Here is a 72089-nt window from a genome sequence, read left to right as displayed (position 1 = left end):
AGGGACAGACATTTTGCCTTGCAACAGGCCACCTATGGACCCATCAAAGAGTTCATGCAAGGGTTCTTAACGTGCTAAGAGCGTGGCACTCTCTTTTCACGAGGCATCGGATTTAACGTCCCTCTTCTGACCGGACGTGACTGCGAACTACATACATCCCACACAGCCAAACAGACGCCTCAATAAACGATTTAAAATTTTACAGTGAAAGACAATAATGTTGGAGAATCGGTATAAATATGTATTCCATCTTTCAAAAGGTAACAGGATTTCAGAAACTCCAGCATACTGATCACTTGTTTCTCTGTGCAGTATGTTTTACCTTTTGTTCCTTATTAAAAAAAAAGCCTTATTCTATTCCAAAGCAATAAAGGAGTAAGTTCGGTAAGTGCCATATTTGGCCCCAATCATAAAGTTCATGGTTACTGTACAAGACAATAATTGTTTAAAGTTACATAAAAGACATGTGAGAAAGTTAAACAGAGCTGTTTTTGTCAAAGATTTTTTCTAACACATTGATTTTTACATCCCAAAAAGGTCCAAATAAGGGATTTTGGTGAAATTTGACAAAATCAGCTAGATTTCGACCAAATAGAGGATGAGGAAACATAGAGCGCAGGCGTCGACAACCTTAATATTGAAATAAGACATGTTAAATGTCTTCACAAACATTATTTTAAAAGATCTTGTTGTCGACGTATGCGCTCTATGTTTCCTGTCAAATAATCTTTGGTAATTTACCCATTTTCATTAATTTTTTTGCGAAAAATCAATATGAGTACAACTTGTGACGTCATTATGAAACGCAGACACGTAAAATTTTCATCAGAATGGTTCATGTCCTATCTAGTTAATGTATTAGCTTTAATTTATTGTGATATTGGTCAATAAATCCGCATTTGAAATTTACGCAAAAAAAGGGGCCATTTTAGAACCTTATCGAACATACTCCTTTATAGCGTATGCTACCATTTTTATGATGACATGCATTGTGGATTATTTCTTTAGACGGGTATTCAATTTCACATGGGAATGGTTGTATCCAAGGATGAAAAATCAAAAGTTTTATAAGAACGAATTTCAGAAAAAAACCGAGATTTAAAATCATCCAGAAGTTCTGAGTTTTTAAGAATCCACATATGGTTAATACCACTACGCGAGTAAACAGTTTCACAGAATAATCTAGAATAAATAGATTGTTAGTTATAGAAGTGTTGAGAGTAATATTGTGTGAATCAGTGGGAAAGCCAAGGATCGATTCTGCGCCTCCTTCCATATGACGTAAAGGCCAAATATCAAGGGCGACAATCGCGATTTTTACATAGACGGCGACAGTATCGCGCCATTTCGGTAATTTGTTTACATCGTGTATGTGTGATTTTTCAAGAAATTTATTATTAAAGACAATTAAACTTGTGTCATTTTATCATTAATTAGTTATATAGGTAAGTTTTTTCAGGTGACTATGCTATTTTTTCTTCTCAGGATATTTTATTTTACAAGAAACGAGCTTCTGAAAATGACAAGTGACTACGTTGTTTTGGAAGATAAAAATATGGCGGGTGTTTTCCCCTTCTGAAAATAACTGACACATTTGCATCCTAATCTATATTTAAATATAAAATGACCAAAAATAGCATCAATGATGATGGATGTCCCCAATTATTTTCATATTTACCCATCACTCCTTGTCGAACTGCAACTGAGGCTTTGAAAAGGAAGCGCATCATTCAGCGCCATTTTCAACAGGCATTCTTAAAAAGCAGGTTTCTAAGCTCACAAAATCCCATTATATTTTCATCATAATTATTGATTCAAATGTAGAAAGGTTTGAACAATAATCCTTACACCATTTCCATAGATCAGATCGGTATACAGTGAGATATTGACCCTTTTCGAAGTTAAAATCCAAGCATTTTATAGACCACATGGTAATTCACTGCATGGAATTTTAATTTTGTCAACACAAACATCTACATTCATTGAGGTCGTGTGATGATAGTGTTTAGTTGTCTTGCATAGAAAAAAAGTTCAACCTTTGCTAAAACAGGATTTTTTCTTTAAAAACTGAAATAGTTATGTGAAACCTAACTCAAACAACTGCCCATTGTTTGTCAACATCATTGCAATTTTGTTAAATATTAGTTCATTCTGGTAAAATGACATCCTAATTGTATTCTTTGTTTTGTTTTTTATTTGTGTTTTTTGTTAATATGTTTGCAATTTTTGCATTTTAGTAACCATACTTGAATATATACATGAATTTAGGGCTACATGAGAAAGTTCTTTAGGTTCATCATGTTCTAGCATTACATTTTAGAATTAAGTACCCTTTTCAGTATTTTAAAGACTTATTGCATCGTTTATATAAAATGTTGTGTATTCATTTTCAGCATATATGTCACATAGCTTATTTGTGGGTTTTATATGGCTTGGTATAATTTTAAAAATATCTAGTACCAATATAAAATAAAATGTGAATACACATGTAGCAAACACAACATTTTTGTGTTTATTTAGGTCCTTCATCAGGAAGGCTTACAACTGTAGGTCCTTCTTTAGATACGCTCAGGTCCTTTATCAGAAAAGCTAACAATTATGTAGGTCCTTCATTAGGTACGCTCAGGTCCTTCGTCAGAAAAGCTTACAATTATGTAGGTCCTTCATTAGGTACGTTCAGGTCCTTCGTCAGAAAAGCTTACAATTATGTAGGTCCTTGATCAGGAACGCTCAAACTTAAACCTTACTGAGATTATTTTGACAAATTAACAAATATGTCTAAAAAGACCAACTGTTATAAGGTACATCCTGAAAGAGAGCCTGGACCTTGCATTCACTGTGAACGTCACAATGATAGGTATATTCATCTTATCCAGAAAAAACCCCTGATAATTATGATTTTTTCAGTTTATTGTTCAAATGTATAATTATTCTGAAAGTGCTTGTATTTGCAGAACATGCGAAATGAAATTTAAACGTGCATTTGCCAAAGTTACTGAGGAAAATGAAATTGGAGTTTCATCATCAAAAAAACTTGTTCAAATATAGATGGAGCAAATGAAAGTAAAAGTACAGGTTTTCTCCATAATTTTAATTTATGCTCAGAAAAAGGTGATCACTTAACATCTATTGATCCAAATTTACTAGAAAGAAAATTTGATATACACTTTTTAGATAAATTTTCAGACAAATGTAATGTAAATGGTATTTTATGTCATATTCATTATAATGCTTTAAGTAATTTTAAAAGAGAAATATCTCAGCATGTTGAGTGTGTCATATGTGAAAAGTCCTCCAGTAAGAGGTTTATTTCTATAATTAAAGAGAATGTTGATATTTTCACAAAATATTTCACATTAGAATTACAACATGACACTGATGTAGATACAAAAGAAAAAATATTTTGCTGTTCATTATGTTACAAAAATTTCAATGCATTTTGTAGGTCTGATGCTTGGGAAGATTTGAAATATCAAACTTCCCAATATATGTGTGAACAAGTTCATAAATTTAAGTTTGACGAGTCTGTTAACCAAGAAAATATAGATCTTAATACTTTTGAGCAAATTAAAGATTTTGTTTTAGAATCCTTTTTGAAGGAAGAATCTTTGTTGCTTCCAAATATATATGAAAAGTTCAAACAGTATTTATATAATAATATAGCAAAATTTGAATATGTTATATTTGAAACTGATCTAAAAAAAATTACAGCACAGCAATAAATGGATTTTTAAAATGTGGAAAATTATATTCAGTAAGTGTTTGCAGGTTTTTGTGCCTAAAAGAAAACAGGATGGACGTTTACTATATAGAAACGGGATAAATTTTATAAACTGTTTACATAGTCTTACTGTTAAAAATAACCAGCTTACATCTGAGAAAAATGATATCAGTGAACAGTTGATAGAACAAAATTCTACCATTATAGCTATGAAAAATAAAATTACACCAAAACATAAAATTTTGAGTGGAGCACTACAAATATTGAGGTCTTTTGTTAAATCATATACCACAGGTAAGACCGCAAACTCATGTTTGCCTGATATACATGCTTTTGATGCTAAGCATGAAATAAATCAGATTCCCCCAGTTCTGTGGAACTTTTTATATAGGTTGAGTGCAACTGACAAAGAGGACAAAGAATTTGTAAAAACTGTTGCATCATGGGATCATCATTATATTGAGACCCCAATTAATGTAAACAGAGCATTTCCAAGATTTTATATGTGTAGCTGTATATTTAATTGTCAAAATGCTCAGTGTGTACAACCTTTACATCTTCTCGTGACTGATATTTGTGACAAGTTCTCTAATGCCTCGTCTACATTTCTATCAATAAATGCTAGACTAGGTCTTGGAGTGTCAAAAGATTCCTTAAGAAGGTACATTACCAAGAAATGTAGGCAGTTAGAACAGCAGCTAAGGTTTCTTACTTCAAACAGTTTTGTTGTAGCTAGTTTTGATAACTTAGTCTAGATAAAAATCAGTATTATTCTGTTGTTGTGTAGGTAAAGATAAGAGTGGTTTTCATGGAACAACCATACAGGCAGTAACTCCTTGTCCTTCTTTATTTACTAGTATCGGCAGTTCTGAGTCTTGTGGTACTGATTTAGATGATAGTGTTTTTCCTTTGCTTGTTAATGGTATTTCATCTGAAGCTAATATTATTACTTCAGACATTAAAAGCAGTTCATGTGAGGTAGACTTAATTTCAAGCGCTGTTGCTATTGTTGATAAAGTTTCAACTTGCACAGCGTTATCTAGAGATCGTTCCCTAACATGGGACTTTATTCAGTCTATTGTAAATCCAGATGATAAAATTGGACCTTCCTGATCGGGCCAGGGGAACCAATTTGAAAACTTGACTGCTTCATTTTTGGATGTTACCCCTAGAGAAGCTGCCTCTTTTACTGAATTCACTGACTTGGTACATAGGTATGGGTACATCTTACATCTGTTGCTGTTCTAGATGATACTAGAAATGAAATTGGTAAATCGTGCAAATACATTGTTGTAGTAGGGGATGGCAAAAGTTATGACCATTTGATTAAAGTAAAGAGTGAGTATGGTGCAAACTTGTCCTGGATTCTTCCATACTCAAAAATCTATTGCCAATATTTATGAAAGTGTATTTGGATGCTGGTCTGAAACAACTTGCATCCAAATTACATCATGGCTCTACATACAGAATTTTAACTGATTGTACTACATTTGCTGTAACCCATAGATTTTTATTACAAGTATGGGAAGCTATCTTGAGGTACCAGGTAAGTCTTTTCTTTCAGTTTCAGAGAAAATCATAGAATGTAAAAACCTCTTTTGAACACATAATAGAGGATATTTTTTCGTCTATGAATATAAATTCTCTTGACGAGACAAATAATTAGGTCTTTCCACCTTTCCGTGGAAAGACCTATTGAATTTGTTCTGATTATTATTATTATTATTATTTTTTTTCTTTTTTTTTCTTCCGCCTAATTTTTTTTCTTGCGTAGTATTAATGTTTCAAAAGATGTCGCTTAGATATTTGGAATAGGGTATCGTATAGTTTATACGCTTTAAAATTTACAACTGCGTAACAAAATACTTTACGTTGTAAGAGTTATCTCCCCAAACACTGTTTTTCTTGTGGCCACTACTCCTTCGCAACCTTTAAAGATAACGACAAATTTATTTTACCAAATTGCTCATTACATCTTCAGGATTAGGATATTTATTTGGACCGAAGCTTTACGGAGACTCCATATGAGAGTTATTCCCCCTTTTCCATTTAATTAAGTGATATGCATTTCTAAATGGTAAACCATAAGTGATAAAGACATAGGGTCTTTAGATTCGAGGTCCTTGGTCCAAAAAAATAAAAATGAGGTCAAGGTCAAAGGTCAAATTCTAAATTTAGATTTTGGCTTATTTTCATTTTCAAATACCTTATGACATATCGACAAATAATTTTTCATAAATTGTTAGTTGCGACATGTCCTTACTTGTATATTTTGGTTGAAAGGGTGCGCAGACAATAAAAGGGAGTTTTTGCCCATCTTACATTTAGAATAAAGCGTAAAGTGATATTACTCATTAACCAAACATTCAAAGTAAATAGTATAACTTATATATAGTTGATAGTAGCTTGAGTTAGATATGTGTATGCTAAGTGGGTAACCTTGAGCACATTTGTCTTGCTTCATGTCATTTTAATACACATAGTCTACTAGCGAATAGCGCTTACATCTTTAATTCCGGAATCAGAACCGACTTCGTATTGAATATTAGAAACCGTTGTCGATTTCCGATTTTCTTACATGCTTCCGCACGTACAGTTTATGATCGTTTATAGTTGTATCTTAGACTCTTAGTAATCGATTAGTATTCAATAGATATATATTTAAAGAAACTGAGATTTTCATCGTCCTGCAGATATACAGAGAGTAAGTTAAAATTTACACGAGACACCACAAAAGGCAAATGTCAAAACAAAATAAAGTTTATCGAGTCTGAGAATACTATAACGTTATAGTAGTCTCAGATCGAGTGTACAGAAAAAATAACAATAAAAAATGTCCATCACCATATAATAAACGACGGTATAGTCCAAATAATTATGACGTCTTGAAAGGCTATTATAATTTTCGTCAAAGTAAGGCGTTGAAGAAAAAAATTATAATAGCCTTTCAAGACCTCATAATTATTTGGACTAACGACGGTATAGCATTTAAAAAAATACAAATGAAACAGTAACTGAATGCACTTGATACTGGAAGAAGAACTTTTACCTGATGTTGAACCAGATATTTTATTTTAAGCGAAGGTAAATTATATTTATTGTCGTCTTTGTGAGTTTTTTTGCTCAAGTATCATGAGTATTATACCTTTATACATTTATCTTCGGGTCGTTACATAAGCCAAAGTCTTTCACTGACCCCTTATCTTGGATTATTGTATATGATTTCTCATCTTATAATGATATACAGTGAAACCTGGGTAAACAGAACACTGATAAAACCGAATTTCAGTTTAAACCAAACAATTTTCAAAGTCCCACAAGATTTCCCTATCAATTAACATTTATCTAACCTGAAAAACCCGAACTCTGTCAATAGCGAATTCCGGACACTTTTTGAAGGCTCGTTAGTAAGTATTTATCTAAAAATTACCTGTCAAAATCGATCGATAGCAATCAAACAAAAAAGTATTTTTAATTATTTGCATGATTTAATTAATCAAACACAGGATAACAGAGTATCCCCGAGGGTAATTGAGGTTTAATGAATGGTTGAGTTGCTAATTAGCTTGTTTGTGTCTTTGTATTCAGTGATTAAATTATTTGTTTGTAAAGAAACTTTAAACTGGTCAGCGACCCTATTGCCGAAAAGGTCAAGAATGGATCTTTTCTTTAGATCAATTAAATGCTTGTTACTCAAATATTTACGGTCATAAATTGGTAACTGTAATTAAGTAGCTAACCTGTTTAATTAAACAATAGTTTTAAACCGTTTTGCTGGATTAAGAAGTCGTGCAAGACTTTCAAATTATATTTACGGGATACCGAATTCCCTTTTGAAGCCCTATATATATAATTCATGCTCCTCCTCTGTTATCTATTTGTCAACGATATACAATGTAGTCTGAGAATAAACTGGACCCCTGCTGTTTTTTCGCTCTTATCTTGTGGCAAAGTATCGATCAGCGGGTGACCAGTTTACTCCAAGAACTTGTTCGTGTGTTCAGTTCATTGAAAATTACTATATCCATTCAACAACGGAATCGTCTTTTAACAGTGACTGAGAATCTGAATTGGTCACTGAATTAACGGATTAGAAAATAATTATAAAAAGCAAATTCTCTCCACATCGGACATTATTGAACGATTTATGCCTTTACACAAGTAGGATTATGATTGACGTAGCAGCGTTTGATTTATATCAAAATACGTCTATCTTCATCTATCTAGATTTTTACAAATTTACATTTAAATCATCATGAAAAAAAATGTCGTCTGTTGTGTCACCTTTCGTGCCTTGTCAGTCAGTGCCAAAATTATTTTGGTGTCAACTTTAGTTTACATCGTCTATCCGAATACCTGTGAAAACCAAACAAAACGCAAAGTCCTGTAGGTGTTCGGTTTGGACAGGTTTCACTGTATTATAATACTGTATATTAAACTTTAATTATTTAAGTGTGCACAGCTGAAACACTTAACACAATCATATGAATTTATATGGGTTCTAATTTTCGCTATTTAATGCAGACTAAAAAAGTAAATGTATTTAGTCTATGTGTAGTCTTACACTGTTTTTTAAAAAGTTGTAATGAGTGAACTCTAGTATTATATGATTATTAGATGGTGCTAAAGTAAATAGACTCATCCAGTCAATGTCTTCTATACCATGCAAAGCTTTGTAGACTTTGGAATTTTTATTTTACTCTGTTAAGTTGCTCTTACCTGACAGCATACCAGGATGTCCTACCACAGATAAGTTAATATTTCAACACACAATAAGACAATGTCAGAAGTCACTGTGTAAAAACAATACAGCATTGATAAAAAAAATCCAGCATGTCCAGCAGGTTTTCATACACCCGTCAAAATTTAATGGACGTGTTACATGTATATTATACAAATGTCCTGTGTCTGTCTGTCTTTCAAGCCTAAACATGTTGCACCGTAACTTGAGAACGACTTATCCAAATTTCATGAAACTTCTTATAGTTTTATTTTTATGATGGTCAAATGATCTGTATACTTTTTGGTAAAAAAAGATTAAAAGTTTTTGTGTTATGGCATTTTGTAACTAAACCAGGGGTGTGTTTTTTTCACATGTCGCACCGTATATCAAAAACTATTTTTGATTATTGCTTAAAACTTTACACACTTCTTAGTAATATTAATCTTAAGATCTGTATACTTTCTGGTGATGATTCAATCAAAATTTCATTTTTGAGTTATAGAGTATTTTGTAAAAAAAAGGGGAGTTTTTTTTTACATGGCCCGCCATATCTCAAAAACAATTTATGATTATTGCTTAAAACTTTACACACTTCTTTGTTATATAAATCTAAAGATCTGTATACTTTTTGGTGATGATTCAAAATTTTATTTTTCAGTTATTTAGTATTTTGTAAAAAAGGGGGAGTTTTTTATTACATGTAGCACCTTATCTCAAAAACAATTTATGATTATTGCTTAAGACTTTACAAACTTCTTTGTTATATAAATCTAAAGATCTGTATACTTTTTGGTTTTGATTCAAAATTTTATTTTAGTGATATTTAGGGTTTTTTTTTAAAAAGAGGGGGTGGTTCATATGTCCCTATGTATCTCAAAAACAATATATGGTTATTGCTTAAAGCTCTCTCAGAAACTATTTATGATTATCAGTCAAGGGTCTAACTTAAATAAGTTATTAGAGAAAAATAACATACATGTTGTTATTGTGAGCTGAAATATAAAAAAAACTGTAATAACATATGTCATGTATGTATGTCATCGTATGTTACATGTTTCAAAGGGAAAATATACAACCTTTATTTTGTTAAATTTTTCTCAAGTTCTATTGATATTATAATTTTCTTTATGTATACTAATCTTTGCAAATAAATAATAGCTCATAGCTTACCAATCATGCATAGTACACCTATGTTATTACAGAAAATACATTCCTGCAATAACCAATGGGTGTTATTGCAGTTTCTCTATATCTCTTTAAAGGCTTTGCTCTGACTTGCATAAGAATGTATTTCAATTCAATGTAAGAAATGATGATCAGAGCTTGTAATGAGGCACTGTGCAAGATTCCAAGTGTCTCATTTACTCTGATACAGTAAATTACATGCTTGTAATAACATAAATAAAGGAAGATGTGGTGTGAGTGCCAATGAGACAACTCTCCATCCAAATAACAATTTAAAAATTAAACCATAGGTTAAAGTACGGCCTTCAACACGGAGCCTTGGCTCACACCGAACAACAAGCTATAAAGGGCCCCAAAATTACTAGTGTAAAACCATTCAAACGGGAAAACCAACGGTCTAATCTATATAAACAAAACGAGAAATGAGAAACACGTATATATTACATAAACAAACGACAACTACTGTACATCAAATTCCTGACTTAGGACAGGTGCAAACATTTGCAGCGGGATTTAACGTTTTAATGGATCGAAACCTTCTCCCTTTTTCTGAAACAATAGCATAACATCACAACATAGAAAAACATACGATAAAATATCAATTGGCAGACTTAACTCAATCAAAAAACGTATGATTACACAATGAACATAACATAAGCCTTTTTATTACAGCTTAATTTCCCTTAAAAGCCTTGTCTCATTGATTTACCATGGTTAATCATAATTGTATTAATGGAATTAGAAAATTAGTTATCAAGGTAATTTATTAAGCTACTGCGCAAAAGTTTCTAAGAACTCCCAAGTGCCCATTAAAGATAAACATTTTTGGTATATTTCACTGATAACCAACATATATGTTATTACAGATTCAGGAAAAAAGAGAAGACAACTCATGAAAGTGTCTGTAATAACAACATGCATGTTATTTTTCCCTGATAACTTATTTAAGTTAGACCCTTGACTGATTATTGCATGAAACTTTTCACACAAGACGACAGGGATATCATGCGCTCATGGCGCAGCTGTTTATAATTTCTCTCGTGACAAGCAGTAAATATTTCATCAAAAAATGAATTATTGGGGTTCTCTGATATATGCCAAATCTAAAAGTGTATTTAGATTCTTAAATTTTGTTTTCAAATTGGTCTTCATTAAGGTCCAAAGGGTTCAAAATTAAACTCGGCTTGATTTTAACAAAAATTGAATTCTTGGGGTTCTGTGATATCCTGAATCTAAACATGTACTTAAATTTATGATTATGGGCCCAGTTTTCAAGTTGGTCCAAATCAGGGTCCAAAATTATTAGCTCACCTGGCCCGAAGGGCCAAGTGAGCTTTTCTCATCACTTGGCGTCCTGCGTCCGTCGTCGTTAACTTTTACAAAAATCTTCTCCTCTGAAACTGATGGGCCAAATTAATCCAAACTTGGCCATAATCATCATTGGGGTATCTAGTTTAAAAATTGTGTCCGGTGACCCCGCCAACCAACCAAGATGGCCGCCACGGCTAAATATAGAACATAGGGGTAAAATGCAGTTTTTGGCTTATAACTCAAAAACCAAAGCATTTAGAGCAAATCTGACGTGGGGTAAAAATGTTTTACAGGTCAAGATCTAACTGCCCTGAAATTTTCAGATGAATCGGACAACCTGTTGTTGGGTTGCTGCCCCTGAATTGGTAATTTTAGGGAAATTTTGCTGTTTTTTTGTTATTATGTTGAATATTATTATAGATAGAGATAAACTGTAAACAGCAATAATGTTCAGCAAAGTAAAATCTACAAATAAGTCAACGTAACCAAAATGGTCAGTTGACCACTTTAGGAGTTATTGTCCTTTATAGTCAATTTTTAACCATTTTTCGTAAATCTTGGTAATCTTTTACAAAAATCTTCTCCTCTGAAACTACCAGGCCAAATTTAAACAAACTTGGCCGCAATCATCATTGGGGTATCTAGTTTAAAAATTGTGTGGCGTGACCCGGCCAACCAACAAAGATGGCTGCCATGGCTAAAAATAGAACATAGGGGTAAAATGCAGTTTTTTGCTTATAACTCAAAAACCAAAGCATTTAGAGCAAATCTAACAGGGAGTAAAATTGTTAATCAGGTCAAGATCTATTTGTCATGAAATTTTCAGATGGATTGGACAAACTGCTGTTAGGTTGCTGCCCCTGAATTAGTCATTTTAAGGAAATTTTACCGTTTTTTGTTATTATCTTGAATATTATTATAGATAGAGATAAACTGTAAAGGGAAACAATGTACAGCAAAGTAACACCTAAAAATAAGTCAACATGACCTAAATGGTCAATTGACCCCATAAGGAGTTATTGCCCTTTATAGTCAATTTTTAACAATTTTCATAAAATTTGTAAATTTTAACTAACATTTTCCACTGAAGCTCTTAGGCCAAGTTCAATATAGATAGAATGATTGTAAGCAGCAATAATGTTCAGTAAAGTAAGATATACAAACACATCACCATCACCAAAACACAATTTTGTCATGAATTCAAATGCGTCCTTTGTTTAATATTCACATAGACCAAGGTGAGCGACACAGGCTCTTTGGAGCCTCTAGTTATATTAAGTATTGTGCAATAGCAAGAAATTTTCAATTGCACAGTATTCCGCAATACATGTAGCAAAACATCTTCAATTGTGCAGTATTGTGCATTATTGCATGTATTGTGCAATAGCAAGAAATTTTCAATTGCACAGTATTGCACAATAGCAAGAAATCTTCAATTGCACAGTATTGCTCATTAGCAAGTTCTGAAGATATATCTTATTGCACAATATTGCGAAATAGCAAGAAATTTTCAATTGCACAGTATTGTCCTGTTTTCAAATTGGTCTACATTAAGGTCCAAAGGGTCAAAAATTAAACTTTGTTTGATTTCAACAAAAATTGAATCAGTCAAATAAATTCAAAGCAAATCTGATGGGTGGCAAAATATTCATTAGATTAAGATTATCTGCCATGAAATTTTCAGAAGAATCGGACAACCTGTAGTTTGGTTGCTGCCCCTAAGTTAGTCATGTTAGAAGTTTTTACAGAAATTTTGCATTTTTTTGTTATTATCTTAGATATCAATATAGTATCTAATACTATCCAATATCTAATACTATTAATTATGTTTTAACCATATTTTACATGATTTCCAAATCATCAGTAAACACAGGTGAGCGACGCAGGCTCTTGTGAACCTCTACTTTTATATAAAATTCTGATATTGGTTTTGTGATACATTAACAGTTGATTTTCAAATTAGCAATTACATGAATTAGTATACCATTTTATTTATAAGATGATGAAAGACAAACTTAGATCTATCTCTGAAAGAAACATTCAAAATGTATGTAATTATACATTGCAATTTTTTTTACAGGCATTTTCTTATCTTCTGACTCGTTGAAGTGAAGTGACAGTTTTAGATGATCATCAGAGCTGTCCAAAATTTACTATTATTTGGAATTGATCTAGTTCACCTTGTGGTAAGTTAATATACTATATTCATATCAGCTATTCATGCATTTACATGTACATTGTACATGCAAGAGATGCGTAATAAAAGATTAAAGATTCTTTAAAAAAAAAGAAGTAAAATCACAAAAATACTGAACTCTGAGGAACATGAGGAAAATTAAAAACAGAAAGTCCCTAATCAAATGGCAAAATCATATAATAACACATATAAAAAAAAATGGACAACAACTGTCATATTCCTAACTTGGTACAAGCATTTTCAAATGTAGAAAATGATGTATTGAACCTTGAACCTGGTTTTTAAGAGCTAAATTAAACCTTTCACTTGTACGACAGTTGCATCAAATCTAATAATATTGATATAAATGATGCGTGAACAAAACAAACAGAAACAACAGGTAAAAATGACACAAATAAAGGTAAAAAGTCTAATTGGGTATGTCACAATCATGAAAAGGGAACGGGATTGTAGTTACGACTTAAAGAATATAACCGATATCATCTATATAGCAGATAATCCATAACAGTCAACCAACTCATGATAGCATAAAATTTACAACATGATTATCTCAGCCTCCCAATGCCTCACTATCATGACTATTGGCCCTATTGGGAAGCTGAAATCATATTCTTAATCGTAAGGTTTTGTTTTCAACCGACCCTCATAGTCAATTTTTAGTTATAAATCCTCATCAAGAGCTCTAGTTGACATAAAAGAGAAGTGCAAAAGCTGCAATTTAGCATGATCCACAATCAAACAGGGTTATTATCATAATACTATTTGTATGAATAAAATGAAATCAATGTCATTTTAAATACTATGTTTTTTGAATATGATAAGCTTTTAAGTTTTAGCTCACCTGGCCCAGATCAAGTTTGAATTTAGATGGCATCACTTTTATTGTTCCAGAATTATGCCCTTTTTTAAATGAAAAAATGCTTAATTTTTCATTTCTCTAACTTAAGTTTGTCTCAACCAAATGTAATGACACTGAATCAAAATGCTTATTACCACAAAATAGTAACCAGATCAAGTATGAATTTGGGTGACCCTTCTAGAGTTATGCCCTTAACAAATGGAAAAAAATATGTTTATTTCCTTTCAGTTCCCTTTTCTTAAGTTTACCTCAGTCAAAGTGTTTTGAAACTTTAACACAATGCTTATATATACACAAAAAGCAAGTTAAAATTTGTGAAGCATAAGTTTTACTGTTCTTGAGTTATGTCCTGTTCGAACATTATATGCAGAAGCATCATCTGTGTCCTATGGACACATTCCCCATTTATTTTAGTATGAAAAACAGGCAATCACCTAACTGGGCAAAACAATATAAATAAATGCTTACCTGAAACAATACGTTAAATGAATTATGACATACACATTGCAAACAAGGTGGATAGATTTGTTGAAATAAAAAAGTAAAAACTATTTACAAATGTTATAATGATTCTTCTTTTTACAGGATTTTTTAACTTCTAACTTGTTGTTGTAACCATGGTAACAGAGGTTCTTGATATAATTTAAAGCTGACCAAAGTAGCTGTTTTGAAATTCAGATTTATTTACAACTAATATAATTGACATTGTGGTGAGTTTATATATATTTATGTACTGAACTAAAAAGTGTTTCCCCAAGGCATGTTTATATAAAAAAGCAGATGTGGTATGATTACCAATGAGACAACCCTCCACAAGAGACTAAATGACACAGAAATTAACAACTATTGGTCACCGTATGGCCTTCCAACAATGTGCAAAGTCCATACCACAAAGTCAGCTATAAAAGGCCCCTAAATGACAATGTAAAACAATCAAACGAGAAAACTATCAGCCTAATCTATGTACAAAAAATGAATGAAAAACATATATGTAACACATAAACAAACGACAACCACTGTATTACAGGCTCATGACTTGGGACAGGCACAGATGCCATGCCCCTTTTCTATATTTTTTTATAATAATTTATAAATTTTATATTTTAAACATTGTTAAATATTGGAGTAAATAAATTCAATTCTTTTTTTTATAATCTATATGCTTTAGTGCAAAAAGTTCTCTTATTGTCACTATAACGTAATAAACATGTTTGACATTAATCGTATATGTTTCTTATTTTGTAGACAATGCCACGCAAAGGTAGAAAACATTATGATTCTAAAAGAAAAGAAAAAAGGGACAAACTGAGAGAAAAGAGATTGAAGCAGGCTGGTGAACTGAACCTCATTTGCAGAAATAATCAGAGCGTCACCTCTCTAAACTGTCCAAAACAAAATCAGAGCGTCAACTCTATAAACTGTCCTATACAATCAGATCAGAGCGTCAACTCTATAAACTGTCCTATTACACAAGATCAGAGCGTCAACTCTATAAACTGTCCTATACAATCAGATCAGAGCGTCAACTCTATAAACTGTCCTATTACACAAGATCAGAGCGTCAACTCTATAAACTGTCCTATACAATCAGATCAGAGCGTCAACTCTATAAACTGTCCTATACAATCAGATCAGAGCGTCAACTCTATAAACTGTCCTATACAATCAGATCAGAGCGTCAACTCTATAAACTGTCCTGTACAATCAGATCAGAGCGTCAACTCAATAAACTGTCCTATACAATCAGATCAGAGCGTCAACTCTATAAACTGTCCTATTAAATTAGATCAGAGCGTCAACTCTATAAACCATGTAAACTGTCCTATACAATCAGATCAGAGCCTCAACTCTATAAACTGTCCAAATGTTACTGAATTCTTTAAATATACTGGGTTAACAAAATCAAAAGAATCTATCAAATTGAAAGTCAATCAGATCGAAAAAATCAATCAATGAAATGAAATCTACTAAATCATTTATTTCAAACAAATCAATCAAATTAAGGCAATCATTGAAATCAACAATGAGATCAAATTTGTTTTTTGAATCTGTTAAAGTAAATCTTGATTCTGAAGCAATGGATTTAAACATGGATACTGAAGCAATGGATTTAAACATGGATTCTGAAGCAATGGATTTAAACATGGATTCTGAAGCAATGGATTTAAACATGGATTCTGAAGCAATGGATTTAAACATGGATTCTGAAGCAATGGATTTAAATATGGATTCTGAATCAGTTGAAATAAGTTTGCATTTTCAAGCAACTAAATCTAATACGGATTTTGAATTACTTAAATCAAATGTGAATTGTAATGGAACATGTGAACTGGAAAAATATAATTTACATGATTCAATCGAAGCTGATTCAAATTATAGAAATACTTTCAGCGACACTAAAATGAAACAAATACACATTAAAAAAAACAAAAGATTTAAAGAACTTGTAGATAAAAGCATGATTGTAGAAACTGACAGTACAAAACTTGATTGTAATGGTAATTCTATTATAGACATTGAACAAGAGAATAATGGTTTAAAGCTGTATAGTCACAAGAACAAAGATACAATAACTGAAAACAGTACAGAGGTTAGCCATGTTAGTAGATCAGTTGATAGAGATTTTGTAGTCCAAGGTAGTTTTCACCAAGGAGATATCCGATTTGGAATTAACAGTGGGAAACAATGTGTTGCAAACTGTTTATCAGCTCTTGCTCATAGTAAATTTAAAAGTTTAAAGAATTGGGATCAGATGTATATAGATAATGTTTTGATCAAGGGAAACCAAATATACAGCAATATTCATGGTGACAATGTTCATCTCCTTGTATCAGACCTACCTGGAATGATAGAAATGTCAGGAAAATTACTGAAAATATCAAGAAAAGAATCAATAACAGCTGTCATTGATAACTATGGAACTTTAGATTTTAGTGAATTTGGAAACTCTTTGCCTTTAGACCAAGCTTTACAAGAATCTCTAATTGACTATGATGCTTGCTTTATATGCGCATATGATACAACATTCTTAGCCTTGAAATATAATCAAGATTTAATTTTGTTTGATTCCCATGCACGAAACAAGTTTGGCTTACAGGACAGTGATGGTAAAAGTTTACTTTTACAATTAAACAATCTAGATCATCTTTATCAATATTGTTGCAACATGAAGGCTGGATCAAGCCAAAATCAATGGTTTGAGGTAACAGGAGTCAGTATTTGTATTGAAAACTGCACTGAAAGTAATGAACTTTTAGAAAGTTATAACCAAGCTAGCACCAGCAACACTCAAATTTCTGAAAATCCAAAAAAGGAAGGAAAACAAAAGCAACCATGAGATTATCAAAACTCCAGAAATGTTAACTATGGATGACCACTTTTCACCAACAGAATTCATAACTAACATTTGCAGTGAAGAAGGTATTGTCACTGAGAAAAAAAACGAAGTACATATTGATGAGGGTATTACAGATAATGAATCTGATGTTGAAATTTTGTCAACAATAAATAATTGTTATGATTTCAAACCTCTGAATGCAGATTCAAAGAGGAATCTCTGTATTATCGCCAAGATACCAACCAAGACAATATCCAAAAAGATTACACCAAACATACATAACATGGGACCACCATCTGCTACAAAGACTATCACAGGTGATGGTAATTGTCTTTTTCGAGCCATTTCATATGCAATATCTAATAGACAAGAATTCTTTGGAAATGTAAGAAAGGCAATAGTTGATCATTTGATGACAAATACTGAATTATTCAGGTCATTTTTACAGCCACGTTTTATAACTGTAGAACAGCATATACAAACACTGAAAATGAAAGAAAGAAATGTATGGGGTACTGAACTGGAAATATTAGCTTGTGCTGACCTTCTTAAAACAGACATTTATACTTTTTATAATGGTACATGGATTAAGTATTCTTCATCTCAAATATACAGCAATAATTGTGTTAATGATCAGGCAATTTATCTTCAACATAAAGGAGATATAAATCATTATGAAGTCGTCACAAATGTTACTAAAAAAACCCGCTCTCCAAATCCATTACAATATAGACAAAGTTATGCAGAAAAGTTTCAAGTTGATAGAAAATCTGAGGTCACTTCTAAGAAAATTAAAGTTGATAAAAACCAGACAACTGGTTCGACTTACAATTTGGGCGACTACAATACTGAATCAAAAGGTTTATCTAAAGCTGAAAAAGAAAAGATCAAGTACTGGACAGATGACAAATTCAGAGCTAAAAAGACTAATACATTAAAAAGAAAATACTGGGAGAATGAAGGAATACGTTCCAAAAAATTCTGTTTAGGCATTAAAAAATATAAAGAAAATGAGACATACAGAGAGAATTTAATACAAGCAGGTATTCAAAAATATCAAGACGATGAAGAATACAGAGATGCTTAAATAGAATCAGGAATTTATAAGTATCAAGAAGACAAGGGTTACAAAGATGCTTTAATACAATCAGGAATTCAAAAATATCATGAAGATCCCGAGTACAGAGAAAAGTTGAAACAAGCTAGTATAGAAAAGTATAAATCAGATGATAAGCACAAGGAACATGTAAAACAAACAAGTATACACAAGTATAAAATAGATGAAAATCACAAGGAATATGTAAAACAAGCAAGTAAACAAAAGTATAAAGAAGACGAAAGTCACAAGGAACATGTGAAACAAGCAAGTATACAAAAGTATAAAGAAGACGAAAATCACAAGGAATATGTAAAACAAGCAAGTAAACAAAAGTATAAAGAAGACGAAAATCACAAGGAACATGTAAAACAAGCAAGTATACAAAAGTATAAAGAAGACGAAAATCACAAGGAACATGTAAAACAAGCCAGTATACAAAAGTATGCTGATGATGATGCACACAAAATTAAGATTAAACAACAAACATCAGTACGTCGTGAAAATCTTCAGTTAGAAAACAAGCAAATAACTGAGGTAATAAGAAAATTTAAAGATGAAGTAAACAAAGGTCCAGAATGTGTTTGTGCTTGTTGTTTGAGGCTTTTTTTTGAAAAACAAGTACAGATCTGCAAAAAAGATTATTACGATAATTCTATATTTGATTTAGTTACAACAGATAAATACCAACACAAATGTACAGATGATTGCAAGACAAATTGTGCTTTTGAAGGAACATGTAGAACAAGTCTGTGGATCTGTTTTACTTGTCATCGTAAAATGTTGAAAGGTAAAATACCTGCTGATTCCTTTTCTAATAGTCTATTACTAGAAAATGTTCCAGTAGAGTTAAAACAGCTTAATTCAATTGAGCAACAACTTATTGCCCAGAACATTCCTTTTATGAAAATAATGGCTTTACCAAAAGGAGGACAAAAAGGTGTTCATGGACCTGTAGTGTGTGTGCCATCTGATTTGAAAAAAGTTACTTCTACATTACCCCGATCTGAAAATGAAAGTCTATTACTGAAAGTTAAGTTAAAGAGAAAGCTTAGCTACAAAGGATATGACAAATATCAGTTTGTAAGACCAAATCATTTAGAGCAAGCTCTTATGTATTTAAAAGATCAAAACATATGGTATAAAGATGTGGCTATCAACAATGAATGGATTAATTCAATTCCTGAATTAAATGATGATCAAGTAGAAAATGATGAATCTGAATCTGATCATACTGAGCTAGTGAGGGAAAACAAAAAAGAAGAAAAAATTATATCAAATTCCTCTACAACAGTCAATGAAAGAGAAATTGAAAGCGAACCTGTTAGCTACATTGATGATAGATTACGTGGTGTTCAGTTAGACACTTGTTTACAACCTGCTGATATTGGACAAGAGGCTTTAGATTTATGCTTTGACCAAGTTTTTAACATTGCTCCAGCAGAAAATAACAGTCCTCTTAGTGTTCTCCAAGAATCAGGAATTGAAGCTAAAACTTTTCCTGTACATTTTCCAACAGGTAAAAATACATTTGATGAAATCCGTGATGAAAAACTGACCATTGGAAGGTACTTTAATCTTCGATTGATGAGTGTTGAAAACAGGTTTGCAAGGGATACATCCTACATATTTTTCAGTCAATATTTAACAGAACTCAACAGTGTGATTTCAAATGTACAGATATCTCTCAGAAAAGAATGCCCTATTTCTAAAGAGGGAAAGAAAGTTACTGGAGAAATGCTGTGCAATAAGGAAACATTGAAAGAGCTGTTTAAAAAAGATGAAGCTATTAAGTATTTAAAACCTATTAGAGGAACTCCCCCATACTGGCAAAGTTCACAGAAAGATATATTTGCAATGATCAGACAGTTAGGTGTGCCAACTTTCTTCTGTTCTTTTTCATCAGCAGACTTCAGATGGTCAGAAATTGTTAATACAATATTAAAACAACAGGGTGACATGAGAAATACGGAAAATATGACATGGGATGAAAAATGTAAAGTTCTTTGTAGCAATCCTGTTACAGCTGCAAGAATGTTTAATCATAGATTCCATATCTTTCTAAAGGATGTTATTATGTCAGATGCTGAACCAATAGGGAAAATAATTGACTATTTTTACAGAGTTGAATTTCAACAAAGAGGTTCTCCTCACACCCATTGTTTGTTTTGGGTAGAAAATGCTCCAAAATATGGTGAAGATGACAATGAAGAAGTTATGAGTTTTATTGACAAGTATGTTACATGTGAGATACCAGATGAAAAGGTAGATAAAGAATTACATGACATTGTTATGGAAGTACACCAACACAGCAAAAATCATTCAAAAACCTGTAAGAAAAAAGAAACAGTATGTCGTTTTAATTTCCCAAGACCTCCTTCAACTAAAACATTCATCTCTGAACCAATTAAACCAGATAAGGAAACTAAAAAAGACGAAAAAGTAGCAAAAGAAATATTGTCTGGCTTGTGGAAAGTTATAAAAGAGCATGAAGATAAAAACTTAGATGTATCTGAAATTTTCAAAAAGGCGGGTCTTACTCAAGAAAGCTTTGAACAGTATTTTCGTTTCATCACCAATCGAAACACGGTAGTTCTTAAACGTGAGCCAAATGAAATTTACACCAACCAGTATAATCCACATCTTTTAAGGGCTTGGAATGCAAACATGGACATACAATATATTTTGGATGCATTTTCCTGTGTCGTATACATTATAAGTTACATAAGTAAATCCGAGCGAGAACTAGGATTTCTCCTCCAACAAACAAAAAATGAAGCTGAAGAAGGAAATTTAAATGCACAACAGACTATGAAAAAAATTGGAACTTCATACTTACACCATAGAGAGGTTAGTGCACAAGAAGCTGTTTTTAGAGTTACTGGATTAAGATTAAGAGAATGTTCTAGAAAAGTAGAATTTATACCTGTTGGTGAAAATCCATGTAGAATGAGCATACCTCTGAAAGACCTTGAGAAACAACAAAGTTATAAATCTTCCAACAGGAAAAGGAGTAATAGTGACAGTGCAGATGAAAATGATGATGAAAATAAAATTTGGATGAACAATTTAGTTGATAGGTATAAAGGTAGACCACACATTGATATGTTTATTAAAATGTGCCTTGCAAGGTTCGGTTCTGAATACAGTGTGTTAGGAGAGTCACAGTTACCCAAGAAAATTAATGAAGAAACAACCTTCAAACTTGATGGCAACCTTGGACATATTAGAAAGCGCACAAGAACCTCACCTGCAGTTATCAAATATCCACGTTTCTCACAGGAAACTTCTCCTGAGAAATACTTCCAAAGCATTTTGCAACTCTTTTTACCATACAGGCATAATGAACAGTTAAAACCTCCACTATTTGATACATATGAAAATTTCTTCACTTGTGGTAGAGTTAAGTTTCCAGGGGATAATACTTTGACTTCTGTAAAGGAATTTGTTATCAAACACATGGCAGATTTTGTGAAAACTGGTCAAGAGTTAGAGGACGCAGAAAATCAATTGCATGAAACAGATCCCAAAGAAGATGCACGGTGTGAATTATGTCCAGAATCAGAACTGAACAGAAGAGAATGTATTGATGAAGGGAAAGTAACAAGTGTGATTGAAGAAGATTTGTCAGAGGCAACAATACCCGATTTGAATAATGAAAAGAGCTCATCATCTGTTGGAACTAATCTGCTGTCAGTTTCCCTCACAAGAAATGAAATTATCCCAAGACTCAGGAGTTTGAATGTGAAGCAGAGACAAATTCTCTATAAAGTAAGAGATTGGTGCATTCAGAGAGCAAATGGAAAAACACCAAAGCCTTTACATGTATTCATTACAGGAGGAGCTGGAACGGGTAAAAGTCACTTGATCAAATGTATACAATATGAAGCAACTAGAATTTTAGCACAAACATCAGAGAATCCAGATGACCTCACAGTTCTGTTAACAGCTCCAACTGGAACAGCTGCATTTAACATCCACGGATTGACAATTCACAGTGCTCTCGGCATTTTCAAATCACTTTCACCTGACCATGCAACTCTAAGTGAAGACAAAATTAATTCGCTCCGAACTAAGTTAGAAAACTTACAGATCTTGATTATTGATGAAATTTCAATGGTCAACAAAAAAATGTTGTTTTTCGTTCATGAGAGACTCAGACAAGTGAAAAAAAGACCAGACAGTTGTTTATTTGGAGGTGTCTCAGTAATTGCAGTTGGTGATTTTTATCAGTTACCACCTGTTAGAACAAAAAGGGTAGACAAATTGTATGTAGATGATCCCTCGAATCCCTCAAATCAGTTATGGAATGGTTTGTTTGAAATTGCTGAATTGGACGAAATAATGCGTCAACGTGAGGATGGTTTGTTTGCAAAACTATTAAACAGACTGCGTGTAAAGCAGAAAAATGAAAGTCTGTCATACTCTGATAAAGATACTTTAAAACAATGTATTGGCGATGGTCCTGATGAAGTGTTACACATATACTCAACAAATGCAGAGGTTGATACTTTTAACAAGGAGATGATATTGAAATTGTGTACAGAATCAAAATTAATTGAAGCAGAAGACTATGAAAAAAACAAAACATCAGGAAAATTGACCCTGAAAAAAATCCATTGTACAAAGTCAGATGTCTGTCTTCCAATATCTATTATTTTAGCTGAGGGAGCAAGAGTAATGCTTATCAAGAATGAGGACACAGCAGATGGTTTAGTAAATGGAGTAATGGGAACAGTAATTTGTATCAAAGACTACTCACCTAATTCACTCCCAAGTGCCATATTTGTTCTCTTTGACAATGAAAGAGTTGGAAAAAATGCAAAGTTACAAAAAATAATCTGCGGAAAACGCTGTGTTGGATTAAAGCCTTCAAGTGAAGACATTCCTTTAAGTACCTGTGTACGTAAACAGTTCCCATTGAAACTAGCCTGGGCTTGCACTATTCATAAAGTTCAAGGGTTGACAGTTGAAGAATGTGTTGTTGATTTAAATAAATGTTTCACTTATGGTCAAGCATATGTTGCCCTTAGCAGAGTTACCTCGAAATCAGGTCTTCATATTGAAAGCATAGAAACTGAAAAACTTGACAAGAAAATTTTCTGTGATCCTGATATTGTAAAGGGTGTTTCAGAAATGACAAGATTTTTACCTGAAGTTGAGAATGAAAGAGAGGAACAGAAAGATATTGTCCAGATAATGTATCAGAATATTCAAGGTTTGCAGACCCATGCAGAAGATCTTAAACAAAATCCAGACTTTATGGGTGTCGATTACATTTGTCTTACTGAAACCTGGGCTAATCAGGAATTTGCTTGCTTTGAAATGATTGGATATGATGGTTTTCATTTGCCGCGATCTCAAGCTTTTGAAAATGACGACTCTTACTATTCATCTTTAAAGGATATGCAGCATGGTGGTGTGTGTGTATTTTATAAACATTCATCAGAAACTGAACTATGCAACTTGGCCTCAAACTTAGAATGTATAGTTTTCAAGATAGCAACTGAAAATATTTTAGTTGCTACGATCTACAGAACTCAGAAGTATAATGTTGGAAAATTTTTGGAGAATTTGGAGACATTAATCTGTAAGTTGCAAGAATTATCAAAAAAAATTGTAATTATTGGCGATTTTAATCAAGATATTTTAAAAGGATGTAATACAGTTTTAAACTTCATGCAATCAAAAGGTTTCAACCAGCTCGTCAATAGCCCAACATCAGAGGGTGGTACACTAATTGATCATGTGTATGTCAGAGGATGTCCTGATATATCAGTTGCAGTAATTCCCACATATTACAGCTATCATGACGCACTTATAATAGTACTTAAACGTTGAAGACTCAACACAGATTTGCATATGAAGATGTTCGAGGAAAACAGTTTGTTTTAATTTCGATTTTAGATATTAAAAAAAGGAATTTAAATTTTGATTTCAAACACAGAAAAAATATAAAAATAATGCCTCCTAAAGTCCAACCCTTCGTCCCCGTCGTAGGAGGCGGATATCAGCATTTACTCATGATTTAGTGCTGATAACAAACAGGGCCCTGGCAGTCTCGGTGAACAGTGTTTGGTCTTGCTGAATATGCATGAAATATTTGCAACAGCATGTTTAGCAAACAACAATCAGTCTAGATGTTTCTATTAATTTATTTGATGTTTTTTTCATAATGTTGTGTTTGAGTCTCACCTTTACAATCAATGACTCAAATTTGAGGATTCAAAAATTGTGGAAACGTTGAATAATGATATTAAGCATCAGCATTTCATTTATTTTAAATAGAATAAAAATCAACATTACCGAGACAGTTTTTCTTAGCAGTGAGAAGAGAGATTTAAATCTCAATTGTTTAAGCTCTTATGCATTGTTTTAAATATATAATTGCAAATGCCATGATGTGAAATAGTTGAATATGATAAGTAAGGAAAGAATAAAAATGTGAATCTGGTGTTTTTAGAGAATTGTTAGTTGTGACAGATTTTTTAAAATTTAAGTTGAAAAGGTACGTAGACATTAACTGGGAGTTATTGCCACTTTTATATCTAGTATTACCTGTAATATAACTCATTAACAATCTTAAGTAGAGACGTCTTTTGATTTGAGGCACATTTTATATCACCTTGAAATTGTGGTCAAGGTTTAAGTTTGATTTTACGTTCCTTATTTTGACCTTTGCTTTAACTTTAAATTTCTGCATGATATAACTATGGAACTTTGTGTTGTAAACCATATGATCTTGAAAAACTACTGGAAACAAATTTGGTAAACAAAGTGGCTACTTTTTCTATTTATTATATGCAAAAGTATATATTTTGAAATTCAGAATACACAAAGCTATCAGTAAGCACTGAAAATTACATTTGTAAATGAGGTTTGCTATTTTTAACATTCATATATGTCTTATTCGGTGGAAAGACCTTCAATTGTTCTCTGAACAATTGGTTTTTAATTGTGATATTGATTCTTTGTGGATCCAAACATTTTCTCAGAAAATAGATATTTTTTCTGCATTTTCAAATGATCTCCTATCAGAATTTACAAATTGGAGATATGACCAAAGTTCCAAAAGTGACACGTTCACTTTTTGGGATTCTTTTATTCATACTGATTTTTTGAATTATCTTGGTTTTTATATGGCTATTAGAACCAGAAACTGGGAACTGAGAAATGCATGCTTGAAACAATTGGCTTGCTTTTTCATACCTTCGATAAGCATAACTATTTAAGGATGATACCTTATCTATCACCTTGCAGATTTACAAAACTTCCCGCCTGATGTTTTGGACTTTTTTCAAAAACAGTGTTTCTCAGTTTCCATTTCTGGGGAAATTTCTCTGTAGCTCTTGATGAAGCTCATGAGATGCAAATTAATTTGAAAACAAAGGATGCTTCAAATTCATTCAGCCAGTCTTAACCTCTTATTTGCCATACAGAGCAGAAACCCTTGATAATTTAAAAACCCAATTAGGGTTTAACAGAGATTCTCCCCATCATACTGAAATGACTGTCCCATATGTACAATTACAAGAGAGAAATATAAATGAATACTTTTCTCAGTTGGAGCAGTCCACATTATTTATTTCAGATGATAAAAAAACTCTACACCACATTTTTTGGACATTATTGCAACAGACGAACAGTCAGAAAGGTAAAAAATCTTGAGCTACTTCTGTATTTAAGAAGATGTATCCAGTATCCTTTATTTCAAGTTTACCCCCACCCCCACTTAATACTGATATAGCCTATGTAATAGATGGAATATTTATTATTAACATCATCCCCCTGTCTGTGCATAAAACATTTTTAGATTATGCACGGTTTCTGTTTGATAAGTGGGTTGTACGACCCCACTTTCAATTTAAGGCAACTGAGGTTCATTTGGTATTTGATCACCCAAACAGACAGGGTACAAGTCCTAAAGACATTGAAAGATCCACAAGAGATTGATTGATTGTTGGTTGCTTTACGCCGCATTAGCACAAAAAGGCTATATCGCGGCGAGAGCTAATTCGAATATTTTTACAATTTAAAGCATATTTTAAAATAAGACAAAAAGTCCTTCAATATACTAAAATTATTGACTAAAGCAAATTGAGTATATACAAATAAAAATCAACAGTAAAATAACGTGATAAAAATTAAAATCGATTTAAATATAATAACATTTTTATATTTTATAATAAATTCCAATTTCTTTTAAAAAAGCAACAATATTTGTAAATGGAACATCATTAAATAAATCATACATATTATTGACATTGAAATGCTTCTTACGAATATCAGCAAAGTCAATACAATTAATTAAAACATGTTTAATAGTATACTTGCAGTTGCAAGGAACACGTTGTGGTTCGTCTTCATTTTTTAAAAGATTCTCGTGTGTTATTCTAGTATGACCAATACGACATCTAGTAATAACACACTGATCTTTTCTGCACATAATATTAGCAAAAGGTTTGCCTAAACTAGGTTTAATTTCATGCAATTTATTATCATCTTTTTTACTCCATTTATTTTTCAATATATTAAAAACATATTCTCTAATATTAGATTTAAAATCAGTATATGGTATATCACAGTTAGATAGAGGGTCACCCAGGGCATTCTTTGCCTCAAGGTCTACAGCTGTGTTTCCAAGGATTCCAACATGACTCGGAACCCATAAAAATATTATTTCTTTCAGAAGAATTTTTAAATTCCTCATTACATATAAAATTTTCAGGATTGTTGGGTTTTTAATTTTAGTATTTCGTATAGCTTGTAAACATGAAAGTGAATCCGAACATATAATAAATTTGGATTCATCTGAAGAAGCAATAAATTTCAAAGCCAAAATTATTGCTTCTGCTTCAGCAGTAAAGATGGATGCATCAGATGGTAAACGGAGGGTTGCAGCTCTGTCCCTGAAGACAGCAGCAGATGCAACTCTATCACCATCTTTTGATCCATCAGTATATACAGTTGAAAAATCTAGATAATCGGCTTTAATTTCAGCATAGTGTTGCTGAATTAAAAGAGGATTTGTTTTATTTTTATTGTGTTCACGGAGATCAAATATCATTTTTGGTTTGGGAAGTTCCCATGGAGGACATTTGCAAGTTTGAACTTGAGCAACAGATTTTAAATCAAAAGAAGCTAAATGTGGTTTTAAACGTAAACCTAACGGAGGAATTTTATTTTCATGTTTTGCAAAAATATCTTCATAAATCGGATTAAAAACACAGCTGTAGGCAGGATTATCTGAATGGGCTTTTAGTTTGACAGCATATTGAAGTCCAAGCTTCAAACGTCTGTCAGTGAGTGAGTGCTCATCAGCCTCTACATACAGACTCTCAACTGGTGAGGTTTTAAATGCGCCAAGACAGAGACGCAAACCTTGGTGATGCACAGCATCGAGAATCTGTATGTAGGACTTCCTTGCAGAGCCATACACTATAGAGCCATAATCTAGTTTCGATCTAACAAGAGATCTATATAAATTAAGTAAAATGTTGCGATCAGCACCCCAGTCAGTGCTGCCGACAACTTTTAAAATATCTAAAGCTTTTAAACATCTCGCTTTTAACATTTTGATATGGAGTAGAAAGGTTAACTTTTTATCGAAAAGTAAACCAAGAAATTTGGTTTCATCAACCATTTTAATTGGGTTGCCGTACAAAGTTAGTTCTGGATCAAGATGCAATTTTCTTTTGTTACAAAAATGCATCCCGACCGTTTTTGACGTGGAAAATTTAAAACCATTTTCCGAGGCCCATTTTTCAATTCTTCCAAGACATAGTTGTAATTGTCTTTCTATGTTATTCATATTTTTGCCTCTGTAACATATTAAAAAATCATCAACGTACAATGAACCTTCAATATTACTTTTTAAAACTTCAACAAGGCTGTTAATTTTAAGACTAAATAATGTTACAGACAAAATACTGCCCTGAGGGACACCCATCTCTTGATCATACAGATCAGACATGGTCGAATTAACTCTAACATTAAATTGTCTGTTAGAGAGAAAATTAGAAATAAAATTAGGCATATTGCCTTTCAACCCCATATCAAATAAATCTTTTAAAATACCATATTTCCATGCAGTATCATAGGCCTTCTCAAGGTCGAAAAAGACCGACACCACATGCTCATTTTTCGCAAAACCATTACGGACAAATGATTCGAATCGAACAAGATGATCAAGAGTACTGCGATCCTGTCGGAATCCACACTGGATATTGGCTAATAGCCCATTGGATTCCAGGAACCAAACAAGTCGATCATTGACCATCCGTTCGAGTGTTTTACAGACACAACTGGTAAGAGCAATTGGTCGATAATTAATAGGATCCGTATGATCTTTACTTGGTTTTGGAATAGGCACGACGGTTGCAAGCTTCCAGATTGATGGTAAATCACCAGATTCCCCGATGTTATTCATGAGCTGCAAGAGAGCTTCTAGCGAGGAATCTGGCAAGTGTTTTAAGAGTTGGTAGTGAATATTATCAGGCCCACAAGCTGTATCATGGGCTTTTGACAGAGATGTTTTAAGTTCTTCAAGAGAAAATAGTTTATTATAATTTTCACCATTTTTTGATTTAAAGTTTAATTTAATTTTTTCTTTTTGTTTTTTAACTTTTTTAAAGTCTTCCCTGTAGTTGTTACAAGAAGAAGACTTTGCAAAAGTTTCACCAAGTTTGTTGGCAATATCCTTTTCAGATGTTAATAAAGTATTGCCGTCTTTCAAATGTTTTACAGTGGCTTTAGAATTTTTACCTTTTATTTTATTTACCATATTCCAAACTTTTGTCATCGGAGTGCGAGATGTAATCCCCGAGACAAATTTTTTCCAGGATGTTCGTCGGGCTTGCCTACAAGTCCGCCGTGCCTTAGCGCGAAAAATACGGAAATTACTCAAGTTTTCCGTCGTTGGTTGTTGATTGAACCGTCTTTCAGATTTTTTACGGTCACCTATGGCTTGATCACATGCGTCATCAAACCACGGTTTACTGGGATGTTTTGGATTTGCCGAGGTCTTAGGAATAGTTCTGTCAGCAATTGACGTTAGAACTGTATTAAAAGTTAAAATTGGATCTTGCACAGTCTCAAACATCTTTGACTGAAGTTCCGCTCGACAGAGATTCTCAAACAGGGACCAGTCCGCCTTGTCAAGTTTCCAACGTGGTACTCTCTGCTGGGCAGAATTAAAAAGATGTTCAAGTACTATTGGAAAATGATCACTTCCGCATAGATCATCATGAACACGCCATGAATAATCCAGAAGCAGAGAGGGATCGCATATAGTGATATCAATAGAAGAATAAGACCCGTTTCCAGGATGAAGATACGTATTAGATCCATCATTAAAAATGCATAATCCTTCTTGAGAGACAAAGTCCTCAATGATCTTACCTTTGGCATTATGAGTCTTGCTACCCCATAATGGATTGTGGGCATTGAAGTCGCCCATAAGTATAAATGGTGAGGGTAATTGATCAGTGAGGTTTTTGAGTTTTGCTTTATCGATAATTGAATTAGGTGGAATATATATCGAACATAATGTAATTGTTTTGTCTAATGATAAGTCCTAAAGACATTGAAAGATCCACAAGAGATATATCTGATCAAACTGTTGAGTTTGATCAATTATATCCTGCTACTGATTTACCCTCTAACTGGAGATCCTTTCTGTCAGTTCGTAAACAGAAAAGGCTTCTAGTAAATTTTATTTCAGAGCACTTCCTAACATTTGCAAATCAGAAATTTTTAAATTTATAATGCTCATTCATAACTGGTGTTGGATTTGATAATAGTACAAAGATCAGGCTAGACTTGCTATTTCTAATACATCAATAGAATACATGATAGCATCAGGTGATCATGAAGAGACTGCCACTAGAGTGTGGCTTCATTCAGTTATTTCCACTGCGCAAACCGTTATCATTTATAGTCCAGACACTGATGTTTATTTCATAGGTCTCTCTTTTGTAAAAAACATTGTTAAGTCACTGTATGTACAGTTAAAAGATTCCTCATATGAAAAACTTTTTATCGATATGAATGAATTTTCTGTAGCCTTACAGAATGATATTTGTTTTCAGGGTATTCAAGATATTGAGTCATGTATACAATTGCTGTATATATACAGTGGTTGTGACTACGTCTCATATTTTGAAGGTTTTGGAAAGAAAACCTTTTTTGATGTATTAAGGAAGAATGCTACATTTATCACTGGTACAGAAACTGCATGTTTGTTAGATTTTGATTCAGAAAGTGCACTGTTTGCATTTTATAGATTGATATCAGCAGTGTATTTTTCTAAACATTCCACTGCATTTTTGCCTCTGACTTCTGTGAAATCCTTATATGACAGTCTTCATGGTGAAAATATTCATGATAAACATGTATTATTAATATCTCAAATCAGGGAAAAAATGTGGGAAAGAGTCCTTTCAGAACAGGAAATCATGCCTAATTCTGAGGCATTGAAATTTCATTGGCTAAGATCAAGCTGGGTATTTCAGTTTTGGGCACAAGGTCCTGAAAATTTCCTTCAGCTATCCCCTCTTTCAGATTTTGGATGGAAGGTAAGTAATAATTTACTTGAATGTATATGGGACACTGAAGGAAATTTTCAGAAAGAAGAGCAGACAGTTCAGTTGTACACAAAGGGATGTTCTTGTAAGACGGGTTGTTACTCTAATCGCTGCAAATGCAGAAAATCTAAGTCTGATTCTAAGGATGGTTTTTGTGGTCCTGGATATAAATGCACTAATTGTGTAAATCTGCCAGATAAGTCGGACACCTTAGATATTTCTCTCTCTGATATGTTGTCAGATGAAATTAGTGATGTTGAGATAGATGATGATCATGATGATCATAATGATGATGTTGATGACCCTGCCGAAGCACATCTATTTCCAGACCTTCATATGTTTTATCTTGCATCAGAAGACTTGTAATTATGTTACATATTTGTATATATTTTATAGAGACATCCATACATCACGTACAATCAGTATATATATATATATATAAACGAGTCTAAATTGAAAACTATATATATATATATATATAGAAAAATGTGGTGTGAGTGCCAATGAGACAACTCTCCATCCAAATAACAATTTAAGAATAAGTAAACCATTATAGGTCACTGTATGGCCTTCAACACGGAGCCTTGCCCAGGGAAAAAGGGAAATAATGCTTTAATTGCTGTTCTTCATTTAATTTATATTATATAGTTAAACTATACTTCCAATGAATAACATCTACTACAACTAGAGGCTCCAAAGAGCCTGTGTCGCTCACCTTGGTCTATGTGAATGTTAAACAAAGGACGCATGAATTCATGACAAGATTGTGTTTTGGTGATGGTGATGTGTTTGAACATCTTACTTTACTGAACATTCTTGCTGCTTACAATCATTCTATCTATATTGAACTTGGCCTAAGAGTTTCAGTCGAAAATGTTAGTTAAAATTTACAAATTTTATGAAAATTGTTAAAAATTAACTATAAAGGGCAATAACTCCTTATGGGGTCAATTGACCATTTAGGTCATGTTGACTTATTTTAAGGTCTTACTTTGCTGTACATTGTTGCTCTTTACAGTTTATCTCTATCTATAATAATATTCAAGATAATAACAAAAAAAGCCAAAATTTCCTTTAAATGACTAATTCAGGGGCAGCAATCTAACAGCACTTTGTCCGATCCATCTGAAAATTTCATGGCAGATAGATCTTGACCTGATAAACAATTTTACTCCCTGTTAGATTTGCTCTAAATGATTTGGTTTTTTAGTTATAAGCCAAAAACTGCATTTTACCCCTATGTTCTATTTTTAGCCATGGCGGCCATCTTGGTTGGTTGGCGGGGTCACGCAACACAATTTTTAAACTAGATACCGCAATGATGATTATGGCTAAGTTTGGATTAATTTGGCCTAGCAGTTTCAGAGGAGAAGATCTTTGTAAAAGTTAACGACGACGGACGCAGGACGACGGATGACGCCGGACGCCAAGTGATGAGAAAAGCTCACTTGGCCCTTCGGGCCAGGTGAGCTAAAAATATTGGACACCATAAGAGACAACATAGATTGTGAACATATGATCCATCTAAAAATGAATTGAACCCTCGACTTGGTAGAGGCACAAAATTTCCATTACATTTATTGTGTTCCCTAATTTGATATATTTAATTTTTCACCAGACTGCAGTTTCTGTACAACTTTTTATATTTTCAGCTTTTAGGTCATATATTTATCAATCTTAATGACCCACATATTGGTCACAATTTTAAAGTCAATTCTGTATCATGTTATATTTATTGGCATCAATAGATAGTAGTTTTTAATTAGGATCAAACTGACGGCATATAATTATATGAACTTATATGGAATTTGTTTGGCATTCAATAGGCTATTTGCCAATTTCCGTAAATGACCCTGTAATTAGAGATCCCTTGAAAAAGTTGTCTCCCTTGTGAGGGACATTATTTTTTATTTACAATGGAGAGCTAGCAGAAAGAGTAAATATATGATCTATGCATAATGTGAGTAATTTATAAGGGTTTCAAATCTTTACACCACTGGGTCGATGCCACTGCTGGTGGACGTTTCGTCCCCGAGGGTATCACCAGCCCAGTAGTCAGCACTTCGGTGTTGACATGAATATCAATTATATGGTCATTTTTATAAATTTTCTGTTTACAAAACTTTGAACTTTTCGAAAAACTAAGGATTTTCTTACCCCAGGAGTAGATTACCTTAGCCGTATTTGGCACAACTTTTTGGAATTTTTGGTCCTCAATGCTCTTCAACTTTGTATATGTTTTGGCTTTTTCACTATTTTGATCTGAGCGTCACTGATGGGTCTTATGTAGACGAAACGCGCGTCTGGCGAATGAAATTATAATCCTGGTACTTTTGATAACTATTAATAACATTAATTTGTTGTTTAACAAAATACTATTGACATCAGAAATTAATTGGCGTGAAAAAATTGTTTAACCACCAATACATCTCTTTCAATTTATCATGCTTTGCATTTAGGCTAAAGCCAATACTTTTTCCGGTATGGAACCAGTCTATGATTGACAAAGGGAAGTTATTTGTTTAAAAAGTGTGTAATAACAGAATTAAAATGGTAATTGGCAAATGGACTATTTGCAACAAATGTTATATAGCCTAGGCATTAAAGACCTATAGATGTTATTATATTTTTTTCAAAATTGATTTCCTAAATGTCATCATGATAAGTTGTCCATCATTGTGGATATATGGTTTTTCATGATGTTACAACCAAGATATGTTATTCATATTTCCATGGAATATTGCTCTTTTGATGTTTATAGTCCAAATACAATAGTCTGGCGTACTAAATTATAATCCTGGTACCTTTGATAACTATTTACACCACTGGGTCGATGCCTCTGCTGGTGGACGTTTCGTCCCCGAGGGTATCACCAGCTCAGTAGTCAGCACTTCGGTGTTGACATGAATATCAATTATGTGGTCATTTTTATAAATTTCCTGTTTACAAAACTTTGAATTTTTCGAAAAACTAAGGATTTCTTATCCCAGGCATAGATTACCTTAGCCGTATTTGGCACAACTTTTTGGAATTTTGGATCCTCAATGCTCTTCAACTTTGTATTTGTTTGGTTTATAACTATTTCGATATGAGTGTCACTGATGAGTCTTATGCAGACGAAACGCGCGTCTGGCGTACTAAATTATAATCCTGGTACCTTTGATAACTATTATGGCTGTAACATGCACAGTTGATTTAAAATATCTTAAAGATACATGTATAGTCTCTTTGGTGACTATTCTACTATGTAAATATTTACTAGAACACACCCGTGATATCTCGGGTCCGTGACTAAATTAAAGTATATAACTATAGTATTGTCATTTGATAAAGTCATGCCGATTATAAGATACACAGTTTTCTCTGCTTTCAAATCTTTCTGTTTGAACCCGTCGTACTGGAACTTATCAATTATTGGTAATATTAATTATTTGGAAAACAAAAGGTCCTGGAATGGAGTATTTTTTAATCAACAGCATTGTCCTATATTAGTTATAAATAAAGTTGAATCCTTTGATTCGCTGTTTTACGTCATGTCCGTTAAAAAATTGAAAACTGTACGCCTTATTTTTAGTCCAGATTTTTAGTATTCGTATTGTTATCTTAGAAAGTCTAACTGATCAAAATACTACAATAGGTAACAATTTGACAATTTAGTAGTGTCAACCCTGTGCAATCTCATTAAAATCCGATGTTCTGATACGCTACCCTCCACTAACATCTGAACCAACTCGATATTGGGTCATGTCCCGACGACCTTTGTAACGGCCAATCAGATAGCGTCTGGCAAAATCCTGCCAGGCAGTTCGGGATTATTAGAAATTTAAGTTTGATCGATCGGGTCCGAGAGCAACCGAAGAGAACAGTAACAATGGCGGCGCCCATGTATGAGAAGTTAACTCCAAGAAAAACATACTTACTGGGAAATATTTGCGTTGTCTGTGGATTTTCTTTCATTCAGAAAGTAAAGGAAGCCAACGGAATAGAAGTTGAACATAAACATTTTGATAGGAAGTTAAAACTAAGAGAGGAGCGGAGGAAAAATATTAACAATGTTGTCGGATTCGAGTGTAAAGGTGAGGGTGTATGCCAGAAATGTTATCGTTCTGTTGAAAAGGTGTTAAAAACGGAAAAAGAGTCAACAGATTTAAAAGGAAAATTAAGACAATCGACAAAGACTGTAGAAAATACTCTACTTGTGTCAGTTCCTTCCCCCAAACGTGTGTCAATTTCAAAAAGAATGCTACGTAGTCCAGCCAGTTTTCAGCCAAGTAAAAAGTCAGACATTGTACCAATAACCACCATGCCATTCAATGACATTACCAATACACCAAATGTAGTAAGGTCCTTACCACAGATTTTACCAAAACCAACACAACAGAAATTGACTGAACCAAGCAAAAAGCCTGCAAGACGATCACTTGATCAGTCATTTTCACCGTTTCACAGGAGAAGTTGAGGTAGTTATCTGTTTATTTGATTGTTATGTTATTGTTATGTTTATTACTTTTAGATTATTTGCACACTGTACATGTGATAGTACGTACATCAATCATTAGTCCAAATAATTATGACATCTGACAATTAAGGCTATTTAAAAAAAAAATTCTGGGACGGCTTCCTTCGTAGGAAGGTGTCCCAGAAAAAAAATTAAATAGCCTTGCCTGCCAGACGTTATAATTATTTGAACTAATCAATCAACTGTCATTGCAGTTAGCAGGACTTACTGGCCAGGCTTGCATAATTACATTTGGGCCTGAAAGAATTGCTTTTACATGCCAACAGTTCTAGTTGGATTATAATGAGAGTAAATATTATTCTTCAAAATTTCAAACTTTCCAACAATCAGACAAATATCAGTGGCGGAGCCAAAACTTTTCATAAGGCAAAATGTAAAGGGGGGGGCGGGCACTCTCCAGGTATGCTTCGATGATTCCCTATATAATCGCCCAAATTTTTCCAATGAAAAAGAAGGGGGCACCAGCCCCCCTCCCCCTGGATCAGCCTATGTATATACCTGTTGGAGTAAAAATTGTAACTGTCAAATTTAACACTAAAAATATTGAAAATTTTATGCTGGGTTTTGGTATAAATTAATTCTGCAATTTAAATCAGATTATAAATATATGGTCAATAATACCAAATGATTAGTATTTTAATTCCTGTCACTATCATGACTATCTGACCATCACATGTACATGTACTAATAAATCAAAAGGAATGTTACAGATTTAGTTAATTGTTTTGATACAAATTTATGACAGAGTGACAGAGACTATATTATTTATATACATTTATATAATTTATGTTTAGGCACAGCCCATTTGATTTTTTTTAAGAGGGGGGAGGGGGGTTAGAAAAAAATTCTTGGCACTAAAAAAGTATTTGGCAGTATTGGATTGATTTTGCCCACATTTTGCCAATCAACTGATCAACATGATAAAAAAAAATCCGAAATAAATTTTCTACATTGAACATAATTTATATGGAAAAAATAATCTGGTCCTCATGAAAAGTCCATGGAAAGTCAAATGTTCCTAACCTTATTAAATAGACAGTACATTTTTTGGCAGTTTAAAATCTTTACCTTTTTTTTGCTGTATAAATTAATATTTTGACATGTTAAACATTGTTAAAGGATAGTGTAATTAACTAAGATAATTTTGAGGGGAACTAATTATATTGTGTAAATGTACAAGTTTATTTTGATCTGAGCGTCACTGATGAGTCTTATGTAGACGAAACGCGCGTCTGGCGTATAAAATTATAATCCTGGTACTTTTGATAACTTATTATATTTAACATGATTGCGACTCAGTCACTTATTATCTCAATTTAAATTTTATTTATAGTTTTATTTTTATTTATAGTTATTTCAATTGTTTGCATGATGTTTGAATGCATTTTTTCAGATGATATTGTTGATATGTAGCAGAAGAAACCCGAAGTGATATAGAAATTATGAAGGTAAATGGTACTAAATATTTTGTCCCTTGAATAAGGTTGTTGTTTGTAATCTTCCAAAACTCAGTTCAGACGTTTCCAAACAGATACGTTCCAGTTTGACATAAATGCTTTCATATATTGTGTACATGTACCAATATATAAATAAGGAGATGTGGTATGATTGCCAATTCAAAGACGCTCACTGATACAAAAATATTTTTTAGTTGATAGTACATACTTTCTCGCTACATTTATCATGTTTATGAAATTTCATATTGAGTAAAATATACACAATGAGTTAAGTGAAGTCATATACTGTAACATATAAATGAAAAAAATATTTTAGTCAGCAAGGTCACTGGACCTGCTGGATAAGCATATATATATTTTTACTTTAACAAATTTATTGGATTTTTTTTTAATATTAGTATCAGTATAAACTTATATATATTTTTTTTCTCACTTTGCTGTTGGTTCAAATGGATTGATGTCTGACAACATAGTTTATTTATACATTTTTTATTTGTTAGGTTACAATTTCCTATCCAAGTGGGAAAAGGACAGAGCTAATTGTAAATGAAATCCACACAAAAATTTGTAAAGCCATATTTAAATCGGAAAATGTTGAAAAGGCTATCCTTGATATATTACTTAATTCCAACCCAGACGATGTTGTTACAGCTGCAGCTAAAGTTGTGAAGTCAGAATCCAAAAACCTGTGTAAAAGGCATTCAGGATCTGTGCTACAGAATAAGGACCACCAGAGTTTTATGACATTTACATGGGATAAATTCCATAAAGAATTAGAAATAAGAGCTCCAAATGTGATTAAAGTGGTTTCAGCCATAGTTAGTGACATACCATTGACGCCAAGTGACAAGAAACATATGAACTTATTGCATACAATCGCTTCTGGGTTTCACGGCCGAAATCAAGAGATGTCTATGCTTCATTACTGCATTGCATTTGTACTTGATTGATTGTTGGTTGCTTAACGTCCAGTGGCAAATATTTCATGCATATTCAGGACGAGAACAAGTTCACAATAAATACAATAGGTAGGTTGTTATAATAGAGGATGATGGTCGGGGAAATTTGGACAACCACTTGAAAATGAGGGTATATAGGATAGAGACAGTAATTTTGCCTCGCAACAGGCCACCTACGGACCCCTCAAAGAGTTGTTGCAAGGGTTCTTAACGTGCAAAGAGCGTGGCACTCTCTTTACACGAGGCATCGGATTTAACGTCCCCCTTCTGACCGGACGTGACTGCGAACTTATACATCCCGCACAGCCAAACGGACGCCCCACTTCGGCAAGCGTTTTACTGCCGGTCGGGAGAAGACCAAGTGACCATATTTCTATACCCCAGTCACCCTTGGGGTCCAATTGTACTTGTCCATGGTGGATGTACACTTAGGGTAAGTCTTATTTCTACTAGAAATATTTTACTAGGAAGTATTGTAACATGTGTCCATGGTGTCATGCATAATAAAATAAAAAATATCATTCCATTTTCTTAAAATGGCATGTATTTTTATTGCAATTTTTTTCATTAAAGATGATTCATTATTTTACATGAATCTATCATTCATGCATTTGTAAATATATATATACAAAAATCATTTGTGCAGGTGAATTTAAAGTTAATTTAGCAGGTACTTCCTTCCAGTAGATATGGCACAGGCAATATCACAGTGTTCAGGTGTAAATGACACTCAAACCAACTGTTGGGCCAGTCTGGCATATTGTTGGATATTGTGACATATAAGCTGATTTTTCCGACCATATACTGTACTGTACCAAATTATGTACTTAAGCATAGATTCTGTTAGTGTTACAAATTATTTTTCAGGATCACATGCATTGTTTAAAATAGAAAATCCTTTAACCTTTTCAGGACATTCAACGACTTTCCAAAATTGGACTCTGTGTTAGCCCTGGCTCTGTACATAATAAGCTGACATCTTGGATAGACAATTTAGATGAAGACATACTTAAAATGTAGGAAGGATGGGCAAGAGGAGAAAATGTGAAGTATCAGTTGGTTGGTGACAATTGGGACAGGAACATCCTTCCTGCATTTAGGTACTGTCAAAATAAAATATAGTCTGGCATGGACTGTAACTGTTTCCTGCTACACACCATACCATATTATTTTATTGCCTATCATAACGTTCACTTATGAACTGTAAAAAATGAAACGGTCAACTTAACAGTTTGCAACCAAGATTTGTTGGTTTCTGCTGACTATTAGTTGACATAAGCAAGGGTGACACAAATGAATTAGAACCATATGTGAGAGGTGGCAGAACTGAAGGATCATAACTATTAGATGCTGAGACTTGCTTAGCATGCTGAGTGGGAAAATGATCCAACGGATCTGCTGTGTAGGGCAAGGGTACTGAACAGGAAACATGGGCATTAACAAGTGGAGTGTAAGAAGGTTGCTGACTGCTAGTTTCTATGTAAGGAAAGGGTACAGAAGAGGGAACATGTGAGTTAACAAAGCTATGATTGAAATTAGTAATGTGATGTGGTGGTTGACTGGTTACTGCTGTTAGAGGCATATGAGTAAATGAATGAACATTAGTGTTGTGCACAGGTGATGGTGAAAGGAATATGCATGTTAACTAGAGAAAGAGGGATGGTAGTAATGTTATTGGGTGGTTGACTGGTTACTGCTGGTGGAGGCATATGAGTAAAGGAATGAACATTAGTGTTAGGCACAGGTGATGAGGAGGGGACATGCTTGTTAACTGGGGAAAGAGAGATGGTAGTAATGTTATGTGGTGGTTGACTGGTTACTGCTGGTAGAGGCATATGAGTAAAGCAATGAACATTAGTGTTAGGCACAGGTAATGGTGAAGGGACATGCATGTTAACGGGGGAAAGAGGGATGGTAGTAATGTTATGTGGTGGTTGACTGGTTACTGCTGGTGGAGGCATATGAGTAAAGGAAGGAACATTATTGTTAGGCACGGGTGATGAGAAAGGGACATGCATGTTAACGGGGGAAAGAGGGATGGTAGTAATGTTATGTGGTGGTTGACTGGTTACTGCTGGTGGAGTACCCTTGACCTTACCTATTCATTTGCTAATGAAAATTTAAAGAAAGCAGCTAACCGTCAGAAGAAACACTATGACCGCGGTGTAAAACCGCGTAGTTTTTCTATAGGGGATTTTGCTTGGCGATGGTACCCACCTCGTGCTAATATAAAATTTGGGTTAGGCTGGATAGGACCATATCTAATTAAAAGAAAAATAACTTCAGTGACTTATCAAATTCAAAGGGATCCTAAAAGTAAAGATATTGTCGTCCATGTAGACCATTTGAAACCCTATAATGGGAGGGAAATACCTGAAATCTGGCAAGTTCAAGACGAACAGGTTGAAAACGAGCCTGTTTATGATGATACGCAAACGTTAGATTTCTTACCCGACGATTTTGAAGTCGAAGAAATTAATGAAATTGGTAACCCCATTCTTGATAATTCTTTTAATGAGAGAGAATTCACGGTTGAACCGGTCACGCCGCCTAGAAGAACACGCTGCGGTCGTACAGTACATAAGCCCCTTAAGTATTCTCCGTCATTATAGAGAGCAGGAGAGATTGTATATATTTTTCTTTATAATTGATAAGTTCAGATATATGTCTTGTGTATAGTTAATATGTAAAAATGTTCTTACAGTAATATGTCAACATAGTAATTCACAAATAACAAAAAATATCGTTAGGTAAGGGTGACATTGAGTAAAGTAAATAATGCAAGAGTTAAAGAAAAGAAACCACATATTATAAATAGAGTGAATTAAATGAAGGCAGGAATTAAATTTTAGTACTAGCGTTCATCATGACTCTGTTATATTTTAATTGTATTTATTGTATATAAGATACAATAAATTAAACTTAGATAGGAGATAGATTTTCTTTTTAAATATATTTTTCTGTGTGAAACAGTTAGGTATACAGTTTTCAAGTAGGGGTGATAACTTCCGAAATGGGAACTCAACAGTAATAGGCTTATTTCCAAAAGAAAAAAAAATAGAATAAAGGAAAGTGTATAATTTTCATAGGTTAGATGTCATATTAAGACTTAAATGACACTTCCGAAAAATAAAGTAGGGGTTTTCAGTCTAGTTTTTGAAATTTGCACAAAAGAATATTAGAGGATTTATACATGTATAAGTATGAACAGTTATATAGATAGGAATAGATGTCAATGGAAGACTTAAATGGCACTTCTGAAAATAGAGTAAGGGTGTCTAGTCTATTTTTGTTATATAAACAGATAATGAAGACGAAACAATGTGATTTTAAGCTTTTAGTTTGCTGTTAACAAACCTGAAATACACTACACACATTGAGAAATAAATATTTAAATAATTTTTTGTAGAAAATCAAAAAAATGGACGAATTAGAAGTTCAGGATTATGAAATGATGAGACTAGATGATGATCTCCGACAACCATGGCCTGTTGAAGGAATGGGTTGCAATGTGCCATCATGTAACACGCATATATATATACCTCATATCGTGCATATATTAAGCATTGGAAAAAGATACACAAACAGTACATTTCAATTAGTGAATGTGAAATTTGTTATATGACATTCAATAGAAAGTGCCTTCTCAATAGACATTTTCGATTTGTTCATAAACTAAATGGCGCTCAACTGGCAAATAAATTCGCTCATGTTACTGTTAGGAATATAATTAATGATAAGTATGTATCTCCCGGAGATGTATTGCCTCCTAAAAAAAACTGATTAATTAAATAGATATGTTTATTAAGATAATGTTAAATGCATGTAAATCTTGATTTTTTTTTATTATATTTAAGTGTTGTATTTTTCAGTTTTTCAAAATGGCACAAGCGCAATTAACGGCAGTTAGTTTCAACATTAAGAAAAGGGAATACTGGATACCAGAGGGAATGAGATGTGAAGTAGAGGGGTGTGAAACTCCTATCTTTTCATCTCTTTCTATTTACATCAAACACTGGAAGGCAAAACACATTCCAGTAGTTCCTGTCTACCAGTGTTCTATTTGCAAGTCAAGATTTGGCAGGAGGTGTGAGTTGACCCGTCATTTTAGATTCTTTCACCACCTAACTGTGGAAGAGACAAATGCCAAACTATGTAAGGTGCAACCAGAGCGGCTGCCAAATATGCATAACCGGGATCCAGGTGATGTTTTGCCACGACAGGCAAAACCCCGTGTTAATGTGGAGGCACGAGAAGCGGCACGTCGCCATCGGGAAAGGTATGCCGCTGAACACAAAATAGAGTTTTCAAATTTGGTAGGTGCCATTACTGTCCCCCGAGACAAAGTGGCATACATTTACGATGTACCGGGATTTGGACCGAGGTTACAATTGAAGGCCAAGCCTGGATGGTGCCCAGAATACAAGTGATTGTGGTGTAGCGTATTGTGTAATTTACCTGCGACTGTGATATTGTTATATGGACTTATTGTTTGGGTCTTACAGGAATAAAATGCTACGAAACATTACAAAACGGAAGCCATTTTGTCCAAACGTCGAAAAATCCAAACAAACGCTTTTTTTTCGACGTTACATGTACAAAAGTCCAATTGTATATTCCTGATACTTAAAACGAAGCGCGTGGTGGAATTTAAAAAACATTGCTGGTTATTGAAAAAAAACCACGGTGTGTGTTGTGCATGAAACGGAGGTAACTGAAAGACTTATCGGAAACAGCGACAAAAACAGTTTCATTGAATTAATACAACCCCTTATTATACGGACGATCCAGTACATTTTTTCAGATTAGTACATTTGAAAAGCAAGCAACTTGCCAAACCTCGCACTATAATGGCAACGTTAAAGATAATATTAGGTCATTAACACACTCTGCAACTAACAATATTTCATTTCTTCATATGCGTTTTTTTTGGGAGGATCTTTATCAGATATCCACAGCAAAAACAAATTGATATCCTTAAAATTAGATTTTTTTCATGCGTTTGTAATTATCATAATAATTAGAGAACATATATATTACTTACAATTTGTTAAGAGTTTTTAAGTATTGGCTTACTAGTACTACTTTTTGATAAAAGTGATAAAGCTTTAGAAAGTGAGTTACAATTTGATTTTAGTAATTTTAGTGTTGCAGTATAAAAAAATAACCATATACATTGTCTTAGATAAAATTAGAGTAAATTATATGTATAATTAATATATGCATCCTAAATTCAAACTTTATCTGTGTTTTGTGAAAATCAGCATTTACAATACTAAAATTACGAGGTCAAATTTGTCAGCCGTCATCACGTAAAAACGACGATTCAAAGAATTCGACTTTATATTTACCTAATATAGTAACTAGAGGCTCTAAAGAGCCTGTGTCGCTCACTTTGGTCTATGTGAATATTGAACAAAGGACGCAGATGGATTCATGACAAAATTGTGTTTTGATGATGGTGATGTGTTTGTACATCTTAATTTACTGAACATTCTAGCGGCTTACAATAATCTCTAACTATAATTTACTTGGCCCAGTGGTTTCAGAGAAGAAGATATTTGTAAAAGATTACTAAGATTTATGAAAAAATGGTTAAAACATGACTATAAAGGGCAATAACTCCTAAAGGGGTCAACTGACCATTTCGGTTATGTTGACTTATTTGTAAATCTTACTTTGCTGAACATTATTGCTGTTTACAGTTTATCTCTATCTATAATAATATTAAAGATAATAACTAAAAACAGCAAAATTTCCTTAAAATTACCAATTCTGGGGCAGCAACCCAACAGCGGATTGTCCGATTCATCTGAAAATTTCAGGGCAGATAGATCTTGACCTGATGAAAATTTTAACGATATCAGATTTGCTCTAAAATGCTTTTGTCTTTGAGTTATAAGCCAAAAACTGCATTTTCCCCATATGTTCTATTTTTAGCTGAGGCGGCCATCTTAGTCGGTTGGATGGGTCACCCGACACATTTTTTTAAATCAAATACCCGAATGATGACTGTGGCCAAGTTTGGTTAAATTTGGCCCAGTAGTTTCAGAGGAGAAGATTTTTGTAAAAGATTACTTAGATTTACAAAAAAAGGTTAAAAATTTACTATTAAGGGCAATAACTCCTAAAGGGTTCAACTGACCATTTCGGTCATGTTGACTTATTTGTAAATCTTACTTTGCTGAACATTATTGCTGTTTACAGTTTATCTCTATGTATAATAATATTGAAGATAATTATTAAATTACAAATTCAGGGGCATCAACCCAACAACGGGTTGTCCTATTCATCTGAAAATTTCAGGACAGATAGATCTTGACCTGATGAACAATTTTACCCCACGTCAGATTTGCTCTAAATGCTTTGGTTTTTTAGTTGTAAGCCAAAAACTGCATTTTACCCCCATGTTCTATTTTTAGCTGTGGCGGCCATCTTGGTTGGTTGACCGGGTCACCGGACACATTTTTATAACTAGATACCCAAATGATGATTGTGGTCAAGTTTGGTTAGATTTGGCCCAGTAGTTTCAGAGGAGAAGATTTTTGTAAAAGTTAACGCCGGACGACGGACGACAGACGCCAAGTGATGGGAAAAGCTCACTTGGCCCTTCGGGCCAGGTGAGCTAAAAAGGTGTAGATAAAAAATTACACCACCCCAGGCCCTTTTGTTTTCCACGTAATTAATATTGCCAATAATTAAGAAGTTCCGGGTCGAGTCCGATACCGATTCCAATAGTATATTCACCTGTTACCTATTACCTTATCTGTACGTTCCGCATCTGACAAGCGCACCAACAAACAGTGTATTCAGGATTATTGAGCTATATACACGGGTCATTATCACAGGGTTGACACTACTAAATTGTTACCTATTGTAGTATTTTAATCAGCAAGACTTTCTAAGATAACAATATGAATACTAAAAATAAATTTAGCGGGCATGACGTAAAACAGCGAATCAAAGAATTCAACTTTATTTATAACTAATATAGGACAATGCTGTTGATTAAAAAATACTCCATTCCTGGACCTTTTGTTTTCCAAATAATTAATATTACCAATAATTGATAAGTTCCAGTCGACGGGTTCAAACAGAAAGACAGAAACTGTGTATCTTATAATCGGCATGATCTTTATCAGATGACAATACTAATACTAAAACAAGGCTTGCGCATAGTTATATACTTTAATTCAGTCACGGACCCGCGATATCACGGTTGTGTTCTAGTGCTGTATAAGTTTCATAACAGTTGGTTGAGGCAAACTTAAGAGAAAGAAGGACAACAAACATTTTGAACGTAGGAATAGACGAATAAGAGAAATTACTTTTGTATGTAGCTATCTCTTCAACTTTGCTCTTATTTTCAATAAAACTGTGCAACTAAAATTTTCATCATAAGAAGATTTCATTGAGGAAAAATTTGTTCTATGTTCTTTTTAATTGAAAACCATGTATGTAATACCATCAAAATCTCAATTTGCCTCAAACTGTTGTGCTTTATATCTATTAATACTTTTGAATGGTGTCTAGTATAAAGAATAATAAAAAGTTACACCATCTTAAAGTCAAAACATTTTTTTGCTACTTTCTGTATTTTTACTAGGCCACTTCAAGTTAACATGATATCCATCCAGTTTCCTCGATTGATAACCCGAAAAGATGCAATATTTCTTTTAAAATTTATATATAAGTTTCAATTCAGCATAAACCTATAATCAAACAGAAAAAAATGCACTATTGTGTTTCCCTCCATGTTTTGAGATACACCGGGAAATGGAGTTGTAATACAAGACTGGTACCTGAAGAGGAACCCGTCACTGAATAAGTTGTCCAAGTAGTCAACAGAGGTAGACTTGGAAATAGAATGCGTGCTGTGCCAGAGCATAAGCAACCAGATCAAACTGTTGAGCCTATTAATCAGCCTCCACCTCAGAAACAGCTGAAAACTACGGCAGCTTTTTCCGAGGCCACAATTATCGTCCCTTGTGTTAACAGTGGGTTACTTGACAATGTGTTTTAATACCCCTTCCAAATTTATTTCTCGATGTTTTATGCCTCAAGTCGCAAGTAGGGGGTTGAAATTACACTGTTACAGAAAATTGGTTCCAGAATTTTAAAGGAAAGTAGTGATTTGGTCCAGCTGAAAAAAAGGTTAAAAATTAGCACTTCGGAAGCTGTCAAATGATTTCAAGACGCCCTAAACATAAAATTGTCCATATTTTGAGTAAGAGTCGATGACGTCTTCTATACTTTTGATATAATTTGTCCCAAAAGTAGTACAATACACTGAAAAAATTTCATTGAGAAAGCGGAAGTGGGATTTTTTTAATTTTCATTTATGTTCTATAAGAAAAGCACTACGAACAAATTGTGTTATCGGACCAGTTCAGGCTGGACCGGGTAATACTTTAATGAATGTTAGTCCCTTGCTAATGTCATATACTAATGAAGTTAATATAATTGTATCCCAACAATTGAAAGAAAACAAATGTAATTTTGAATATATTGATTTTGATAATCTACTAAAACAAAATGGTCAATATTATAGCAATGTGGACCAGAAACAAAGAGTAGCTGTTGAAAATGGAACACTTGTCATTTCCAATGAACCTTCAAAGGTCAATACTATAAATAACATTGAATTATGGACTGAATCTTTTGCAAATTTTTCTAAAATAATTCTTCAAAAGCATGCTAGCTTAGCACAACACTTGTTTACGTACATTTCAATCATAATATATGCTATATCAGATGCTCCTTTTGACAGAATTTACCAGTATGATAGACAATTCAGATAACGTGTATCACTTAATCACAATGAAGAGTCTAGAGTTAAAATTCATGGGTTCCTTGAAAGAGGCAGATTCATGAGATTCGTTCTTGCCGATTTACCAGAGAACAGACCTAAACAAGTTAATAAATGTGCCTATGACACCTTTGTTTTACAATAATATACCTGACAATGACAAGCATAAAAGGTAAATTTTACCAAATTAAACCATTGTATGATGGCTAAATTCAGTTGAATTGAAAATACATATAAATAATATTTGCAGTGCAGTGTCACTGGAGTACTGTTTTTTTCTCTTTTATAAATTGTCTGTATAGCATCAAATCACAGTGCATGATATCTGAAATTAAACAATTTTCACTTCATTTGATTGATTGATTGTTGTTGCTTAACGTCCAGTAGCAAATAGTTCATGCATATTCAGGACGGAGAACAAGTTCACAATAAATACTATAGGTAGGTTTTGAAATAAAAAAAAAGGCCATCTGGGATGATGGTCGGGAAATTTTGGACTGCCACTGTTAAATGCAGATATCTCTCTCAAAAAAAAGTAAAAGTCGGCATTTGTTTATCACAGATACATGAAGATTTCATCCCTTCCAAATGGATACTTGCCAGTTCAGTCAACAGGTGATGGTAACTGTTTTTAACAGTCTATCCCTCCTGTTCATGGAGCACTCCATCAAAATCATTACATTGAATCTGTAAGTTTAATATGTTGGTCTAACACACTTAGCCAAAGGTTATGTAACCGGTTTCGTGTATGCATGTATAATTATAAAAAAATCTTGTTCATGGTACAAACAGGCAATTTGGCACTATGTTCTTTCTTTTTTATTAGAATAATTTTATATTATATTTTAAAAGTGCATTTCATCTTTTTTATGGTATTGTCACTTGTAAGAGATATATAGCTGCTGGGCATACAGTTATCTAATATTTAAAAATGTATAGATTTTATAATCTTAATATCTTATTCACTCTTTTTATTGTATAATAATGACCTGAAAACAGAGGATGAGGCAACACAGGTAATGTGTACTGTTTGTACTGACAGCACATATAAGAATAAACCAGTAAACCAGCCTACAGTTAGAAGTATTGTTGAGCATACCATTAAATCTGAGGTTATGGAAACTGCAAAATTAAACCGAGACTGTGGTAATTTATGTTTGTTGTAGAAACTTCTGTTATTATTCAAAATCTTTAGAGTTTTAATATCAGCATTGAATTATTTCACTTTGTTGAAAATGAAAGTTGCAATCCCTCTCCAATCTAGGATGCATATAAACTTTGAGATTTTCCAACAGCACCAATTTCAATATTTATTCTATACAGTACCATTTCATAAACTCATTGATGGCTGATGAATCGACAGAAAATTGGGATGGACAGCTAAAAGAGTGAAGAACGAGTTTTTAAATGTTATCTTCGTGGATGAAAAGAGTGGAGCTTCAAACAGAAGAATGTTCTTCTAAATGCCAGACTCTGATTTGTCTCGGCTGCCGAATCACTCATACAAGGTATTTATCTACATGCATGTGCATTAAGTGGTGGATCTAGAACTTCTCATAAAGAGGGATGCTGAATGATATAAGTGGTGGGGTCCACTGACTGACCTAAAAAGGGGGCTCCAGTCATGCGTTTGCGATTCTCAATATAACTTATATAAATCAACCAACTTTTTCTTACGATAGGTCCCCTAGATCCTCCTCTGACATTGTTCTTGTATTGTAGTTTTTAAAATATCAGAGTTTGCACTTAGCATTTTTTCTCATATTGTGCAGAATTAGCATCATTACAACATGTACCAGAAATAAAACATGTTTAACATGTTAAAAAGCCTATCAAGACGTCATAATGATTAAGACTAGCTAAGCTTATTACATATCTTCATTATTTATGATTAAGTACAAACTAAAAGGTACAGCTGAATGTCTCTAATTCTAATGTAAGTATAATTGTATTCTTTTCAGTCGGACATGACCAACAAATTTAACATTGAGATGTTCAAAGTATACGGAAACGCAAAAATAATGAATTTAGCAGACTTTGGAAACAAGGGAGTTTTCATGTTTGTCAAAATATCTATCATAAGAAGAAAAAGACCTTATGGACCAAATGAAAAATGTGTAGCGGAATCGGTTTATATATATATAAAATTATATGTTAGATGGCTTATTTCAATTTACAAATCATTTTCATAGTTATTATTTTGCTTACATGTTCGTATCCAGTGTAAACTAAAAAGTGTAGTTGATTTCTATTGGTTAATCACTAAGGGTTCTCGGTGTTTTACATAAGATAAATGATTAAAAGATTTTTTTTTCTTCTCGGTAGTAATCAATAGTTGTTTAGATTAAAATATATTCGAGTGCACCTTTATATACAAGTTTGTATTGGTTAACGTTGTTATTTCTTCACCTGTAATTAGTATATAAAGTAGATATTTTATTAATTCGGCAACTTGGTTTGAATAAAACCCATATGCTTTATTTCTTAGGGTGATACTTCGTTGCTTTATTTGTCAGGTTTAATTCCATAGTTTAGGGTATTTACGGTAAAATGCAATTTGTTTAGAAGCCGAAACTTGCTTTATTTCTTAGGGTGATACTTCGTTGCTTTATTTGTCAGGTTTAATTCCATAGTTTAGGGTATTTACGGTAAAATGCAATTTGTTTAGAAGCCGAAACTTAATATTCATTTTACATTTTTGATTAGAGCTTTTACATTATTTTACAATGTAATATTTTATGTAACTTTGATACTTTGTATTGTTATTGCAGTATTGTTATTGCAATATTATTTACATCTGTTGATATTTTGAGAGACCTTATTAAATTATGTAAACTTATTTATCTCGATCTCTTCAGCCAAGGAGACTCGGGGCCACAGGCACTTGTCTAAAAAAAAAATCCTATATACCTTAATATAACACAAGGTACTGAACTAATTTTTTTGAAAAATGACACCCAGTCCCGAATTCACGTTATTTTTTTTATTTCTCGGTTGTCAAACCAACTTAAACTTAATATGCCGTAAATCTAAATTGATTTATCTACACAATGGTATATGACACGCCTAACATTGTTGTCGGGATCATTAGTAGCAGGCCTCAGAAGTCGGTCAACGGGATGTTTTTTGCATGTATATGGGTAGCAAATTATTTTTTTGAGACAAGTGCCTATGCTCGGGGCCCAGTGGTTCGAAACTTTACCTACATAAGGTTATAGACGATTTTATACAATTTATAGTCGGAAATATCAAGTAGACTTGTGTTTCGGGAATTAATTATTTCCGAGCCATAAGATCAATTACGCTTGATTTAATATAATTGTCCGATTACATGTGTTTCAATTTGTAGTTAACTTAGAGATATTGATGTCAATGTCAAGTATTGATTTATCGGTGTAATTATAGGTAAAGGTGTGTTCGAAGAGTTGACACACGTATTTACGGTATTGTTGATTTAGACACACTATAAAAAGGAACTGTCATTACAATGTAGAAATACCTATAGTTTTAGAGGCTGAGTTAACATTATAGCCGACTTTAACAAATAAAACACACAGATAATAAAAGAAAGATATTTTATACATAGAAAAATACTGAGGTTAAACCGTCTCCTGTTACATTTTGGCGCCCAACGTGGGGCCGAACTTTTGGGAACAGGATCAACCCTTACGTGTTTAAATCACCGTTGTTTTCATTAGTATGGATAGTTATGTAAAAAAAGAAGAAGAAAAACCACACACACACAGAAATTTTCTTTCATATTTCAGAGGCATATGTTGCGTTTACATTATCGCAGCATACTGATTAAACAAAACATCATATATATATATATTTTTTTTTGTTTTTTTTTGTTTGCATTATTATTATTTTGTTAACTAGTAAAATTTCATACACTGATATATATATACGGCATGGATCTTAGACAGAATTTTCCATGAAACTGTATTTATGATATTTCGAAGCTGTGTATCATATGTCATGTCTATAAACGCGTGCATAATATTGATTGATACTCGCTCTGACACTGGGTCAAAGAACTCTGCTCGTCAAAGCTTTATGTTTCGATAAGGCCGAAGTGACTAAAAATCGTATTATTGCACTACACTTTAGGTATATATTGCAAGTAGGATTGCCTTAACTAAGGTTTAAAACTATATAGATTTGATGGATGTCGGTTCAGATTGATTGATTGTTGGGTGCTTAACGTCCAGTGGCAAATATTTCATGCATATTCAGGACGAGATCAAGTTCACAATACATACAATAGGTAGGCTGATACAATAGAAGACGTGGTTGTCGGGGAAATTTGGAATACCACTGGGAAATGAGGGTATTTTGGATAGGGACAGAAATTTAGCCTTGCAACATGCCACCTACAGACCCCTCAGAGAGTTGTAGCAAGGGTTCTTAACGTGCAAAGAGCGTGGCACTCTTTACACGAGGCATCGGATTTTACATCCCCCTTCTGACTGGACGCGACTGCGAACTTGATACATCCCGCACAGCCAAACGGAAGCCCCACTTCGGCAAGCGTTTTACTGCCGGTCGGGGAAGACCAAGTGATTATATTTCTATACCCCAGTCACCCTTGGGTCGATTTAGGTTTAGAGAACATCCCAAGTGTTTATAGACCTTAGGAGTTTATTAGAGGAAAGTTTTGCTTGTACACGACTAGAATCCTGGTGTTTGGTTATAGTATTGTGGGTACAGGATTTAAATCACGCGCATGATGTAGTATAGAGTCGCGCCACGTCTGTTTTAATTATCATCTTTATCATGTTTATGATTTAAATGAACTATATTTTCAAAATCTATATTCAGAATTATTTTACCACGTATCTATATATGTAGATAAGTATACATCCATACAAATAAAAAAACAAACAAAAAATAACAGCACACAGATAGTTTTTTTTTTGTTTATTTCGTAATTGTGTTCTTTTCTTTTGTTTTTGTTTTCACTGATGATTGTTGTTAAATTTTAGCAATGGAATACACGGTATCTTCAAGAGAAATGGCTAGCTTGGACATGGACACAAGAGCATTAAGACCTGGTTGTCCATTTGGTGGAATGCTTTGTCCAGTGGCATCCTGCAGTACAGGAAAACTCAATTTCAGACAGCTAATCCGCCACTGGAAGAGATACCATGAACTGGAAATACATGCCCATAAGAGTCCGTTATGTGGGATAACAGACACCAGACGGAATGACCTTAAGCGGCATATCAGAGTTATGCATTGGGTCACGGGTGAGAACATGGAACATCTAATGAAGTCAGTTGTCGCCGTGACTGTCATTAACCCTCAGTATAAGGAACCTGGAACTGCGGTCCTGCCTAAGTATGTTCGTCCGAGTCAAGGTAGTACGGAAGACGCATGAGTAGAAGACGATTGCCGCATTACTGGTGTAACCGCCGCCAATGATGAAGAAGTAGTTGAAGAAATAGTGGAAGTCGATGAGGTGTATTCAGAGGCCCCCACACCTAGGGAAATGGCACAGCGACAACGGGAGGAATATGTTAGACAACACGCCATTCATTTGAATGAACTAGAGACTCCGGATGATCTTGTCGCACGTTATCAGGTGGCAACATTTGCTGATGTCAACGGGAAAACTCGTATGGTGGTTAAAACCAACTCGAACTTTAAAATGTGACTTTAATTTTTTTATATATATATATGTTCAAATGTAAACATTTGCTTTTTCAAGTTGGGGGGGGGGGGGGGGGGGGAATGTAACGGAATCGGTTTTTATGTATCTAAAATTATATGTTAGATGGCTTATTTCAATTTACAAATCATTTTCATTGTTATTATTTTGCTTTGTTTGTATCCAGGGTAAACTAAATAGTGTAGTTGATTTCTATTGGTTAATCACTAAGGGTTCTCGGTGTTTTACATAAGATAAATGATTAAAAGCTTTTCTTTTCTTCTCAATAGTTGTTTGGATTAAAATATATTCGAGTGCACCTTTATATACAAGTTTGTATCGAAGAAGTCTGTTGTTATTTATGTATTATTGTCATTTTGTTTATTTTCTTTGGTTACATCTTCTGACATCAGACTCGGACTTCTCTTGAACTGAATTTTAATGTGCGTATTGTTATGCTTTTACTTTTCTACACTGGTTAGAGGTATAGGGGGAGGGTTGAGATCTCACAAACATGTTTAACCCCGCCGCATTTTTGCGCCGGTCCCAAGTCAGGAGCCTCTGGCCTTTGTTAGTCTTGTATTATTTAAATTTTAGTTTCTTGTGTACAATTTGGAAATTAGTATGGCGTTCATTATCACTGAACTAGTATATATTTGTTAAGGGGCCAGCTGAAGGACGCCTCCGGGTGCGGGAATTTCTCGCTACATTGAAGACCTGTTGGTGACCTTCTGCTGTTGTGTTTTTTTTTATTTTGGTCGGGTTGTTGTCTCTTTGACACATTCCCCATTTCCATTCTCAATTTTATATTGTATCGAAGTACGCGGTTGGTTAAAGTTGTTATTTCTTCACCTGTAATTATTATATAAAGTAGATATTTTATTAATTCGGCCGCTTGATCGTATAAAGCCAAGGTCTGTATATGACATAAATGGACATTTGGTTTGAATAAAACCGCCGTTGTTTATCTTTATTATTAAGGGCTTACGGGTGTATTATACCCCGATGTCTGAATAAGATACTGCAACTTGGTTTGAATAAAACCGATATGCTTTATTTCTTAGGGTGAAACTTCGTTGCTTTATTTTGTCAGGTTTTAGTCCATAGCGTGTTCTAGTAAGAATTGAGTAAAGAAGCTTTTATATTTTCGGGGGTTTGAATTTAAGATTTAATGAGATAACGATAGAGTTGACCAGTTTAGGGTATTTACGGTAAAATGCAATTTGTTTAGAAGCCGAAACTTAATATTCATTTTACATTTTGATAAGCGCTTTTACATTATTTTACAATGTAATATTTTATAATCCTGGTACTTTTGATAACTATTATGTAACTTTGATACTTTGTATTGTTATTGCAATATTATTTACATCTGTTGATATTTTGAGAGACCTTATTAAATTATATAAACTTACTTATCTCGATCTCTTCAGCCAAGGAGGGCCCAGTGGTTTGAACCTTTACCTATATAAGGTTATAGACGATTTTATACAATTTATAGTCGGAAATAAGAAGTAGACTTGTGTTTCGGGAATTTATTATTTCCGAGCCATAACCGAGATCAATTACGCTTAATTTAATATAATCGTCCGATTACAGGTGTTTCAATTTGTAGTTAATAACTTAGAGATATTGAGGTCAATGTCAAGTATTGATTTATCAGTGTACTTATAGGTAAAGGTGTGTTCGAAGAGTAGACACACGTATTTACGGAATTGTTGATTTAGACACACTATAAAAAGGAACTCGTCATTACTTTGTAGAAAATACCAGTTTTAGAGGCTGAGTTAACATTATAGCTGACTTTAACAATTAAAACCCACAGATAATAAAAGAAAGATATTTTAAACATAGACAAATCCTGAGGTTAAACCGTCTCCTGTTTCAAATGGACAGAGTCACAGGACTTAAAAGTCACAAATGCCAAACAATTTTGACATTTAGATTATTTAACAAAGATTTGCTCATCTTTGAATTTCTTTTGATAAATTTTGTGTACAAAGTTGGTTCTTATTCAACAATTCCATAAATATACAATTAAGTATTTTTGAAGAAATAAGCGGTTTATATTGTGCCTTTTATTCTTGGGTTACTCATAAACAGGAGGGGAAGATTAATAGTACATCAAGCATCAAATTTATTTTCGATACACCTGTGTAATATCCCAAATAATTTTGTTGGTAATGTTATACACAATTGCTACTGATATCCATGTAGTAATTTCAAATCAGTGTTTAACCGACCGTGCAGTCAAGGTCGTTAAAAACTTCCATTTGTTGCATATCAGTGTAATGAACGAAATGTGGTACATGTCTCGTAACTTAAAACCCAAAATATTTGAATATATGATGGCCAAATACCTATTCGTGAAATAGTAGACGCCACTCTGTTCACTTGGTAACGGTAACGTGCATTTCTTAAACTTTTAATATTAAAGTAGTAGCAACGACAAATGTAATTTTATTCACTTGTGGAGAGGAAAAAGTTATTATTAAATATACATAACATATTACCCGTTTTTCTCCAAGCATACATAAAGCATGTCTCGTGAGTTAATTTTAATTCCTAAAGCAAGATACGAGTCTTCAATCAGAGAACAAGAATTGGAGAAAGAGGAGAATAAACTACCCACATTTCAACATAATAAAGAACTGGTTGAAAAGGAAGAATTAGAAAAAAAAATTGACAATAAATCAAACACAGCAGACCAAATTGATACGCATGCTATAGAGGATACAAGTGATAAGGTGAAAATCAAAAGAAAAAAACAAAAGAGCGATGCAAGAAAGCAAAATGGTGGTGGTCAGCCATATCTTACAATGTCACCAAAACATTTTTTAATCATAGAAATAAAGTTACAAAACAAACCTCGAAAAAAAATGGTTATCCTTCCCGTTATAATAATTCATAGAACGAATTCACCATCACCAGCCTATGAAAAAGAAAGAATAAAATTGATGACATCATCAGTTTGGAATGCTAATCTCTTATAAAAACACCTAAGAAGTCTTAACCATCGCTCAGTGTAAGATGAAACCTTTAGCTTGACACCATGGCGCAGGCATATATTAATCGTGTATTTTCAAATGGGGATAATCTTACAGAAAATCAAATTCGTGAACTAAGATGTGAACTTGCTAGCAAAAACGAATTCAGTGACTGTAATGAAGACTTATTAATACAAACAGCCGATGAAATAGAAAAAGTATATTATTCCGAAAATAAAAAACGCAAACGGGACTTGAAAGAAAACATAAGTAATAAAACAACAAAGTTGGACTCAAAATTCATATGTGATTTGTGTGATAAAGTATTTAAACATGCTTGCACATTGGACCGCCATCTACAGGCCCATTTTTTTAAGGAACACGTGTACAACATGTAAGAAATCCTTCACTCGGAAATCGAATTTGAAGAGACATGAACAAAAATGTGTAAAATTGGAGTTAAAAAAACCTTCAGTTGCATCTTCGACATCTACTAACAGAAAAAAGAAAAGTGGGCTTACCTGTAATCATTGTGGGATACCTTTTGATAATTACGATGATCTTTTTCATCATGTTTCCGCCAATCATCCATTAAATCAATCTGGTGGTCACAAGGACACCACTGCTATAGAAGATACTGTATCAACTGTAAAAGACAACAAATAAGATTCAAAACTCAACAAGAAACGATTCCACTTTCGGAAAACTGCTTTGAATAAAACAGTAAACCAAACATCAATCATCCCATATGCTAACGAAAAGTATGATCTTCTACAATTCTTGGCTAATACAAAACAGGATGTTGATAACGAGTTAACTAGACGGAGAGCAGAACAACGAAACATTAAATGGTATGTAAATGCTAGAGTAGAAATGGTGCGTGATGTTGATGAAGGAAATCAAGACAAAGCACAGCCACATTTTCGCAGTAAGAATTACATTTCTTTATCAGATGAAAACAATGATCACAATCTAAACGAAGCTTTTCAAAGTGTTAATCGATCGCTGGAGGAATTCATCAATAAAGGATCTAACTGGATATTAAACAAAATTATTAGTTTAGAAATACATACTGTCCCATACTCACCTATAGCGGGTTCTAGCTACATGAAGTTACCTGCAAAACTATGTGGGACTGGTGGAATCATCAACATCAAAAACGGTGATCAGAAGTGCTTTCTTTGGTCTATTTTAGCGGCATTACATCCAGTTACGGATCATCCAGAAAGAGTTGGGAAATATTTAGATTATGAGAACGAACTCATTATGAAAGATATAGAGTATCCCGTATCTCTTTCCCATGTTGAAAAGTTTGAAAAACAGAATTATATTTCAGTTAATGTATTTGGGTTTGAAGATGGTGAAGTTTTCCCATTATATTTATCGAAATTAGGGAATGGATATACTGAAGTTGACTTGTTATACCTCTCTAATGAAAATGGCTCACATTACTGCTGGATTAAACGGTTAGATCGTTTTCTTGGATCTGTGACTAGATTCCACACTAAACGTTTTTACTGTAGGCGGTGTTTGCATGGATTTATCAGAGAAGATTTATTACATGCTCATATAGTTTACTGCAATAAATTTGATTTTCAAAGAGTGACGTACCCGAAAGAAGGGGGAAATGACATTTTGAATTTCAAAGACCACCAAAAAATGATTCGTGTCCCATTTGTTATTTATGCAGATTTTGAATGTTTTGCTCGAAAAATTAGTACATGTCAACCAGATCCGCAAAAGTCATCGACTACACATACAAAAAAATTTGAAGCCTGTGGGTTTTCATATGTAGTGGTTAGTTCTAATGATAAATACACCAAAACCCCAGTTGTATACAGAGGCGAGGATGCAGTTACACAATTTTTTGAGAAAATATTGCAGGAAGAGGAATACATTACAGAGACATTGAGTGAGATTGAACCCTTAATTATGAATCCAAATACTGAGAATCAATTCAAAAATGCAACAAATTGTTACATGTATGTATGTAATCGGTTTTTTACTGGCCAACTCATCAAAGTTCGCGACCACGATCATTTAGGGATTAATGGAGATGTGGATTCGCCTGACTATAGTAATTATAGAGGAGCTGCATGTCAAAGTTGTAACCTCAATCTCCAACATCCCCCCTTTACTCCTGTCTACTTCCACAATTTACGGAATTTTGACTCTCATTTACTATTGAGTGAAGCAGGGAAATACAAAGACAAAAAACTAACATGTATACCAAACAATATGGAGAAGTACATTTCATTTTTATTAGGAAAATTACGTTTCTTGGATTCCTATCAATGTATGAGCAGTTCCTTGGAGACATTAGTAGATAATCTAGCTGTTGACGGTTTACAACATTTCAAACAATTTCGGAAAGCTTTCCAGTCAGCTGATTTAGCTAAATTATTGCTTCGAAAAAATGTTTACTGTTATGACTATATAGATTGTATTGAGAAATTCAATGAAACAGAATTACCACCCAAAGAAGCCTTTTACAATTCTTTAACAAAAGAGTCAATTTCAGATGAAGATTATGAACATGCACAAACCATGTGGGATACTTTCAACATGAATCATTTGGGGGATTTTCATGATATGTACGTGCTTACTGATACATTACTTCTGTGTGATGTTTTTGAACGATTTAGAGACATGACCTTAGAAAAATACAAACTGGATGCCAGTCATTTCTATACCAGCCCAGGACTAGCTTGGCAAGCTGCACTAAAAATGAGTGGAGTCTGTTTAGAATTGATTACCCTTATGTATAATATGTGGGAAATTGGAACTCGAGGTGGAGTCAGCATGGTTAGCAAAAAGTATAGTAAAGCAAACAATGAATACGTAGATGGTTTCGATGATACAAAAGACCCCAATCACATCATGTACCTCGATGCAAATAACCTTTATGGTTGGGCCATGAGTCAACCTTTACCAACAGGATTCATGCATTTTTTTTATCGGAATCAGAGATTGAAGATTTTGATCTTCAGAAAATAGCTGTCGATTCGAAAGAAGGGTATCTTTTAGAAGTTGATTTGGAGTATCCAAACCATCTACACGATCACCATAATTGCTATCCATTGGCACCAGAACATCAACTTATTCAGGATGAAGACCTATCTCAATATAGTAAATATTTATGGGGAAAACTAAATGGTGAAAGCCAGGCGAGGGTGAAGTCCAAGAAGTTAATCCCCACTCTGAAGAACAAGAAAAACTACATCATTCACTATAGAAATCTACAATTATATCTAGACCTAGGGATGAAGATTACTAAGATTCACAAGATTCTTGGATTTCATCAAATGCCATGGCTTAAAACATACATAGATTTCAATGCCAACATGCGAAAAAATGCCAGAAATGAGTTTGAAAAGGATTTTTTCAAGTTAATGTGTAACAGGTAAGTCATCAAATTTAGGCCTTTTTTTTTTCTTTATTAATTATTATTCATTATTTTTATTATAAATTGTATTAATTTTCAATGATTGGTGTGAACATTTTTAATTTCTACCTATTTAATGGTAATTCAATCACTTGCAATAATTTTTTTTCTTTTATATTTATAAAACTAACACGTTTGATTTTTTTTGTCTTTACAGTGTCTTTGGGAAATGTATGGAAAACTTGCGAGAAAGATTTAATTAAAGTTTAATCCATTCTGAAGAAAAGCTCAAAAAGTTTGTGTCCAAGCCATCCTTTGAAATAATTCAAATTTTCAATGAAGATCTTGTAGGAGTTCAAAACAAGCAAGTCAACTTGATATTAAACAAACCCATTTATGCTGGACAAGTCATTTTGGATCTCTCAAAGCAATTGATGTATGAATTCCACTATAAAGTTATAAAACCAATGTATGTAGACAACGTTAATCTTTTATTTACGGGTACGGGTATGTTTTTATAATTTAGCTTGAATTTATTTTTGAAGAACCTGTTATAGTATTCATTTTTTTCTTTCTGTCTCTACTTTCAATTCAATTAACTCTGTCTTATTAAGGTACCAGTTGATGCTTTAAATTTAGTAGTTTATTTAACATTAGACATAACAATTGTTTAAACTTTTTATAGATTGGTATCTAATAACTTAATGATTTTCACCTTCTATTACAGACTCTCTATGCTATGAAGTAAAAACTGATGATATATACAAGGATATGAAAACCATTCACAATTTATTGGACACATCAAACTATGAAGAAGGCCACCCACTTTATTCTATTACAAACAAAAAGGTGCCCGGAAAAATGAAAGATGAACTTGGGGGTACGTAAACAATTTAATAATGTCTTGATAAGGTTAACGGATTTTAACTATTTTAATCTGAAATTTTATAGGTCATCTAAATAGAATTATATAAAAAAAAAAAAAAAAAAAAAAAGAAACCTTAGAGACAAGCACGAGATCAAACAACATAAAAACAACCACGGAAACGGCTTTTTGTACGTTATATATCATAACTCCGTGTTGAAGGTCGTACTACAACCTCAGTGTATCTTGGATGGGTAGTTGCCTCATTAGCACGCACCCCTTACTTATAACAAACAATGTAAAACAAACACAGGAAACTATAGACCAGAAGCACTTCACCACCGAAAAGCGATAATTCCATGTAGTTTTAAAATGTCAATTTAAATACGCAAATAGTATTTCTAATAATTAATTAATGAAACTTCTTATTCAGGAATACCTATTAAAGAAGCTATTATGCTGAGACCTAAGATGTATAGTATTACTTATGCGGAAACTCGGGTAGATGAAAATGGTGACATTATTACATCTGAGAAGGAAAAGAAAGTAGCAAAAGGAATAGTGAAATGTGAAATAAAAAAACCTTACGTCATGCTATGTATAAACAATGTTTGATTGAAGAAACCACTACGATGAATTCAATGCGGTCTATCCGTAGCAACAACCATGAACTTTTTATTGATACCATTGTCAAAAAAGGACTGTGTAGTTTTGATGATAAACGCTATTGGAAAAATTCAATTGAAAGCTTCGCATTTGGACATTATAAAATTAATTGATTGTTTGACCAATGTTATTCTTATATAAATAAAACAAATTTATTGAATATGATTTAATTGATCAATGATGCATACTGGTGGAATGTTGACATAAGTATTTATTTACAAAATCTTATGTCTGCAAAATTGATTTGTCATCATATAGAGTCCTATAGTTTCTAGTTAAATGGGGTGTAATAGAAGTCATCTAGTATTTCAGGGGGTATATTTTCAACAATTTCATCCTGACTTGGTGGTGTTACGTCCTCATACTGATAGTGTGCTGTAATCTTTGGCTTTTTTTATGTTGTCTAGATTTAAATCATTATTCTGGGGTCTCTTAGTCCCTGTTGAGGCAGTAAACATTGCAGGTTGTTGGGTTGCTATAATTTGAATTTCTGTCTGTTGATTTGGTGGACAAAGTATAGGCTGATGTTGTGCTCTTTGTATGGGCGAGGCATACCCATAGGCATTGCTTGTTGATGGTGTATGATGTTGTTGTGGCTACGGGAAGAAAAAGAAAAAAAAAACTTTTTTTAAAGTTTGAATAATCGATCACTTTTAGCTAAAATTTAAAGGTTCATGCAAATTAAAAGTTTGTTGAGAGGTTACCATAAAAATTATACAGATACCAACTATTTTTTTTAATTAGAAAAAAAATAGATTAACACAAGTAGTTATAAACTACACGTTCCAGAACAAAAGAAAAAGTGGCTACACGTTCCAGAACAATAGATCCAACCAGTTTCAACCAGGCTCAACCACCCTATTTTATTACTACACGTTTCAGATCAAAAGAATCCGCGGTATTTGCTTATCCTATTGTTCTGGAAAAGGTAACACATTTTTAGGGCGGAGTCTAAATACTATTGTTCCAGAAAAGGTTGAATGTTACAAAGAACCCGACACGCTGTGAAAGTTGTACAAATAATTACACCTGTCAATACAACTATAAAATTAAATAAATATACTAATATTCACTAATCGAAATCGGTACTAACACAGTCCACTCAAAAACTATTCATATATAATAGATTTCACTTGTAAAAGAATCTCATTTCACAAATTTTCACCAACGCAACATGTCACTTCCACACATAAATTCTGTCGAATATATACCAGAAAATATGAGATTTTGCGACAAATCTTTATCATCAAGTTTATCTAACCTTTACCAACACTACAACATCCATATTAATATATTAAAATGGATTGGTGCAATATCTCTATTAGTATTAACAGCATCTACCCATACTGTTTCTACTAATTTATATAACTTTGAAAAAACTCTACCTAATTCATCTTATACTATAAATGATCATAATCTACCAAGTTTCAATACCACAATATGTAGATATATGAAATTGTTCAGACTTCCGGATGATTATATTGTAACAGTCTGCAAATATGTTGACAACAGTATTCTTCTAGACATTAGACAGCTACTCAATAACAAGCCAACAATCAAAGGAGTTACTCTGACCATAATCCAATGGAAATATTTACAATCTATAAGACAACATCTCAATAGAGCCACTGAAGAAGCAAGACATCAATAGACAAATTGTTCAAATACTGCATTCATAGTTTGTGTAGGTAAATATATCTGTATTTTTTTTTTGTTTATATGCTAAAAGCTATAACTTCTACTTTTCATAAGAAATAGTATCTATCATTGAACAAATGTCAACATTTTCAGGTGTTACTTATACAACATCAAAGACCTATGTCAAACTTTATTCTTCTAAAAGATAATAGTAACATGTTAGCACTTATTTACTAGGTAATGGTATATTAATCTCCTTTGTATTATAATGGAAGCAAGTACTTATTATTTACCATTAACTATCACTTTCAAATAGGATCAAAGTGTGAGGATAATGAAAACTAACAATAGCTGTCAATACTAACATCACTCAACAGGAACTTACCCAAATGTAACACCTTTCTACATGTTCAAAGAAAAATACTAAACATCCAAATTCTTTCTCTCAAAATAACAAACGAATTAAGTCAAATTTTTTATTTTAACAACATAAAAACATATATACATAACAACTTAATGTAGCACCATATATTAATTTTTTAAGAACACATCGTCTTTCATATAAATAAAAATCATTTTCTTTTTGCATATATTATAAATCAGTTGTAAGAAAATCAGCACCAATTGTTTTTGCATCATTTTAAATATATATCCACTCAAAATTACTATATATATTTTTTTTAAAAGATATAGATTAAGATTATGTAAAAAACTTCATCGTTTGAGAAAGATAAAAAACTTACTTCATTTTATACTTGTAAATGCTACATATAATATTTTTAATAGAACACAAACTAATAATAAAACTATATCAAACTAACACTACAAAAGTTTGATAGATCATAGAGAATGATATTATAATACTATACTATCATATAACTGAAACTATTCGATACATAACATTCTCACTTAAAACAAATCATTTACATTAAACACCTGAGAGATATAAATGATGAATAAAGACCCATCTGAGAAATAAAAAAAATATATAAAAACTGTGCTTATAAATATCACATAAAATATACTAAAAAAAAGCACAAACTAAAATGAGACAGTAAAAACAAATCTCATATAATAACAAAACTATATAAAGCTTACACTTTAAAAATCTGAGAGATCATTAAGGATGATATGATAATTCTATAATATAAATGGAATGATTTGTAACATTTTTACCTCCTTTAAAACAAAACATCTACAATGTCTATATAACTTCACAGATGTTACTATTACATGAACACTAAAAGATACTTAAAATCATCTTGGAAAAAAAAGGAATGAAATCACATCATCTTTTAACATATTAAAAAAAATAATAACATAACATATACATATTATATACATATTCTATAAAAAGTTCATTTACTTCCAGCAGTTTCAGGTTTTCATTCACAAGTATCAACATAAATCATATTATAAAAACACTATCAGATATTTTCTTCTTTGAAATTCATTTAATCAAACCTAAATAGTATCATGTTTTTATCAACTTTTAAAATTAATCTAAATATTGAATCATTATTTCCTTCATTGTTTTCACTCTAGTATATAAAAAAATTTCAATATGTACATTTATACAAATTTTATAGAATGTATTTTTTTTCTCTCTCTCAAACTATTTTAAATTTTCACTTTAATCATGAAAATTGATTATGATAAAAATGTACACATCTGAGAAATTTTTTTTTATCTTTAACACATATTTTAATCTTTTCACGACACCTATAACCCTTTTTTGTAGCCAACCCTTTTCACTTAACACATATTTTAATCTTTTCATGACACCTATAACCCCTTTTTGTAGTCAACCCTTTTCACACATTTAAATCCTAATAGACAATTTAAGATTATTTGTTTTACTATATAAAGAATTAACTTTCTTTCATATATTCATTCACTTGAAAAACAACAATTTATTATGGAATTTACAGAGGCGATGAGGGAGTTTGTATTGGTAGAGTTGAGATATTATCCATATTCACTGATTACAAATTTGAATACTTTTCCTTGCAGTATATGTAATGGGAATGCTGAAATACGCATGGAGAGAGATTTGTTGAACAAGCTACCTATGGAGGAGAATTCATTCAGTACATATTTAAAGGAGATTTACCATCAGATGCTGCATCTATCACATAATCAAATAAAAGAAAACTTTTATAATGTGGACACTATCAAACTTTGTAATGTTCAATATATTGCAACAAAGATAATGGAGAAGGACAAATATGGATTCGGAATAGGGAGACATGTTCATGATGCAATTTGGAAAATGTTATTTGAAAGGTAAGTTTTACAAATTAAGTCTCACAACAGGATTACGAATACGTTGAGATCTTCGTAAGTTGGGTTGTTGATCCATTTGCTGTTGAGGTAACTGTTGAGGTAATTGTTGAGGTAATTGTTGAGGTAACTGTTGAGGTAATTGTTGAGGTGCATATAATTGTTGATGATTAGGTCGTTGCTGAAGTAAATTATGGTTATTTTGTAGGATTGATTGATTGTTGGTTGCTTTACGCCGCATTAGCACAAAAAGGCTATATCGCGGCGAGAGCTAATTCGAATATTTTTACAATTTAAAGCATATTTTAAAATAAGACAAAAAGTCAATATACTAAAATTATTGACTAAAGCAAATTGAGTATATACAAATAAAAATCAAAAGTAAAATAACGTGATAAAAATTAAAATCGATTTAAATAAAATAACATTTTTATATTTTATAATAAATTCCAATTTCTTTTAAAAAAGCAACAATATTTGTAAATGGAACATCATTAAATAAATCATACATATTATTGACATTGAAATGCTTCTTACGAATATCAGCAAAGTCAATACAATTAATTAAAACATGTTTAATAGTATAATTGCAGTTGCAAGGAACACATTGTGGTTCATCTTCATTTTTTAAAAGATACTCGTGTGTTATTCTATAACTATTTTCAAAACCCTTGCAATACAAACATGTGAAGTAGATTTCCCGACTCCGAAGTACTGTCCAGGCTCTCTGAATGTTTCATTGTTGGCCATGTAACACAGAAAAAGTAAGCGCTGTTTTCGTGGCGATATTTGTTCATTTCCTCCTCTGTGTTCAAATATTAATTTCGGTTGAATTGCCTCATGAATGGTTTTAAACATGTCCTTGCTGATTCTAAAATGTACCCTGTAGTCCTCACTAATGAACCTTGGAATAACTCGTTCCGTATAGCCTTCAATACGAGGTACATCCCAGCGTTTCCCGTGCAGTAACTGAAAAAGGGCTCCCATTACATTATTGTGTGATAATAGTTGAATCGGGAGTGTACAATGGTCATTTTCATTTAAAAACGTTTCACACAAAATTGTTATGAGAACAGGATCATCCATGTTTGTTGAGACTCTACTCTAGAGTAAAGTGTTTTGGCGAAATAGATCGTGCGCATATTATAATGAGGTAATTTTTAGATCAACTCTACACTAGAGTTAACTAGAGTTTTTCACCCGGCCACTTTCTTCGACGAGCTATTTTTAATCTACCTGTGTCATGTAGGCTTAAATTCCAATGTTCAATACTAACAACGACAAAGTTATTTTCAATCTACCTGTGTCATGAAGAACCCCCCCCCCCCCCCCCTTATATTGTTAAACATTGTGCTTGTTGTATTCTTGTATTTGTCTTGATAGATATTTTTTGGTTTATTTTTCTTTTATAACATTGTGTCTTAATCATATTGAATCACTTGTAATCATTTGTATGTAATTAATGTTGATTGTTCTGCTCCTTGTGGGCGCTTTGATTAGCAAGAAAATATATTTGAATTTTTTTGAAGGTTTTAATTCATATGTTCAAAACTAACAACGACAAAGATATTTGTATGTACCTGTGGCACGTGGGCTTTAATTACCAGAATAACAGTTATCTAGTGACAGGCAACGCGCATGATGGTTGTAAGAGTTATATAGATCCACGAATACAATTAGCTCATTATCCTTCGTCTTCACAATAATTTCTCAAACGGTTCAATAGTTGCAGTGAAATACCTGCATTTATTAAAGAGCTATATTTATCTTCTCGTACAGATATGAATAACGAGTGATGCGTTACTTTGCATTTTTTTTTTATCAGCAGAGGTATTATCAAATATAGTTGACTATGCGGTATGGTCTTTGCTCATTGTTGAAGGCCATACGATGACCTATAGTTGTTAATTTAGAATTATTTTTGTCTCTTGTTGAGAGTCGTCTCATTGGTAAACATACCACATCTTCTTAATTTAGGAATAGTTCTAATTGCTGTTAAAAAGGGAACCTATATTTTTGCCTTTTCTTCAAATAAAGAACTAAGTTGTGCTCTAATTTTTTTATTTCATCCTCACCATTCTTTCTCTTCGTATAATGACTTCTATTATATATATATATATAAACAGGTACCAAAACTTGATGATTTATTGGAACCTATGATCAGAGAGTCTCTTAAACAAAAAGCATTTAGGTCACGGAATAACCATGTAGACAAATATATGGCCAGCCCTACAAGCACATAGAGACACTTGGTTCACAGGGTCAACTAGCGTTAAGAATGAACAAATTTTAAATGCTATACATGCTACAAGGAAATAGGATCTTTAATATTATTAATCGTATTATTTTGGCGATTAGTGTATAATTGTAGAGAGCCGTGGTGTAGTAGTTAGTGTATCGGACTACTAACACAAAGGTTCCTGGTTCGATTTCCGTTTGGGATGAAAATTTCAGGAACTCAATTTTCGACTCTCCCTTGACACCATTTGCTAGTATGGTCTTGAGGAAACGATGTTAGTCCGTCGGAAAGGGACGATAAATGGCTGACCCGTGTTAAGAGAGAGCCATATCTCTTGCACGTTTAAGACACCCTTGTAGATTTCGAAAAAGAGTAGGCTAATGCCGCTACAAGGCAGCACTCGCACCCGCAAAGTGGAAAGGGATTAATATAAGTTGTAAAACTTGTTTCCTAATCCACTATAAATAAATATGAACATGTTTTGCCAATAGCCATGGTATACATTGTGTTTGTGTGATGGTAGCAAAAATGGTAGTTCCATCACCTGACATAAAGTCTACCTCAATTGATGAAACCAAACAACAATTAAAGGAAGACAAAGCAACAACTGACCTGGCCATTCAAAGAAAATCAATAAAAATATATGTAAACAATACAAATTTCAAGACAATTGATGTGAATAAAAAGAAAACTATTTTACAAGCACTCACAGTGTGCATTACATATTTGTAAGATAACCAACATTTTTCAAAACATTAAGCATGATATGAAAGCGAAAGCAACAACCGCTATTTCCAAGCAGAAAATCCCAAATTCCCAAATTGATCATGACTATTCAGTAAGCCGAAAGTGTGTTCTGAAAAAACGGGGGCGTTAAGATAATGATGACTGCGGTTTCAAACCTACCCACAGAAAGAAAGGATTTATTCGTAAACCATTTCAATGAAAAAAAATATGAAATATACTTATTTTGAGAAACTGCTTTTTCTTGATATTCACTCAAAATTTTGATGTTACAATGGTGCCTAAAGGCTTTAAAAGTAGGACATATACAGTTTGCTCTTGACATGTTTTGCAAAGATATTGATGTTACCAAATTTATACAATTTAATATAACAAATACTTATACCTAATAAAGATTTTTTGAAGCAGATACATTGGCTAATTATTACATTGAACTAGGTCTGTTTGCTGTCTCAAGTAGGGAATTTTTTTAAGCAAATGATGAAATATGTTTTAAGTTAAGATAATACGTGTGAAGTGTCTAATAAATCATTACCTTGCAGCATTGTCTCTATTGTCTTCCAAGAGGCCTCAAAAACTTTCCCATGCATTGCCTTGTTAACATTTGTTTTATTTAGTTCGCCTATATCATGGCCAATAATTTCTCTGCATATAAAAATTAAGACAATAATTTTATTATTACAGCACATTTCTTTGCCTACATATTTTATATAATGACACCATTTTCATTCTCCTAGTTTTCATAAGAATCATTTAATCTAAACAAAGAAACGACTTTACAAGAACGCATTTTATTTTACTGACTTAAATATTCTTTTTAAAATGTTTTAATATGTTGGTACTATAATGCTTAATTTATATAATTAATAACAAAAATTGTATTCAATAATTTCTAATGCTTCCTAGCTACAATAAAAAAAGAGCATGTTAAACCGTTGAAAAATAAATGAGAAAAGCTATGTTATACATAGCAACAATAAAACATAGGACCAAGTCGAATTGTAAGGCCAAATAAAATAGTAAATCTTACATCAATAATTATAAGTCTATTGTTCTACCTAGCTTTCCGATAAAAATGTAGTGTGGATTGTTTCAATTTTCAAATCCAATATCTGCATATCGTGACCACATGTCTCAAAATCCCATATTTGCATTAGGTGACCAGAGGTCCTCAAATCCAATATCTGCATAACATAACCAGATATTTCACAAATCCATTTTCTTCATAGGGTGACCAGAAGTTCACAAATCAAATATCTGCATAAGGTGACAAGAGGTCCCCAAATCCAATATATAAATAAGGTGACCAGAGGTCCCCATATCCAATATCTGCATAAGGGGACAAGAGTTCCGTAAATCTAATATCTGCATATATGACCAGAGGTCCCAAATTCAATATGTGCATAAGGTGACCAAATATAACCAAATCCAATATCTGCATAAGGTGACCAGAGGTAACCAAATTTAATATCGACATAAGGTGATCAGAGGTCCTCAGATCCAATATCTACATAAGGTGGCAAGATATAAAACAAATCCAATTTCTTCATAGGGCCACCAAAGGTCCCCAAATCAAGTATCTGCATAAGGTGACCAGAGGTCCCAAAATCCAATATCTGCATAAGGTTACCAGAGGTAACCACATCTCATATATGAATAAGGTGTCCAGAGGTAACCAAATCCAATATTAACATGAGGTGACCAGAGGTCACCAAATCTTATATTAACATAAGGTGACCGGAGGTCAGAAAATCCAATATTTACATACGGTGACCTCTCTGATCACCGAATCCAATATATGAATAAAGTGACCAGAAGTAACCCCATTCTAGCATATAAAGTCCAACAGAGATAACCAAATCCAATATAAACATAAGTGACCAGAGGTAACAAAGTTAAATATAATCATAAGGTGACCAGATATAACCATATCCAATATTAACATAAGGTGACTAGAGTTAACCAAATCCAATATAAACATAAGGTGACCAGAGATAACCAAATCCAATGTAACATGCGGTGACCGTATATAAACATTAGGTGACTAGAGATGATTAAATCTAATATATGAATAAGGTGACCAGAGGTAACCAAATCCACTATTAACATAAGGTGACCAGAGGTAAAATAATCCAATATAAACATAAGGTGACCAGAGATAACCAAATCGAATTTAAACATAAGGTGACCAGAGATAACCAAATCCAATATTAACATAAGGTGATCAGAAGTAACAACATATAATATGTGAATAAGGTGACCAGAGGTAACCAAATCTGAAATATGAATAAGGTGACCAGAGGTTACCAAATCCAATATATGAATAAGGTGATCAGAGGTAACCAAATCCTATAGATGAATAAGGTGACCAGAGGTAACCAAACCTAATATAAGAATAAGGTGACCATCTAATATATGAATAAGGTGACCAGAGATTACCAAATCCAACATTAACATAAGGTAACTAGGGGTAACCAAATCTAATATATGAATAAGGTGACCAGAGGTATCCAAATCCAATATTAACATAAGGTGACAGAGGTAACCAAATCTTATATTAACATAAGGTGACCAGAGGTAACCAAATCTAATATATGAATAAGGTGACCAGAGGTAACCAAATTCAATATCAACATAAGGTGACCAGAGGTAAACAAATCAAATATAAACACAAGGTGACCAGAGATAACCAAATCTAATGTATAAATAAGATGACCAGAGGTAACCAAATCCAATATTAACATAAGGTGACAAGAGATAACCAAATCCATTATTAACATAAGGTGACCAGAGGTAACCAAATTTAATATATGAATAAGGTGACCAGAAGTAACCAAATCTTATATTAACATAGAGTGACTAGATGAAACCAAATCTAATATATGAATAAGGTGACCAGAGGTAACCAAATCCAATATCAACATTAGGTGACCAAAGGTTACCAAATCTAAAATAAACATAAGATGACCAGGGATAACCAAATCCAATATAAACATAAGATGACCAGAGATAACCAAATCTAACATATGAATAAGGTGACCAGAGGTAACCAAATCCAATATAAACATAAGGCGACAAGAGATAAACAAATCCAATATTAACATAAGGTGACCAGAGGTAACCAAATCTTATAATTACATAAGTTGACCAGAGGTAACCGAATCTAATATATGAATTAGACGACCAGAGGTAACCAAATCCAATATTAACATTAGGTTTTAGTTTTTTTTAGTTTAAACATATTTATTTATAGTGGATTGGGAAACAAGTTTTGCAACTTATATTAATCCCTTTCCACTTTCCAGAGGTCACCAAATCTAATATTGATATAAGGTGACCAAATTTCACCAAATCCAATATATATTAATAAAGTGACCAGAAGTTATTTCATTCTAGCATATAAAGTCCAACAGAGGTTAATAAAAACAAATTTTATGTTATGATGACCACATGTAATCAAATTGAATATTTGTGTAAGGTAATCATGAAATAAAAAACAAGAGGCTCTCAAGAGCCTGAATCGCTCACCTTAATTCTTTTGGTTAAATCTCTCATCAATGATTATTTTGGCTTATCAATTTATTTAAATGTTTTTTGGATCGTCCTATTTTCTTCAAAAGCCCCAAAAAATAATCATTTTCTCCTTATGTTCTATTTTAGTCATAGTAGCTATGTTTCTTGACATACAAGGAAATAAAATATAAAATTTATACTAGATACTCTGAAACTCATTTAGCCTAAGTTTGGCTGAAATTGATAGAGCAGTTTCAAAGGAGAAGATTTTTTAAAGTAAGTCAACATGATGAATAAATTGTGAAAAAAGTCTTTAAAGGGCAATAACTCCTTAAGGGGTCAATTGACAATTTTGGTCAAATTGACGTAATTGAAGATCTTACTTTGCTGAACATTATTGCTGTTTACAGTTTATCTCTATCTATAATAATATTCAAGATAATAACCAAAAACAGCAAAATTTCCTTAAAATTATCAATTCAGGGGCAGCAACCCAACAACAGGTTGTCTGATTCATCTGAAAATTTCAGGGCAGATAGATCTTGACCTGATAAACAATTTAACCCAATGTCAGATTTGCTCTAAATGCTTTGGTTTTTGAGTTATAAGCCAAAAACCATTTGGTTACTTCTGGTCATTTTTTAGTCACCTTCGGGACAGGTGAGCTAAAAAAGATTTGTTCAATCCAGCCTAAGTGGCCATTTTACCAGAAACGATTGCAAGTTTTAAGTTAAAAGAATAATAGTTGCAGCATTATATAAACATGGTGTATGTTTCCATCATATTAAAAGTTTGATACCAAAAATCAAATGCATACATACCACTCTCATCTACATTTTCTTGGGACTTCTGGAAAAAGATTTCCTTCTAGTCTGTGATTTGAACATTTAAAAAAGAAATCGTGTCATCACAAATGACAAACCATGCAAAATGAATGAAACAAATATTTTGCTTCGAATGACTTAATTAAACTTAAGTTTGTTTTATTCAATGTATTCAATTGCTCGGTATAAATATGTTAATTTTATTTACATATAATACAGACGTTGACAGGATCTAGATCTAGCGTATATTGCTAAATGGAAAGAAGAATGGTCTATTTTTAGTTTTCTATTTTTAAAAGTACTATATTACTACACAGAAAGAACTATTTATAGGGTGACCAGTGGCCACCATTCAGCGTAACTATTATCCTTGTGCAATAGGTTTCATGCTGAAACAAATATTCTCACAGAAAAACGGTGTTGAAAATGGACATGATTACATTTCCGGATGCGGGAATATAAAAAGTGTCTATGTCTATGACATGTGGATAATTCAGTCTCCTTTTTGTATTACCCCTCACTGGTGCAATTGCATGTT

The 72089-nt window shown here is 33.0% G+C and overlaps 2 protein-coding genes and 1 pseudogene across 2 annotated transcripts; 2 read left to right on the top strand and 1 right to left on the bottom strand.

Moving 5' to 3' along the window:
* The first annotated feature begins 17361 nt into the window (after positions 1 to 17361).
* Positions 17362 to 24270, top strand: LOC134717919 (uncharacterized). Its single transcript, XM_063580418.1, has 2 exons — positions 17362 to 18376; positions 18425 to 24270. The coding sequence occupies exons 1-2, from the start codon at positions 17362 to 17364 to the stop codon at positions 24268 to 24270; spliced, it is 6861 nt and encodes a 2286-aa protein (XP_063436488.1).
* A 1805-nt stretch (positions 24271 to 26075) lies between these two features.
* On the bottom strand, positions 26076 to 29887 carry LOC134717918 (uncharacterized). The gene is made up of 3 exons (XM_063580417.1): positions 29332 to 29887; positions 28349 to 28971; positions 26076 to 26177 (listed from the first exon to the last, which is right to left on the bottom strand). The coding sequence occupies exons 1-3, from the start codon at positions 29885 to 29887 to the stop codon at positions 26076 to 26078; spliced, it is 1281 nt and encodes a 426-aa protein (XP_063436487.1).
* Positions 29888 to 34810: 4923 nt separating this feature from the next.
* LOC134717917 (uncharacterized) lies at positions 34811 to 39070 on the top strand (annotated as a pseudogene).
* Positions 39071 to 72089: the final 33019 nt, after the last annotated feature.

This window comes from Mytilus trossulus, chromosome 5 (assembly GCF_036588685.1).
Source record: "Mytilus trossulus isolate FHL-02 chromosome 5, PNRI_Mtr1.1.1.hap1, whole genome shotgun sequence".
Classification (NCBI taxonomy): Eukaryota; Metazoa; Mollusca; class Bivalvia; order Mytilida; family Mytilidae; genus Mytilus; species Mytilus trossulus.
This window is presented reverse-complemented; position numbering and strand designations above follow the sequence as displayed.

Bases quoted from the DNA above. Each gene is read 5' to 3' on its own strand.
- LOC134717918 (XM_063580417.1), bottom strand. From the start codon at position 29,887: ATGGGCGACTTCAATGCCCACAATCCATTATGGGGTAGCAAGACTCAT. The intron at 28,972-29,331 runs GTAATTTCCGTA...TTTCTCTTGAAG, and splicing joins ACCAACGACGGAAAACTTGA to AACTTAAAACATCTCTGTCA. The intron at 26,178-28,348 runs GTAACATTATTT...TCTATTACATAG, and splicing joins CTCAGGGCAGTATTTTGTCT to GCTATATCAGTATTAAGTGG.
- LOC134717919 (XM_063580418.1), top strand. From the start codon at position 17,362: ATGGATGACCACTTTTCACCAACAGAATTCATAACTAACATTTGCAGT. The intron at 18,377-18,424 runs GTATTCAAAAAT...ATGCTTAAATAG, and splicing joins AGAGAATTTAATACAAGCAG to AATCAGGAATTTATAAGTAT.